At 31.7% G+C, this 65,455-nt stretch overlaps 3 protein-coding genes and 1 long non-coding RNA gene across 4 annotated transcripts; all 4 read right to left on the bottom strand.

The window, feature by feature from the left end:
- Positions 1-1,562: 1,562 nt before the first annotated feature.
- Positions 1,563-4,910, bottom strand: LOC111714821 (uncharacterized). Its single transcript, XR_002768084.1, has 3 exons — positions 4,810-4,910; positions 2,692-2,818; positions 1,563-1,772 (listed from the first exon to the last, which is right to left on the bottom strand). It is a non-coding gene; the product is annotated as an uncharacterized LOC111714821 (long non-coding RNA).
- A 688-nt stretch (positions 4,911-5,598) lies between these two features.
- LOC111714819 (uncharacterized) lies at positions 5,599-17,730 on the bottom strand. Its single transcript, XM_023490022.1, has 12 exons — positions 17,622-17,730; positions 17,355-17,400; positions 16,293-16,365; positions 15,917-16,028; positions 14,862-15,000; positions 13,815-13,893; positions 13,003-13,127; positions 12,370-12,456; positions 8,613-8,681; positions 7,710-7,802; positions 7,027-7,226; positions 5,599-5,718 (listed from the first exon to the last, which is right to left on the bottom strand). Exons 5-12 carry the CDS (start codon positions 14,968-14,970, stop codon positions 5,599-5,601), a joined length of 882 nt encoding a protein of 293 aa, XP_023345790.1. The 5' UTR covers positions 14,971-15,000; positions 15,917-16,028; positions 16,293-16,365; positions 17,355-17,400; positions 17,622-17,730.
- Positions 15,124-35,390, bottom strand: LOC111714818 (protein unc-80 homolog). Its single transcript, XM_023490021.1, has 21 exons — positions 35,354-35,390; positions 34,483-34,582; positions 33,865-33,940; positions 32,514-32,579; positions 31,735-31,818; positions 28,327-28,379; positions 27,436-27,528; positions 26,980-27,045; positions 26,514-26,572; positions 25,756-25,828; positions 25,237-25,293; positions 24,118-24,208; positions 23,735-23,824; positions 23,018-23,210; positions 22,777-22,835; positions 19,464-19,553; positions 18,576-18,706; positions 17,622-17,697; positions 17,355-17,400; positions 16,293-16,365; positions 15,124-15,148 (listed from the first exon to the last, which is right to left on the bottom strand). Exons 2-21 carry the CDS (start codon positions 34,578-34,580, stop codon positions 15,124-15,126), a joined length of 1,599 nt encoding a protein of 532 aa, XP_023345789.1. The 5' UTR covers positions 34,581-34,582; positions 35,354-35,390.
- A 924-nt stretch (positions 35,391-36,314) lies between these two features.
- On the bottom strand, positions 36,315-65,216 carry LOC111714817 (protein unc-80 homolog). The gene is made up of 29 exons (XM_023490020.1): positions 65,036-65,216; positions 62,075-62,176; positions 61,131-61,264; positions 60,092-60,179; positions 58,974-59,119; positions 58,577-58,644; positions 57,381-57,510; positions 56,625-56,731; positions 56,048-56,126; positions 55,359-55,444; positions 54,849-54,939; positions 54,737-54,796; positions 54,046-54,078; positions 53,423-53,566; positions 51,258-51,303; positions 50,605-50,697; positions 50,076-50,155; positions 49,145-49,257; positions 48,565-48,620; positions 47,552-47,650; positions 47,142-47,167; positions 45,266-45,382; positions 44,291-44,327; positions 42,085-42,180; positions 40,607-40,660; positions 40,453-40,492; positions 40,048-40,162; positions 38,833-38,876; positions 36,315-36,447 (listed from the first exon to the last, which is right to left on the bottom strand). Exons 1-29 carry the CDS (start codon positions 65,214-65,216, stop codon positions 36,315-36,317), a joined length of 2,598 nt encoding a protein of 865 aa, XP_023345788.1.
- Positions 65,217-65,455: the final 239 nt, after the last annotated feature.

Genomic DNA, 65,455 nt, shown 5'->3' with positions numbered 1-65,455 from the left:
ACTACATAATAAACATATATTCATTACTACATAATAAACATATATTCATCACTACATAATAAACATAAATTCATTACTACATAATAAGCATATATTCATCACTACATAATAAACATATATTCATCACTACATAATAAACATATAACAGGTATAATAAGTCTAATATCAAGCTAAATTTATCTTAAATTATGAAGATAGGAATCTGATAAATGTGTGAGGTATTCCTAATATTTTGTTCAAAAAGTTCGAACTGCTAACTTTTTAAGCAATTTTTCACCAACATTTTCTAAAGCATTTTTTAATTTAAATACAATATACTTAATATTCAATATAAACAATAAATCCAACAAATATATTATATGATATAAACTTTATCTGAACAATGCATTATCACATTTCATTTCATTATTTCAGCAACATTAACAAACCAGTAAATAATTGACATATATTTAACAAATGTCGTCTTTTAACAATTTAAAACTTTGATTCAATAATAAAAGGGACTGTCGACCTAATTTTACAGCCAACACAGAACATGTCAGATTTACAACGGTTGCTCACTATCAAATAAATCTCCAAGTAACTTCAACAAACCCGATTAATTTTAGACAAAAAAAAACAAAGAACTTCAAAACATGGATTGCGAAGTACTAAATTGTGAATCGGGCCTTTCCAATGAAAAGGTCACGTGAAATCACGTCGACAGTCGCTTTAAGCTAGCTTTAGTCTGTCCTAAGCTCGTAACAGGTAAGTATCAGCTCTATATAGCATTATACTGGCCGGGATATAGGATTCATCAATATACAGACTTCTCTAAACATATTTTCCAGATGATTACAGCGCCGCGGCTAGAACAGAAAACTATAAAGAAAATACTTTATGAGAGAGCCCACTATTGATGTTATACCATGCTTATCAATAAAGGTCGCCTTTGTAAAGTCTATTTACTGTTTTTAAACTCTTCTAATTCAAAGCAAAGAATTACGGTACATAAATCATTTAAAGGAGACCTTAATCAAAAACTAATTTACACTTTTCACTTTAATAATAATTCAGCATTATCATAGTTTAACATTTCAAATTTCAAGAAATAATCAATTTGGATGATTAAAGGGACTATAAGCGTAATTTCTAGTGACCCTCCCAGGAAAGATGGTCATACCCGATTCACAACGGTACCCCTAAAACCTTTGGCATATTGCTGATGAGGAAAACATTGTAGTTTTTCTAGGCTTGAAAGTGCTTAATTCTGGTAAATCAATAGTGTACAGAAACCACAATTGAAAATAATCTGTTTTCAAACTTATAAACATTGATATCTAATGCTTTATCAGATAAGGCTCTTAAAGGTACTGTTGCCATCTTGCATAGAGGGTTACTTTTAATTAAGCTTACAGTTCCTTTTAATATAACAGTTCCTTTTAATTTTACAGTTCCTTTAAATATTACAGTTCCTTTTAATATTACAGTTCCTTTTAATATTACAGTTCCTTGCGTTTACCATTTTTGCTTCAGTTCGGCAATAAACAGGGAACTAAAGTTGATAAATTATATTTTACTTCAGTTGAGTTATTCGTCTCAAGTTCAATAAAAAACACTGCAAAATTCTTTCATTGATTTCTTTACATTCTTTTTGTTTCAAACTGAAAAAAGTTCCTCATTCTGTTCTGCACATTTTTCTTTAGGATTGTAATTTTGTGAATTTAGATTTAGATAAAAGTATTTTGATCTCTTGATTCATGTTGAGCATGTCCTTCATCGCCATCCTCCTCCTTAACAGATAAAAATAACATTCAAGAACTAAACTTTAGGATCGTGAATCCATTAAGCAACAACTAACCCGATTCTTTTCTCCAACGGATTAAGTTAATTCTTTTGATTCTGGGCTTTTTTTTGTGATTATATAGTTTCATGAAAAATATTTTAAGAACTAGGTTTGACAACATAAATGCCGCAAACTATTTCTATGGTTAAAGAGGACTTGAAGTATTCAATTAATTAATATTAATTAATATTATTTAGAACATCACTTTATAAAGAAGAAATTATTTAATGATTTAAAGGAGACAACTTCAATATTAATAAAACATTTGAGTTTCCTAGTTGTCTAGTGTGTTCAGTACAGATATAGGGTTACCCACAAATGACGAGACTTTAATGTCGATCAAAATTCTATGAAATATAACAAATAGAAGGTTTTCTTTGAACTAAAAATATTCTTAAATGTTCTGCTCAATGATTTTTCAGCAATAAAACAAGTTTCCAGTTGCGTGGATGATGGAACCAAAACTCGGTATAAAAAATCAGTATAAAGTCTGTACAGTCTTCTCTGAGCCCAAAACTTAAGACAGGGTATCGTTATGAAAACCAGTTTTAAAACCCGGCTTTCACCAATGGGGTTAGGCAGTTTTGTGGATATCAATATTTTTGTTAAGAATATTATTTTGTTTAGTTTCTTCATATTCTCCATTGTTTTTTTGAATCTCTCAAATCAAAATCTACACAAATATTAGACCCCAAAAAGGAAACTTGGGAGGTTCGTTGAACAATACTCTTTTAAATTTCGGGCTCTGAAGTCTTATTCTTTGTGGGTAACTCTGCACAGTGTGTTTTGACGTTAAAATGGGGGCCCCCCCCCCCCGGTCAATAAGAGCACGTTTTTTTGGAAGTCAAGTTTTTATTTTATTTAACCTGTTGAATGTCTTCTTCAATTCTATTCTCTCTACGCCTACTCTGCAGTAATTGCAGAATAGCTGAGCTGTTATCATACCGTTCCAACAAATCAAAGCAACTGTCGTCATTTTCTCCAAAACTGTCCCTGAAACAGTGAAATTATTGGCCTCTTCTTTCTTATGCTTTTCAGTGAAAATATCGCTTAGATTTACAATTTAAAAAAGAAACAAGTAAATTTTCTAAGCACATTTAACCTCTGCTTCCCAGAGTAATGGATATATATGAGCTCCCTGTATCCTTGAGTACTAAATATATATATGAGCTACCTGTATCCTAGAGTACTGAATATATATATGAGCTACCAGTATCCTAGAGTACTAAATATATATATGAGCTACCTGTATCCTAGAGTACTAAATATACATATGAGCTACCTGTATCCTAGAGTACTGAATATATATATGAGCTACCAGTATCCTAGAGTACTAAATATATATATATATGAGCTACTTGTATCCTAAAGTACTGGATATATATGAGCTACCTGTAGCCTAGAGTACTGAATATATATATGAGCTACCAGAATCCTAGAGTACTAAATATATATATATATGAGCTACCTGTATCCTAAAGTACTGGATATATATGAGCTACCTGTATCCTAAAGTACTGGATATATATGAGCTACCTGTATCCTAGAGTACTAAATATATCTATGAGCTACCTGTATCCTAGAGTACTGAATATATATATGAGCTACCTGTATCTTGAGTACTAAATATATATATGAGCTACCTGTATCCTAGAGTACTGAATATATATATATATATGAGCTACCAGTATCCTAGAGTACTAAATATATATATGAGCTACCTGAATCCTAAAGTACTGGATATATATGAGCAACCTGTATCCTAGAGTACTAAATATATATATGAGCTACCTGTATCACAGAGTACTAAATATATATATATATATATAATCAACCTGTATCCTAGAGTACTAAATATATATGAGCTACCTGTATCCTAGAATACTGTATATATTTATGAGCTACCTGTATCCTAGAGTACTAAATATATATATGAGCTACCTGTATCCTAAAGTACTGTATATATATATGAGCTGCCTGCATCCTAGAGTAGTGAATATATATATGAGCTACCTGTATCCTTGAGTACTAAATATATATATGAGCTACCTGTATCCTATAGTACTGGATATATATATAATCAACCTGTATCCTAGAGTACTAAATATATATATGAGCTACCTGTATCCTAGAGTACTAAATATATATATGATCTACCTGTATCCTAGAGTACTAAATATATATATGATCTACCTATATCCTAGAGTACTAAATATATATATATAATCAACCTGTATCCTAGAGTACTAAATATATATATAATCAACCTGTATCCTAGAGTACTAAATATATATATGAGCAACCTGTATCCTAGAGTACTAAATATATGTATAATCAATCTGTATCCTAGAGTACTAAATACATATATGAGCTACCTGTATTCTTGAGTACTGGATATATATGATCTACCTGTATCCTTGAGTACTGGATATATATGATCCACCTGTATCCTTGAGTACTGGATATATGTAATCTACCTGTATCCTTGAGTACTGGATATATATATGATCTACCTGTATCCTTAAGTACTGGATATATATAATCTACCTGTATCCGAGAGTACTGGATATATATGATCTACCTGTATCCGAGAGTACTGGATATATAAGATCTAGCTGTATCCTTAAGTACTAGATTTTTATGATCTGGCTGTATCCCAGACTACTAGATCTTGAAGATCAACGTTTGTATCCTAGAGTACTGGATATTTAATCTTCCTGTATCCTAGAGTATTGGATGTATATGACGCATCTGTATCCTAGAGCACTAGATATATAATCTACCTGTATCTTAGAGTACTAGATATATAATCTACCTGTATCCTAGAGTACTATGATATATAATTTACCTGTATCCTAAAGTACTAGATATATATGATCTACCTGTATCCTAGAGTAATAGATTTATATAATCTACCAGTATTCTAAAGTACTGGATATATAGGATCTACCTGTATTCTAGAGTACTGGATACATATGATCTACCTGTATCCTAGAGTACTAGATGTCATTGTAGAACTGATGCTATCTTCATCAAGACAAATGTCCTGGTTCTGATTCGAAATCTTCTTTCCTTGCTTAGCTCGCCTAAAGTGACACATTTGTTTCAGTTTTTAAGTTTTAATTAAGAGAATGTTAGGTTAGTCTTACAATTTAGAACCTTTAACTTTATTGTATGATAGTTAAATCAAAATTCAAAATCTTTAAGTTTGTAAAGAAATTAAGGGCCCGCGGCACGCCCCTTTTTCTAATAACAGATTTAGCATTCGAATAATGCTTTTTAAGTAGCCATAGCTGAAAACTTTAGAATGAAATATCCAGATATCCCGTCGAATAATTAATCTGGAGTTTAAATTCATGTGGAGAACAAGCAATATTTAAACTGGATATTAAGGGATAATGTCTTTCTGTGGATATCCAACACAAAAGTTTTCAACTCATTTTTCATTGTGATAAAATTTCGCGGATTAGAACAACATTAAAAGTTATTTTTATCGATAAAACAAACATTTAAGACAACATTCATAAACTTATCTTCCTGGAAAAAATTTAAATAAATTTTCATAAAATTCAGTTTCATTAGCGAAATTGTTTTCAAACAATCGTATCGTTGTATTGTAGGTACAGTTATAGGTATATGCAAATAGATTCAAGTACAATAGATGGCAACCTAGAATTTGTACACTCTCAGTACAGTTGTATTCTGTCGTCACCAGTGTCAATTCCATGGGTACTGGAATAGGGTAAGGTAGTCATACAATTCTAGATTTAGTGCTATCTTACGTCATAACCCGGTACAGGGCACAAAGTGGACACTGGTCCTAGAACTGTCTTGGGATAAGATCTGTTGTAGGCGAGTATACGCATACTTGTGATTGGCATTTCATTGGCGGACTGAGAATTTTCCACCAATAGTTTTAATCAGTGACGTCAGACGTCACCCCGTACCGTATCGACCTTTCATTTGTGCGCGGGCCTCAATGCGATACCCTATTCCAGTACCCATGGTCAATTCAGTTTTTGTGTCCGACAAAATCATTAATAATAGTGATAATTTTAGAATAAAGTGCTTTTCTTACAGTAATATAAGTGCAATTTTATGTGTTCTTTAGTTTCTGTTTTTACACTTTTTTGTTTAATCTTGGAAAACATGTCAACTAATTTGACAAAATTTCGCTTTCCTTGTTATATTTGACACTTGTGACGTCGTGTATAATGGTTAATTTCTCTGTTGCCAACTATTGTACTTGATAATCTATTTGGGTATATGTATAGGTATAGGTATAGGTATAGGTATAGGTATAGGTATGATGTTTTTAGAAATCATCCCGTGAATAACTCTAAAAATTGAAATGTAATTAAAATAATTTGTATCGAAATTATGCAGTTTCATTTTGTATATTTGTCCTAAAGCTAACCACATCAGTGTCACATGGCAGGCTATTGCTCCTTAGCTCTTGAAATCATATAAAAAATTGTGTTGAAAAAACAAACACATCAAGTCTTGAAATCTACAAAGAAATAAGATCTATTTCTATGTACTTATACTCTTTGATTATCCTTCTTAAATGTTAGGGATTTCACTGTAGTCTTTGATATTTTTTAATGGTCCTCTGTCTTATATATATTTCACATATCTTTATATTTAGATATCTCTTAAAAATAATTTACTTGTTTTAGTTTTTGATCATATCCTCTGGTCTTTTACTTCATTCTGATCCATTTATTTGTGAAAATTGAAATTAGATTCATCAAGGTAAACTTGTAACATGGATCAAGTTTTCCGATTTTAGCAGAAAAGGGGACTTTTTTTTAAATTTCAAGATTTCCAAAAAGCTAAAATATCCCAAGGTTAAATTAAGTCTTTTGCCTAAAAGTGTATTATTTTAAGGGTTAATATACTGATTTGGCGAAGAAAGAAACAAGTTTACAGTCACAGGGAATTCCAAATGTAAGGAAAAGGACTGTACAAATTCTGTCAATCCTCCTAATGTCTCATCCTTTGTGGGAAACCCTGTATGAAATATAGGTATAGGTATAGGTATAGGTATAGGTATAGGTATAGGTATAGGTATAGGTATAGGTATGGGTATGGGTATAGGTATAGGTATAGGTATAGGTATAGGTATAGGTATAGGTATAGGTATAGGTATAGGTATAGGTATAGGTATAGGTATAGGTATAGGTATAGGTANGGCATGCGTCTGCGTCAATGAAGTAAAATCTGCGTACCTTCATCCTCTGCAGCCTCCTAGTCATCCCATCCTCTGTATTTCCCTCCTCAGCCTCCTGCCCTCCTCCTCCTCCTGCACCTGCTGCACCTGCTGCACCCCCTGCAGCTCCTGGGGCCCCTTGGACCTCCTTATCTCCACTGGGATTAGACCCTCCAGGATTCTCACAGACTAGATAGATAGAAGATTTGGAAATACATACAAAGGGGCCCAACAAAATAAGAATAGGAAGACGGCCATGTATTCTTTTGGGCTTTCGATGTTGTTATGAAGCTTTATCAATAGTTTTAAAAATCAACGTATTCAGTGAAATTGCCCGACTCTGTATGGGTCAGTCCACCCCCTAGTAGGCACCATCTTCGGTTTTTTTTTCAAACATTAAATAGTAAGAGACCTATGTGAGACATTACATAATCAGTATTTTTTAGACTCTGTTCAGGGGCGTATTCAGGAATTTGTCCAGGGGGGGCTTATTTTTTATCTTTCCAGGGGGGGGGCTCAGCACCCGATGGGGCCTGAAAAACCCTGAAATTAATCGATTTCACTGGTCCAGGGGGGCTTAGCCCCCATAGCACCCCCTGAATACGCCCCTGACTCTGTTGACATAATCATATTTGAAAACAAAAACATAATTATTTCTTTGAATTCTGCCACCTGAGGTTGGATTATATCTGTTTCTATTTCTAAGAACAGTCCCTTTTCTGAAGAGTCGAGGTTCAGAGGTCGAGGTTGCATTTATCTTGACGTCTAAAATAGATGTCAAAGGTAAATACCGAGGATTAAAGTTTTGAAACGAGTGAATTATAAGAGTACATCGACCTTGAGTTTTATGCTTTTAATAAAACATGTGCTTTTTCTAAAAACTGAAGATACTTTCAAATTAATTCATGTTTAAAAACCAAGAACATTAGAAAATTAGATCTTAAAAAATAAATAATGATAACTCGCCTTTGACTTTAATTTTCTACTTTGTGTATTTTTGCAACATAGAACCGTTGTTCTTTCAAACTTTGAGGTATAGGTATAGGTATAGCCTTTGACTTTAATTTTCTACTTTGTGTATTTTTGCAACATAGAACCGTTGTTCTTTCAAACTTTGACTATGTTCTATATAATCAAGCTCTTCGCTCAAATATAAATATATATTTGTTTGTATGCCAGCTATGGATGGCCAAATGGCTGGACAAAATGGGCTGACATTTTTTGAGGAACCCCATGGGTACCCAGACCCTGGGGTACGTAGGCTAAAAAAGAATTTTTCAAAAATAATTATTTTTTTACTTCAGCAAGTCTTGTATAAATAACTCATAAGACTATTTCGACATGAGAACTAGAAAGTTACAATGATTAGAAAATCAGAGTTTGAGACAAATAATCTGAGCTGAAAACTTTAGAATGGTGGATATTGAGATCAATGCTTGATCTCCTCTTTTTTCTTAATCTCCAGATTAAATATTGGTTGTTCTCCTCTTGTTATTAATCTCCAGATTAATTAATGGATCGGGATTAGGGATATCCCATTCTAAAGTTTTAAGCTCAGTTTAATTACAAATATACCGTTAATATCTGGATCAACAGTTTCACCCGCATAGCTGGTTCGTCGGCCAACGTTCTTTCGACGAAAACCTAAACAAGTTGAGAAAAACTTTATTAAAAATCCTTAAAAAAATCAAGCTCATGCAAAACAGTGCTGCAATTTTATAAATGCAAGAACAAATGTGCAAAAAAGTCTTGAACGTGTTCTTTTTCCTTGTGCAAAATTAATCATTTAAGTGAAAGGGATATTATTTATCTCTATCTAGTACTATAACCGATCCGTCATCTCGGGAGGACCAGTGTAGGAATGGGAATTCAAATCATAAATACTTTTTTTTATTCCCGAACCAAAATTCCGCCGCCTGCACTTGTTGGTAACTGATTTATTCCTTAATTCCCATGCTTTTATTAGGAGAAGCGTAGTGCTTTAAGGGAGGGGGCAGGGTTGCAGTGCCACGGGCTGTTCTTAAATAGATTGTATTCCTATCTAAAAATATACATATTGCCCAAAATCTATATCTATCTTTGCTTGTCTGTTTGTGTATATCCGATAAACGTCAAAACGGCTGAACCGATCAGGCCAAATTTTTTGTGTGACCTCACTTGACCCCAGGGAAGGTTTATGGATGCTCAAAATTACAAAAAATTGTCTCAAAAACTTTTTGATTTCGTAAAATTTCGAAAGTCCATGAAACAATTATTAAATCCGGGATCTTTTTTATTGTTTAAAATAGTTTATGAGCGCGAAGCGACCTAAATGCCTAGTATTTTAAATACGAACACAAATACCCAATCTTTTTGGTCTTGAAGAGATTACTTTAGTCGTAATATTGGGTTAGTTGTGTTATAATATACATATTGCCCAAAATCTATATCTATCTTTGCTTGTCTGTTTGTGTATATCCGATAGACGTCAAAACGGCAGAACCGATTAGGCCAAATTTTTTGTGTGACCTCACTTGACCCGAGGTAAGGTTTATGGATTCTCAGGATTACAAAAATTGTCTCCAAAACTTTTTGATTTTCGTAAATTTTCGAACGTCCATAAAACAATTATTAAATCCGGGATCTTTTTTATTGTCTAAAATAGTTTTTGAGCGCGAAGCGCCCTAAATGCCTAGTATTTTAAATACGAACACAAATACCCAATCTTTTTGGATTCATTTAGTCGTAATATTGGGTTAGTTGTGTTACTAATCTAAAGTGATTTTCAAATAGGTTTGACCGTACGGTGCTATATAACCTCTTGAGCCCTGGAACATTACAAATAGTTTATGACCGTACGGTGCTATATAACCTCTTGAGCCCTGGAACATTTCAAATAGTTTATGACCGTACGGTGCTATATAACCTCTTGGGCCCTGGAACATTTCCAATAGGTTGTGACCGTAAGGTGCTATATAACCTCTTGGGCCCTGGAACATTTAAAATAAGTGGTGACCGTACGGTGCTATGTAACCTCTTGGGCCCTGGAACATTTCAAATATGATTGTGACCGTACGGTGCTACATAACCTCTTGGCCCTTGGGAACATTTAAAATAGGTTGTGACCGTATGGTGCTATATAACCTCTTTGGCCCTGGAACATTTCAAATATGGTTGTGACCGTAGGGTGCTATATAACCTCTTAGCCCTTGGGCCCTGGGAAAATTTAAAATAGGTTGTGACCGTACGGTGCTATATAACATCTTGGGCCCTGGAACATTTTAAATAGTTTGTCACCGTACGGTGCTATATACTTTGGGCCCGGGAACATTATATGAAAGTTATCTAAAAATAAAAATATTTTTTACAAAATCTTTCTTTTAAAATAATTTTTGATGGGTACAGGGTGAATTTATCGTTTAGTCTTATAATTTTCCTCTTGGACCTGGTGACAGCTAAAGGGTTGGTTAAAGGAGTTTAAGCAAAGGTGAGGTTGGGGTTTAGTGAGCAGATAAAAAACATTAATTTTCAAAAATTATATATCAAAGTCGTCATCTTTTATATGTTTATTTCTATCTTCTGCTTTGCATTTTGCTACGTGCAATGCCGGAATCCTATTTCAAAAGTTTTTCTTTGCTATGGATGGAAAAAATATATTTCATCTTTGAAAATTTCTCGCCATGAGTCTTGGTAAGATTTTAAATTTTACTTTTTTTCCCGTTTAAAATTGCTTAGAAAAACAGGAGAAGAAAAATATTTGCGAAAGTTTAACATTAAAATTTTTAAACATTTTTCTAGAAAAAAGGTTTATCGATGAAAATACTCAAATTTTTAAAAATCCATGAACTTTTTATTTTTAAAAAATGGTTCAAAATTGAATAGCTAACACATTTTTACGGTTTTACCGCACCATGCTAATAATAATGATATATAATATAATTATATAAGTTAACAAAAATGTTCCTTTTAAAAATATTTAACAGTGTGTGCAGAAAAATAAGCTGGAAATGCGAACTAGGGGGTTCAACTTGAATATCCAAAAAATGGGATTTTGTAAAACAAAAATAGTGAGTGTTTAAATGCATTACAGAGAACAGAGTATCTATGGGTCGTATAATATCGAATTATGAAAAGAATGTTAAAAATAACTCTCAAAATGATATGTTGTTCTATATTTTGAACAAAATGTGAGTGATTTTAAAATACTTTTGGTAATTTTATTCTTTTAGCAGATACAATATAAAAGGGAATGCTGGCTTAATTTCATGTGACCCTAAATGCAAAGATGGCAATGCCCGATTCACAATGATTACCTTAAAAGCTTTGTCATTAGATTTTAATAACTGATTTTTTTTCTATTGAAGGTTCTCTGCAAAAGCGACTTGCGTATTTATACTGCAGAAAAACATATAGGAAATATTAGAATTAAACACTTTAATCCTTGAAAAACGACATTTTTTCCACAAAATTAATCAGATAAAGATTTCAAGGGTGCAGTTGTAAGTCGGACATTGCATCTTACCATGAAGAGTCAATGGAAATTACGCTTACAGTCCCTTTAAATATTAATACATAAATATAAAAAGGAATATATTTATAAATCATACAATTATAGATAAAAAAATTGTAGACACCATCCGCACCTCGTTGTTAACATCTTGAAATACGATGTTTGGATAATAATAATACATCATACATGGACCCATTCCAACCTTCCCACTACACTATGTTTATATTTATATGTATAATAACAATATTTATTATAAAATTGCGTTTGTTTAGTGCTGGTACATGCAAACAACATCTTAACATTATTCCGGGGCAATGCGGAATTTAAAAAAAATCTTAAAAACTTGTTTATCCGGATTCCGGATTATCTGAATTAATCTGTTTTATGAATTAATCCGGTTTCATCTGGATTAATCCGATTTTATATAAATTAATTTTGGGTTTATCTGGTTTTATCAGGCTTTATTTGGGTGTATCTGGATTAATACGGTTTTATCTAAATTAATCCGGTTTTATCTGGATTAATCCGGTTTTATCTGGATTAATCCGGTATAATTGGACCAATCCGGTTTTGTCAGGATTAATCTAGGTTGGTCCTGAGATTTGTCCATGATGCATGCAAAACTGTTTATTAACTTGTGAATTCTAGGGTGTTTATGGTTCAGTATCCTAGCATGAGACGGTGCAAATCAATAATTGATCTTAAATAGCTTATTATTATAGATAAAATGGAGATGCACAAAATAAATAAGTGCTCCCCTGAAACTCAAAAAAAGATCAATTTTGAAAGAATATCATGGGAGGGATTTATGGTTCAACAGTTTGGTGACAACACCTAGCTTACCAAACCCTTGAACTAGTTTCTCAAATAGTTGAGTGTTTTCTTCTAAGGAGATATCTTGTATCTCGATCCCAGGCATAGATTGTTCCTCTAATATATAATATACTCCACTCAGACACGGTACAATACATTTTTATTCACACAGTTATTTAGAGAATAATTATTATTTATTCATTGTAAAATTAAAGAGACTGGTGACGTTATTTCAAGCCCAATTCACAATGGTACCCATGAACAACTTTGAGTGAGCAAAAAGTCGATGATTCTTGATCCATGGTTTCTCTGTCAGAGTGGCTTGCGACTGTATGCAGGAGGAACAAGAAAGAAAATTTATATAAATCGCCTCCGAACATAGTTTAATAATTAAGTTGCTAAGATAAGTGTGTAAAAGACACCGTTGTGAATCGGGCATTCAACTCTTTAATTGGGAACCTCTTGAAACTTCGTTGACAGTCCCTTTAATACTGTTTCCTTGGATTAAATTTACTTTAACCCTTTGTTAGCTATTTTTCACAAGAAGTTTAATTTTTTAGATTTTCTCCAGATTTATATATTAATTTAGGCTATGTTTAGTTTAACACTAAGCTATATCCATTAAACAATTAAACCCGTATCTAGGTTGGGTGTTCTACTGACCAGTGTACTTGTAGCGGGACCCGGAGCTAGCAGGACGTACACTTCTCCAGGTAGTTACATCACCCCGTCCTATGTCCTTCTGTCCTGAGGACAGAGTAGAGGTCGAGGAATGAGGACCATGATGTCTAAATGAAAATATGTAAAGCAAAAAATGGATGTTATAATAAAAAAAGATGGCTTGCTTAGACTACGCTCTTGAAAGGAAAATTATTATTATAACATAATAATTAATAACTAGCTCAAGTGCTAGTCGTTTTCCGTAGAATAAAAAAAATTGAATATAAAAAAATCCGATTTAAAAAAATCTATTTTTGAAGAAAAAGAATTTAGAATTGTTTAGCCTTTGTTACCCCCAGGGTACCCATGGGCTATCTCAAAGAATTTATTATATACATATGTAAGCGAAGAGCTTTAATATATAGATATGATTTTCAAAAATAAAATAAAAACAATATAGTTTAAGCTCAGTTTCATAAGTTTAAACAAAATTGTAATATAGGTTAAGCTTGCATGAAAAGTAACTGAAGAAATGAGATTTTTTTATGGCCATAGCGTTTAAACATGTACACCCGTGACCCAGGGGCGGATACAGGAGGGGGGGCGGCAGGACCTTCGCACCTCCTTGAGATTTTGCGGCAAAAAATGTTCAAAATTTGAAAAATCGCATGTGTACCCCTTTTTTCAAGCTATTTGATTATTTACTAGTCAAATTTGTGATTTTTTTTTCAAAAGAAAATAAATATAAGCTTCGCATATTGAGTTTTTGATTCTATTTTTGGCATTTTTTGTTCCTATTTTCACTATTGATTCACCTATTGTACACTTCCGAAACATATTCCACAAAAGATGTTCGTTGTCCGCGTCGAGCAGTATTCACATCTAGCAGATGATCTATAAATTTAGTTAATACTAAACTAAACTAGACCAAACTCTTTTATAATTTCAAAAGGGAGGGTTTACTATTTCTTGTTTGGAAATAGGGATGTTGCACTGTGCACAAATAATTTTATAATTATGATCAGACCAGTTTTTAAAAATTTCTTGAGTTGAGTATTGGATGGAAACCATTCGCATCGGAACTCACGAGTGGCAGAAATTCCTTTATGATGCTTTTCTTGAAAATTATTTTGATTAGTGGCATTTAAGAAAGATGCAACAGAAACCTAAATCTTTGTTTACAAATAAGTGTACTGCAATTTCTGTTGTTTCTTACTTTGTACAACTAAATTCATAATAGTATCATGTTTTATAAAGTGATGACAAGAAAACAATGGAATAGGAAGACGACATTATAGCAATACTTAAGTGTGTTTGATGTTTTTACAAGCAAATATTTTCATTAAATCACTAAATTAGTGAAAGGGGTCGGTTTTATCCACACAATTGCTGTGTCTCATGCTCATTGGACTTTTAAAAGTCGTCGTGCTATTTCAGAGTTTTCTGATTATCCCTGTATCCCTTTACCATTTCAGAAATTCATGAAAAATATAATTAGGTACCTTTTATCCTTCAAATCTTAAAAAATTTAATACTTAGAACTATTAAACCTTCAAACCTTTTGAATTTAATAATCCAAACCTTTATAAATTTCATAGTTTAAACTATTAAACCTTCAAACCTTTATAAATTTAATAATCCAAACCTTTATAAATTTCATAGTTTAAACTATTAAACCTTCAAACCTTTATAAATTTAATACTCCAAACCTCTATAAATTTAATAGTTTAAACTATTAAACCTTCAAACATGCAAACGTAAAAAAAGGGATTAAAGTCTTCAAATGTTGCAGATTGAAGATAATGGAAATGTTTAAATAGTTTTAGGAACATTTTAAAATTTGTTGTCAGTGTTTTTAGGACCTGATTTTTTCTTGAGGATTTCTTGTCTGAGTTCTTCTATTTCAGCTTGAAGAGAGAGAAGGAGACGAGACCTACTCTGCTGGACCTCACTGGTTAAACGGGAACTCATCTGGGTTCCAGGACACGGAGATACACGTTCCTGAACACACAGATATGTATCTTCTTACATACGAAGATATACGTTCTTAAAAACGGAGATACACGTCCCTAAACACAGATATATACACACAGAAATTTATATTCTTGAATACGGAGATATAAGTTAATGAACATAGAGATACACGTTCCTGAACACAAAGATTCACGTTCAGAAACGTTCCTTAACACAGAGGTTTATGTTCCTGAACATGGAGAAATACGTTCCTAACACAGATATATATGTCCCTGAGAGAAACATCGTCTCTGAACACAATATATCCGTGTGCATTGCAGAATACATACAATAATACATAAAAGACGAGTACAAAAACAAAACTCTGTTTACAGTATAACCGCGCAGTACAGTATATCCTTGAAGTACAATATCTGCGTAGAGCAGTATCTGCGTAGAGCAGTATCTGCGTAAAGAACAACAACTGCCAGATAAAAAATATTCATGTATGGTACAATATCTATGTACTACAATATCTGCGTACTACAATATCTGCGTACTACAATATCTGCGTACTACAATATCTGCGTGGTACAATATCTACGTAATACAATATTTATGTACTACAATATCTATGTACTACAATATCTGCGTACTACAATATCTGCGTACTACAATATCTGCGTGGTACAATATCTGCGTAATACAAAATTTATGTACTACAATATCTATGTACTACAATATCTGCGTACTAAAATATCTGCATACTACAATATCTGCGTACTACAATATCTGCGTACTACAATATCTGCGTACTACAATATCTGCGTACTAAAATATCTGCGTACTAAAATATCTGCGTACTACAATATCTGCGTATTACAATATCTGCGTATTACAATATCTGCGTACTATAATGTCTACGTACTACAATATCCGTGTACTAGAACTACAATAAACATACCCTGGTCCTGATAAATGGTAGAAGAAGATTGTAAAGCGGAGTTCTATGTAAAGAAATATAATCCAATAGTTTCCAAAGTGCAACATTCGTCTCATTTCTAGACCCGTAAAATCTAAACAAAATATCAAGATTGCAAAGAAAATCTTTCCAATTCTTTTTTTAATATCAGATATTACCTAATTTTAAACGTTACTTGATTTCTTAAAGGGGTAGAACAAAAAGTATAAAAGAGCCAAAGCAAAAAACGTATGTTTGATTGGTCAAATTTTGATTAGAAGTTAGAGCTTGGTGGGATACAGGCCGATCTGTTATATCTGCGTGCTTTGTGAAACAAAAGATTAAACAATTGCGAGAAACTTGAGAAGAAAAAATAAACCTGATAGTTCTAGCAATCCTGTGCCACTCTCCGGCCAGGTAATCACTGTAGCACGTGATCAGAACTCTTAACCCTGTCAAAAATGTATTTGAAGAATTAACATTTGATGAAAATTATTAATTTTATTGAAATTGTAAAGTTGTAAGATCTCGAGGTTCCCACAATTTAAAATTAAAATCATTGCAACCGGTTTAATATCTGATGAAAACAAAAAATCAATTTAATTTTATATTTTATTTAAACTTTAGAATTTATAGTTGGAACTAAAGACTTGTCTTTAACACTGTTGTCTTTGTAACTTAATGGATCGTTGCTATTTTGCTAATATTTCCGGTTGTAAAGATATAGGGATTAGAAAATCATGCAGTGGTAGGCGATTTTATCAATACAATGAAGACGACTTTTGAATTCAATTTTGATGTAAATTAAGCTGTAATAAATAAATATATAAAATGGTCAACCATCATCCCATGGGACTGGGAGTCAGGGTTAAGCTCTCATCAAACCGTACCACCATATTGGTTGGCATGGAAACACAAAAACATAGAAGTCAAGAGAATTTATCAATTCAAAAAGCTTCTCTTTGATTACAAGCTTGTAATCTGAAAAAAGCTGGTTAACAATCAAATTTTAAATAAAAAAGTCGTCTTCATTGTAGTGATACAATCGCTTATCATCGTATTGTATAGATTTAAAGGGTCAGTTAACGTAATTTGAAGTGAACCTCCATTTTTAGAATTGCATGTCCGATTCACACCAGTACTCTTCAAACCTTTGTCTGATCAAGCGTAAATTCGAAGTCATGTTCATAATTTAAAAAAATTATTTTCAATTTTGGCTACTATTTACTTAGAAGTGTTTTGTGTATTTCATAATAATTATAGTCCAGGAAAACAATATAGGAATTTTCAGAACTATACACTTTTAAAGCTAGTATTCGACTTTATCTTCCACATTAAGGATTGAATAAAGGTTATAAAAATACAGTTGAGAATCATGCATTTCTTTCTTTAAATGGAGGGTCAAATGACATTACAATTACAGTCCCTTTAGTCAAATTACCTAAAAATCCAACTTTTACGTTGATGGGAGCCTGCTTGAACTTACCCTAAAAATAATTCTTTATATTTAAAAAAAAAATAATTTATCTTTTTTTAGTTTAATACGGTTTCATTTAAAAAAATTTTCAATGCTTGGACTTTTAATTGTTAAAATGATTTTGAAATTTTTGCATTTTAACTAAAATCATTATTATTGTTTTTTACTCAAAACTGATCATTTATTTTTGAATAATTTATTTCTTATTTTATCAAGTTTTGTCATATTGACCTTGTATGCAGGATTAGCATCTTTGCTCTGAATTAAACCCAGAATAAGGTTTAAAGAATACAAGATATCGTTCTTTCTGTAAAATTCAAACAAATTATATTAAATTTAGATAATTCAGGGAAAACTGTCGGCATATTTAATGATCAGCGAAAAGTAGCTGAACCCAGCAGACGTAGTTCATCTTGTGCGCCAGTTCAAGCTGAGGCCGTTCCTTTCCAACGACGTATGAACAAGGTCCGTCCTAATGACGTACTTTGGGGGACAAAATTCTAGCCGACAGATGTCGGAGATCAGATCGAGTATTGTAGTGTTGGGAAGAAACGTACTCTGAAGAGAAAGGGGTTGAACCACGTCTACGCGGTTCAACCTTGTCTCGTAACTCATTAAATCCAGGCCCAATTTACTAGTCTCGAGACCAAGCTGTCATATAATTGACTCGTTGAGACTCTAATCCCTTTTAACAGTTAAGTCTAATTTTAAACCAGAAAATTAATTAATCAAAAGTTCAAAATCACAAAGTTTACTCTAACTTTGAACTAATGGGGTTAAGACAGAGGACTATCCTTTTGACTCGCGGTATCAGAAATATATGGAAAGAAGTTTTTAGATCATAATAATAAAAAATATATTTTATTTGAAGAACGCTTTGCTTTGGGGCATTTGGCATATGTTGAATAACGGTTTGCTCTGGAGCATATCTTTGAAAATTCGAATTTGCAAGGTTTGTAAATTAAATTTTTTGCAACAAACAATGATATTTTAGTTATTTCGTCCGCGTTCCCATTTGAAAAATATCCTTTGGGTTAGAATTCGTACTCTAGACTGTAGTTCATATCCCCCCCTCCCCTTCATAGATAAATTATTTAAAGACCGTACTCTAGACTGTAGTTCATATCCCCCCCTCCTCTTCATTTAGGAAAGTTTATAAATACATTGCCGCACTATGCTTCCAACCTTTCTTGTTGTACAATCTGTACATTGCTAGAACTAAAACTGTCAGACTGAAGACGTTGTTCTAAGGTCCAAGCTTCTCCTAGAGCTAGAACCTGAAGAGATATCAGCTTAAACACAACACTGCAGAAATCCTAAAAAAAGAGATAAAAATGAAATTTCATAATTATCTGTGTTGTAGGGTAGCTCTTTAGATGCTTTTAAGTTTTTTTTTTAGCTGTTTTTAAGCAGGTCATGGCAGTTTTTTGCTGTTTTTATTTCATTATTTTTTTTGTTTATTTTTGTGTATTCGCTACAGTACATTTATCTATAATATGAAAAAATTGTTCTTGATCGGGGTCCAAATTTAATGAATTGAAGAGGTTGCTGAACTACCTATGGCAAGTTCAAATCCTGAATCACCGATTGAACCCCTAATGTATCATTAACTTTGAATCATTGATTCAAAATTCAAACTGTAAGCAGGTAGTTCAGTGACCTAGCTCAAATTCATTAAATTTGGTCCCAAACTTAATCATTGTTCAGAAGCTGAACACAACTTGTATACAATTGTACAGTTGTATCCTGTACATATGAATTTACCCGGGAGTGTAGGATTGCTTTCCTATAGTTGGATACAATTGTATCCTGTATATCAATATACCTGGGAGGGTAAGATTGCTCTCCTATAGTTGGATACAGTTGTATCCTGTATATTAATATACCTGGGAGGGTAGGATTGCTTTCCTTTAGTTAGTTGGATACAATTGTATCCTGTATATTAATAAACCTGGTAGGGTAGGATTGCTTTCCTATAGTTGGATACAATTGTATCCTGTATATCAATTTACCTGGGAGGGTAGGATTGCTCTCCTATAGTTGGATACGGTTATATCCTGTATATCAATATACCTGGGAGGGTAGGATTGCTCTCCTATAGTTGGATACAGTTGAATCTTGATCTTCTCCTAGAACTAGATTTTGACAGGTTGTCACCAAATTCTAGAAAACAAACATGTGCACAAAAGAAGCTTTTTTTAAATAAATTGTCATATGAACATGAAGCACACTGCATAGAAATTGTGCAGTGTACACTGTACACACTACACAGTGAGCCGGAATTTACTAAATCAGTTGATTCTATATTTGCTCTATAACAACATCAAATACACACAAGATTGGTTGAATGTCGTCTTCTTATTCCACAATTTCATGGGTTCCACTGTATTCTTAAAATGTCGTCTTATAAACCTACTAATAATGGAATGCTGCAGATATTTAGTTTTTAATTAAATAATTTTATGGAGCTCTTGAAAACTTTTCCCGCAAATTCCATGGCTATTTAATTATTTATAGTATTACTGGGATCTAGGTATAATAGTACAAAACCAGTTGAAAAAAGAGAACATATAAATTCTTTCGATTTCTCCAAAGTTCTGTACAAAAGATTACTTAACATTAAGAAGTGAACACTTGTCAAAAACTCAAACTTTCTAAACTATATATCATTATAACCTGATTTTGTGACCTTAGATTTTCAAAATTTTAAATCTAATAGTTAAACAAATTGTAGTATAGAAATATCGAAATATGATAAGGTATCAAAGATAAACAGAAAACTTTAAAATAGAAAGCTACCAATTATAAACTGACAATTGTGCAGTGTACACAGACCCATTTCACTAAATAAATGATTTAATGAGTGTCTAGTACAACTATTTGCTTTGTATACAACATCAAATACACTAAGTTTTAAGTTAAAGCCGTCTTCCAATTTCAGAGTTTCCTGGTTTTTAAATTAAAAATTAGAAAATAAACATTAATTTCAAGTTTAAATTTGTAAATTAGCACAACAAAAAAAGCAAAATAGTTTTGAAAAATAAAAGTATCTTTAATACTTCTTGTCTAGACAAAGAATAATGGTAGAATACTATATAATGTGAACCCTGCTGCAGTTGAAATTACATCCCTTTGTTTAACATATAAATAGCTTTAAGGGTCTTTAAACACTAAGACTAAAGTATTTTTAAGTTATTTATAAGTATTCAGATTACGTTTCAATGTTATGAAAAAGAAACACACTCGAGGGATGAATATTTGTCCATCTTCTTCATATTGTTAACCCAAAAAATTATTGATTTTCCCCTAAAAATCATTTAAATCCTCAATTTAGCGAATAAAACTATAAAAACAAATTCTGTTTACAGTCCCTTAAAAACAAATTCTGTCTACAGTCCCTTTAAAACAAATTCTGTTTACAGTCCCTTTAAACAAATTCTGTCTAAGTCCCTTTAAAACAAATTCTGTCTACAGTCTCTTTAAACAAATTCTGTCTAAGTCCCTGTAAAGCAAATTCTGTCTACAGTCTCTTTAAACAAATTCTGTCTACAGTCTCTTTAAAACAAATTATGTCGAAATTTCCTTAAAAAAACCATGCAACAATGTGGAAAGATAAATTAAAGTGAAATTTTTTTAAAAACGGATTTCTAAGCGTAATATGTATTTCTAAATAGCTCGACACCCCTTGGTTAATATGAATTAACAAATTAATAAATTGATAAACTCTTATATCTTATATGTAGTGAAATATGTCAAACAGTTTTTTAAGATAAAAAAACGAAAAAATACTTAAATAATTAATAATAATAATAATAATAATTAATAAGAGTATAATATTTAACATTTATAAAATAAAACTCTTGGCTCATATATTGTTTGTATGTCTGTTAGTTACAGCTGGCCAAACGGCTAGAGCTAACTGGCAAAAAAAAATTTCAGGAAACTCATGTGTACACTGTGGGTAACATAGGCTAAAAAAATGATTTTTAGTCTTTAAAAATTTGATTTTCTCTTCTTCAAATTTTTTTTTTTTTTAAATCCGAAATTTAGCTAGTTGGATATACAGGGTGTCCCACGAAACATGACAGTTTGTGAATAGTTTTCATATACTATATTAGATATTATAGACTTTTTGCAGTTTATTTAGTTTTAAAAATTCTTTTACTCAAATATATTTTACTTTGAAATCAACTTTACTTTGATATGGCTGACATGAAAATTTTTATATTATTCTCGTGGGGTTCAAACAACTTAAAAAACAATGGAAGAAGACATTTTAAGCTTTTACCAACTGTCATGTTTCGTGGGACACCCTGTAAATGAGAATTTACTAAAAATCACGCAACCTCGTCTCAAATCTTCTTCCTTTAAATAGAAGCTAATTTGAAAGGATTTTGTCGCAAACATCTTAAAAGTTTTAGTTGCTTGAAATATTTTATTATTACCAAGCTATTTTTCAGTTTACATTAAAAACTTATATTTTAAATATTTTCTTAAAATACATTTATTCCCTTTTAAATTGAGGAATATTAAAATGAAGACTCGGATATTCCTCCTGGATTTATGAAAACATTTAATATTTGAATTTTCCTCTAAAACATTTATATATGTATATATTCTCTTTAATGTGCTACAGTCATATTTCATATTTATCTTACAGCATACATTCTAATAGAAAGATTTGAAGAAACACATATTAACCAAGTTCAACAGTGCTAACAAACCAGAAACTATGAAAAGCAACATATTTTTTGTATTTTTTGACACATTTAACGATTTCGATCTGCTCTACCTACTACCGGTTCAAATTTGAACCACTGATTCAAAGTTTAAGACTAACGCAAGATTTGAATCGGTGATTCAAATTTGACTCGGCAGTTGGCAGTTCAAATTCATAAAATTCGGTCCCACGTCACTACTTTTTTACAGAAATTTTAAGTTTTTACTAGTTTCAAAAGATACAAACAAAGACGACCAGAATTTAGCTCTTTTCTGGTTCTCACTGTATAATTAATGAATTGATGCTTATTTGTTCAAATCTTTTCTACTTTGTTTGCTTTTGATGTTTAAGTGCCACAGGCCTTTTTCTTATGTTATTGTTTTATGCTTTACTAGCTGAAGTGCCTGGCGTTGCCCGTGGAATTATGAAAAAACGAAAAAAGCTTAATTTAAACTAAAAAAATCGAGTTTTTTCCCCAGGGTACCCATGATTTTCTTAAAAAAAATTCAGCCAATTTTGTCCTGCCGTTTGCCAGCTATAGCTAACGTATTCATACTGAAACAATTTGTTTATGAATAAAATGTTATAAGAAGATTGTTGCGTTTCAACTGATCTATATATATATATATATATTTATTATTAATATATTATTATTAGGGTAAATACCTTGAAGTTAGGCAGGCTGACTATTACATGAGGGTAGTTCCAAACTGTTTCATAAACACCTCAATAGAATTAAACACTCAATAAATAGGGGAAACTTTTTCATTTCAATTCTTTAATTGAATTCCCTGGAAAGATAGATATTATTTAATTAAATAGATGATGGCTATTCTACAGTTGATACAGTAAAAACAATGTTTATAATTTTATAGATTTTTTATATTTATGTATTAATTTGTGTTACCTGATAAAATAATGGAAACTGCTTTCCAGTCAATAGAGACGTAAATCCGTTGATTTTTATGAATTTTAGCCACCATCTTGTCCAGGCGCCGGAGAAAACTGGTTATAACGGGTTTCATGGATACCCCAGACCAGTCAGTGTTGGGTAGAACTAGCTTCATGTACTTGTGTAACCCAGGACTTTGTAGAGTTTCCTACACAAAATTTAAAAATGATTTTAAAAGTATTATATAATCAGCAACATTTAAAATCTTTAACACTATGCCTGATTTACTAAATTTACTCTGGTCTTTTAAGGGAATTTTGGAGTTATTTAATGCGACTTTTCGGCCTTGTACAGAGCACCATGTTCAATTCTTGACGGACCAGCTACATTAAGGAAGATATTTTCGGTTTCTAAATTTAAAATTGTTGAATTCTCACAACTTGTAATAACTTCCACAGATATCCTTTCAATTGGTTCGGTTTTTGGTCGTTTTTGCTTATATATTCTTTCAGGGCCTAGTTTGGCAAATTTTAAGAAATGGAAATGTTTTGAATTTTTTTAAATGCTTTTTTACTTAACTTTTGACCCTCAAAGAAAATATATGCAAACACGATGCACTGTTCTTCAATTTTGTTTAGAATAAAGATATTGCAAAGTTTAATTAAAGCAAACTTTACATGAAGGTTTTTATTTATAAAAACAAACTTGACCTTTAAGAATGCAGGTTCCTACCTGGTCGTATGGTGCCATTTTAATCATACTTGATGCCACCTCGTTAAGACGAATATAGCACTTAATATCAACCAATTCTATGGTCTTCTCCTAGATCCGTAGAAACATTCAATATTGTGGACGTTTTTCTTTTTTTGTAAATTTAACTACAGAGACAACCAGAAAACAGTAATTTCTTTTATTTAAGAAACGTTGCTGAGGATTTTAAATTTTACATTTTTTGAAATAGATAAACTTTTTTAAAAATTCAAGGCCCTTTAAAAGATATAATTGATTTGCAAATTACAAAAACCTTAACGTCATTCTATAATAAAATATTGTTTTCTGGTCTACACTGTAAATCCAGTCAAGAAAGCAAATATTTAATATTGTTTGAATGTTTCCTGTGCAGATTTTTTGTTGATTTCGTTTAGTTTAGCAGAACAGGAAGAGAGAAAATCCGCGGAGAAATTCAGCAGACAATTCCGCGGATATCTAACCAAACCAAACATTTAGGGATATCTATAATTTTAGTAAAATATTAGAGGGGGTGGCCGGTTTTCATCATATTAACTAGTGGTTAGCTCTTTATTGTGATTTTCAGGACTTAAAAAAATTAAAGTATTGATTATTGAAATATAAATAAGCTTTGTAAAATCGCTAAGTAAAAAAAAACTTTTTTTGAATTCTTCTTTCTTTTAACAAAATAACATTCATGCCAGTTTTTGGTCAAGGATTCTATTACCTTGTCACGTGCAAAAAATGCGTGAGTTGGATTTAAAATTATTGTTATTTCCCATTTGTCCCAAATCTAAAACTAAAATGTTTTAACTTTGCAGAAAATGAAATTGTGGTTTACTAAAATCCTAGTCTATCAGTCTCAGCAGTTTAATGCCACTCGACCCCTTGTACCGGCCTTAGTGACGTGCAGCATGTACCAGCCCAACCCCTTGTACCAGCCTTAGTGACGCGCGGCCCGACCTGATCCTATGCCGGTTAGGTTTCAACTTTGATGGCTCGGCCAGACTTTTTACAGTACCCTACCTATCATAGGCCTATTTGACCTTTCCCACTAGCTTAGTGCAGTTTTACCATTAGATTGCGCATAAGACGACATTTCTCATAAATTTCTCATTATAAATGTACAGATATGTTTTAAAGATATTCCTATTATATAGATTAACTAGGTCGGTTGTGAACATTGGCTGCAGTTCTTATGTCATTGAGTGTGGTGTATATGAGTTCTGTAGAGAGAAATTTAAGTTATAGTTTAGTCCTGCTCAGTGAAATATTGTTGTTCAAATAGTTCCATTCCCGGAGTTATTTTACACTCTATTAAAACACCAAACCACCCCGCTTATCATAGAAGTACACTTTGACCCCTAGAAGTATGAGTTCGCGGACTGTAAAATTCTTGGTGATTTTGCGTACATAAGCTATCTATGTTTATTTATTTATCTATGAGTATCACGCAATATATTATTCATTTTTTTTCATTTAATTTCAGTCTAATGTTTAATTTCCTAAAGTTTTCTCTTTTTGTCTCTGAATCTTCTCCTTCCTCAGGGTATGGTTTTCCCCTGCTCAAGGTTCACATTTGAACACTGATTTCAAATATCAAGATTAACTCTATTCTGATAATGTGAAGGGGGGGGGCAACACTATAGACCCACCAGTGATTCAAAATCATTTTTCAGCAAACTTGTTAAACAATTTTTTAGGGGTCATAACTTGTTTAAAAATGTTTTAGGGGTCATAACTTTTTAAAAAATGTTTTAGAGGTCATAACTTCTTTTTATAAGTTTTAGGGGTCATAACTTGTTAACAAATGTTTTAGGGGCTATTACTTATTTTACAATGTTTTAGGGGGTCATAACTTGTTTTACAATGTTTTAGAGGTCATAACTTGTTTTGATAAACAAGTATCAAACTCTCGTATTTCTACTTAAAGGGTATAAAGGACCCCCCCCCCCCCTTCAATCTTGTCAGAAAAAAATTGCCAACACAACTAAAAATATGTATAAAATGTACGAGACACCTTCCTTATCGAATCTCCAATAAATTTCGAGTGAGAATCATCGTCAATCTCGATAACTGGCGAGTACGGGGCCTTTCCTAAAAGTATTTATTTCAGTAAAATTTAGGTTTTTAAATTTTCTTAAGGGACTGTAGGCGTAATCTAAATTGACTCTTTCCACGCGGAAGTTTCGGTCCATATCCCAGAGAAATGTGACTTTCGATCACAATTTGACCTATTAGACATAATTTTATGCATTGTATACTTTTTTATTGGCATCTGCTTGTTAAACGAAAAAGTATTGAAAAACAACTCCGCAAGTTAAAAGATTATTGATTGAATTACAGACAAACCAACACGTGATTGAATTCAAATAAAAGAAACCGAATGCATCTCGTCCTAGTAAGCCCCGTCTCATAAAGGTACCCTTTAAAACATCAATCTGAGTAATAAGGAGGAGGAAAATAATGACGTTAGACTAAACATATGTGTATAATTTCTCCTGAGAATAAACCATTTTTAGATTTTCAAGATTTAAGCCGGCGCTCAATTGAAATCGGTTTTTTATGGATTTGATACGCGGTTCAAATTAACTAAATTCGGACTCTGAATACTTGAATATACGGAAAAAAGTGGAAAGAATGTGAGAAATGTCAACTTGAGAGATGTTTTTCATTTTAAAGAAATTCATATTTTCCAGTTATCTGAACACAGGGTAAAATCTTCTCTTCAATTATTGTAATTTTGATTTTCTTCTTCACATTTTGAAATATTTTAAAATACCTTGATAATGCTGGGAGGTTGACCTCATTTCTTCATTCCTCATTGGACCCGTATACATTCTATAAAATTATACATTTTATGTATTTATACATTATACATTCTATAGATTTATACATTCTATACATTTTACATATTCTATACATTTATACATTCTATACATTAATACATTTTACAAACTCTACACATTTATACGTTTTACACATTTATATATTTTATACATTTATACATTGTACATTCTATAGATTTATACATTCTATACATAATTCCTTCAATACATTGTATACATTTATAAATTTTATACATTTTTGTTAAGTACATTCATACATTTTTAAATATATGCTGTTATCTTTCAAACTTATTTTAAAATTCATTTTAAAAAATCTAATTGAAAAAGAAAATCGATTATATTCTTAAGCTATTTTTTCCATTAAAATATGAAAATTAGAATTCAACTCATATAACTTACTGTGCAAGTTTATCACTGTTATGAATGATAGTTTTCATTGTATGAGACAGCTGATGAATTATCTCTCTGTTGACAACAATTAATCAAACAAATTAGATTTTTCTGAAAAATCTGTATTTTTTCAAATAGAATTTCATGTATTGGAGAAGTAGTTTAACTGCAGTAGATTTGAACCACTTCTTTTCAGCTTGACTGGTTGAACCGGTTGTACGTGGTTCAACTACTTCTAGCTATTCCTTCATATCTCACTTCTTTTAACGTGCTTGGTTGAGAACCTAAAGCATTACCTTACGATTTGATGATTTTAAGAACACGTGTAAGGTTTTAATATTTTTTTTAGAAATGAAATGTTTGGATTTAATCAAATAATATATTATCTTTAAGAAATAAATGTTTAGTTCTTTTCAAAAAGAGAAATTATATTTTCTGTTTTTGTTTGTTTGATCAATGTTGTTCCTGATATCTTTCATCTCAGCTTTTCTATCTTTTAGAACATTTTTAAGAAAAATCGGTATTAGTGCATCCAAAACTGTCAACATTTCATTCGCCCTGAAACAGTTTCATAGTAAAATTCAACACTATAACCCGAAAAAGTCTAAATCCTATAAACAGCAAGAAAACGTTTTGTTTTTCTACACATTTAAATTAATTATTATCAACTATTAACAATAATCAGAAAAGTAGCAAAATATTGCAAAATATAGCAAAATATCATAATTAATGAATGAGAGAATTAGTTGAACCGCTTGGACGTAGTTGAACCATTTCTCTCGTGCGCAACTGAAGTTGGAGAAATGTGGTTCAAACACGTCTATGTTTAAAATACTTTTCTATTCAATAAATCTAAACCCTGGAATAATATCAATATTTAATCACTCTGGTAAAATTTATTAGAATTAAATTTAATAAAAAACGCTCCTGGGACCGAATTTAATGAATTTGAGCTTGCTCGCTGAACTTCCCACCGCTCGCCGGTTCAAATCTTGAATGGACGATTCAAATCCTCAAGCATCTTTAACGTTGAATCCGTGATTCAAGATTTAAATTTTAAATAATTCCCTGTATTTTTAATAAAACGCTCAAAGATGTTCCTCAGGGCCAGAAGTAAAAATAACGCTAGCTGTCCAGTATTCACTCAGAAAAACGAGGTCTTATAATAAATTCGCGGATTTTTTTACTTTAAACCTCACATCGCAAAAGCAAATTTGCACGCAAAAGTTCAAACAACTGGGCAAAACTGTGGAAAACGGTATTTTGGAAAAACTAAATCATCTTTTTATATGTTGAGCTTAACTGTAAACTGAGGTCTAATAACTAAGTATGTAAACCAAGCTATAAAAAATGTACCTTGTAGTTCCAGAATCATACGCTGCCACCATCCCACATATAGAGATACACTCCTACATTTAGTTTCTTCAAATTTGGGTTTAAACCATTTAATTTTTTTTTAATGTGTGGTTGGTATTATCAATTTTTATGTCGTTATTTCATCTTAAAAATGAATAAATTCTGTAAATTATGTTTATTGTCTTTGTCGCGTAAAATCCACTGGTCACTTTTATGGACAAATTAAAAATTTCAAGATAGGTTTCTAGTTTTGTTTTTAAATAACTCTTAAATCTATTACAAAAGACGACATTATGAAACGTCAACAGCGTAAAACGTACTAGATTATTAGAGAAGACGACATTTGTTACTATCGTTGGCTCACCCAGAAAATGCGTCAAATTTGCATAGATTTTCTGATGCGCTATCTTTAATTAGCAAAGTCAGAGTCAGCTGTTCCGTACAAATAGAGAATTTATAATGCAAAGCGGGACAGTAAGCCAAAGAAATAATATTCTTCTTGTGAAATTTCTTACCACCCCCAGAAAAAAAAATCGTATGTAGTTCTCCCTGTTTCTTTGATGGCTTTTCATGTAAAGCAGAAACGGATGATATAGAGGAAACTGATCAATAAGTTAAGATTTCTAAAACATAAAAACAGATACAAATATGATATCAGTCCACATTAGATAATAAGCAAGGATATCAAGAATAAAACTCTGATTTCTGTGCCATGATCATGAATAATAGAATAGTTCTGTCTCATAAGATAAATGTTCGGTTAGGATAGGCAAGAGAAAGAAAAGTCTCCAGAACTATAATTTTATAATCCTTACATCTCCGCAACCTGATGTTGCAGACCTTTGATTTTTCTAACTATGAGTTGTGCCAAAAAAATAGGCAAAATTATTAAAATCAAAGGTTTAGAATATCAAGTTAAAAAGCTGTAGGGATAAGAAAATTTGCGTTTGAGCCGAGTGATCAGTTTCCTTGCCCTGAATTTCTACTCAACTGGATTATCGGTAAATCCATATATTTATTTAAATAACAGATAGAACACTAGATGTCGTCTTTTCAAGATTTAGGGGGTTTTCCGTTCACAATGAAACCTTTAGGCTGACACCCAAAGGAGTTACGCGCATTGCTACGTAGAATTACAAGACAGAGAGAAAGCCTGTTCTACGCCGATTGTGCGTAACTTGTTTGGGCTTCTGTCTCAGAATTATTTTGAACAAAACCCCTAAATCTTGAAGCGACGACATCTAGTGTCCTATCTGTTATTTAATTAATATTTAGGTAAACCATCAGTGTTTTCAATCCAGCTGAAAAAGACTTTTCGACGTTGAATCAAGCGACCCTCCATTTGAAAATTGAAGATAGAAAACGACAATATCTCCCTCAAAGATGGTTTAAATTTTACCATTGGAAATCAATTTAAATCCTGAAACTCACTATAATGTCCATTCTATTTATTTAACTTCAGCTTTATAAATATTTCATGAAAATGTTACACAAGAAACAATGAAGACCAAAAAGAATTGTAAAAGCCTGAGAAGAAATTTAATAATATGATAGCTTTCTTTGTTCTTTAAAGGGAATGCTCACGAAATGATTTTTTGGAATTAAATTGATGTTTAAACGATCTGAGTCGAATATTGCAACTTTCTGAATTTGTGGGGACGCTACGTTCTTCGGCATGAGTCTTTTTAAACAATTTTCTCCTAATAGACGCAATTCATAGAAGAAAGATTATTATCAATCACCATCGATAATTTTTCGACGTAAGCCTTTACCCCCTTTAATTTTTTGCGACGCTCCCTTTTATATGTAGTACAGGGTGTCCAACGAAACATGACAGCGGGTGAATAATTTAAAATGTCTTCTTCCAAAATTCCTTAGGTTGTTTAATACCAAAAAGAGAATTATAAGAATATTAAATTGGTAGTCATATTATAGTAAAATTGATTTCAAAGCAAAATATATTTTAGTAAAAGATTTATTGAATGAAAAAAATGAAAAAAAGTTTTATTATCTATTACGGTATAGGGTAGAAGACATTCCAAATTGTTTACCAACTGTCATGTTTCGTGGGACACCCTGTATCATATTTAATTGTTTCTGTTTCATCTGTTGTTAAAAATTTAAGGAAAGTCAGCAAAAAACGGAGTGAGCCAGCATAAAATGTGTATCATGAACTATTGGTAGCGGTGCAGTACCCTTTTAACATTTATCTTGCTAAAATATGGTTGAGATATCCATGTTTTACTACCTGAAAAAAGATAAACTTAGTAAAAGGCTTTGTTAAATTTAGTATAAGGGTACATCTTGAATTATGTTTCCAACCCCTTAAAGGTTAAAATACAATGGCTCCATAAAAATTGCAAACAATATAAAAAAGTAATATTGTTTGTTGAAAACCCTATTCTTAAAATAAATTTATTTGAAGTTGGCAGAGAAACATTAGCTTTAATAAAAACAATAAATAATGTCGCAACATATTTCCTTAGAAGCAATTCTTTTCCATTTACTTGCACAGAACATTAATAAATTTAGGAGAAAAGAAAAATCTTCCCAACAAACTAACATGAATACTCAACATAAAAAAATGTTCTAGAAATTTTCTTCAGTAAATACACTCAATAAGGAGAAGTAAAATTTAAGCGGAATTCTGGAACGAATTTGCAACCTCGTAAATCCTCCAGTGTTAAATTTATGTCAAAGAATGAGGAAAAAAACTTGTCTGGTTGTAATTTAGAACAATTTTGCCATTTCAATAGCTATAGTAAACAAATTTGAAATCATACGTAATAATTGTAATTTCAATTTGAAATGACAATAGCTTGTTCTATATTATAAAGTATTAGTCTATAAATCTATTAAGTATTAATTGGGATGATTTATTGCGAACTGTGAACAAACTGTCAAATGATCTCACTTAGGACTTAAATATTCCTATATTAAGCATGCTCAGAAGCGTACTTTATCCAGGATATGATAAACTGGACGTATACATGCGCTGAACTTTCTTATAGAGAAATAAAATCATTTTTAAATCGAAATTTCTTCTGAGGAAGTTCGGTATTGGCAGGTAGAAATACTGTGAATGGCAAAGGAATTGAGTTTTAGCCACAAATTCAAACTTTCCAATCCCTATATCTTTGCAACCCGATGGTGTAAACCGTTGATATTTCAAACTACGACTATTTGATCAAACAGAGTTCATAGTTTGAAATATCTAAGATCTACGACATCGGGTCGCAAAGAGGTAGGATTTAGAAAATCAGAGTTTGTGGCAAAGACTCAATTCCTTTACAACAATTGTTCCATAAATAGCTTTAAAATAAGAAGCAATCGATTCCAATTAAAGATTAGAATGAAGTATGGATTTTATGTTTGAATTGACGGTAAAGACCGGAAGAAACTAATTTCCTGAACATTGATGGATTCTCCCTCACCATTGTAGCAGAAATCTAGGGAACTCAAGGGTTTCTTCATCTTTACCAGTTCCATCACCTACAAAATTACAATTTTAAAGGGACTGCTGATTTATTTTTAAGTGACCCTCCATTTGCAAAGAGACATGTTCGATTCACAAAGGTTTCCCTTAAACTTTTGACTAATCGGATCTTTCCCTCTCTAGATGGAGACTGGAGAGTTGCTTGAAATTTCGTCCACAATTCCTTTTAGGAACATATACAAAGAAAGAAATTGTTCTTAACCTTTACTTCTACTGATAAAATAATCGCCCACAATAATAAATGGTAGATACTTTTCAGAATCAAAAAAATAAAAATAAAAAATGTTATTACTAAAAAAATAAATAAAAGTAGTTTGTCGTCAAAGTTGGGTCGAAGATTGGGTCTTAAAGTCGGGTTTGAGGAATTACGGCTCGAGTCGAAGTTTTTAAATTGCGGGCTCTGTTTTTATTGGCGAATTTTTAAAATAAAAGATAAAATTTTTAAATTCTGACAAAACCAAACCTCTGTGGCCGAATTTAAAGAATTTGAGCGGCGGTTTAAATTTAAGCCGCGGTTTAAATATGGTTGGTTCCACTTAAAATTGTATCAAATGTTTCAAGATTTAAGCCGGGTTTTGGCGGATTTAAACCGCGGCTCAAATTCTTTAAATTCCATCTCTGGTTTATGTGTGTTACAACAAAACAAAATGGCCTCGTTTCAGTCGGTTTATTTTTCATAAGATATATATACCTGTAGAATATCATTGGCTGGTCTTTCTAGACTCTGAACTAGCTGATATAAACCTCGAGGATGAACCTACAATGCAAGATATAAACCTCGAGGATAAACCTACAATACCAGATATTAACTTAGAGAATGAACAATACAAGAAATTAACCTAGAGGATAAAAAAAACAAGATATGAACCTCGAGGATAAACCTACAATACAAGATATAAACCTCGAGGATGAACCTACAATACAAGATATAAACCTCGAGGATGAACAATACAAGATATAAACCTCGAGGATGAACAATACAAGATATAGACCTAGAGGATGAATAAAACAAGATATAAACCTTGAGGATGAACAATACAAGATATAAACCTCGAGGATGAACCTAAAATACAAGATATAAACCTAGAGGATGAACAATACAAGATATAAACCTAGAGGATGAAAAATATAAGATATAAACCTCGAGGATGAACAATACAAGATATAAACCTAGAGGATGAACAATACAAGATATAAACCTCGAGGATGAACAATACAAGATATAAACCTCAAGGATGAACCTACAATACAAGATATAAACCTCGAGGATGAACCTACAATACAAGATATAAACCTAAAGGATGAACAATACAAGATATAAACCTAGAGGATGAACAATACAAGATATAAACCTAGAGGATGAACAATACAAGATATAAACCTAGAGAATGAACAATACAAGATATAAACCTCAAGGATGAACCTACACTATTTAATATAAAATTACTAAATATAATGTACAATACAAAACAAGTTAACTTTAAAATAATTGAGTTGAATTGAACATAAACAATATACTATAAAATATATGAAATATAAACAAAGTTTAAAAGTAGGCAACTTGCATCACACCAATTAAATGGTGAGAAAGAAATTAAACTTTTTCGGCTTAAAACGAAGAATAGTGATTCAAAATTCTTTTTTGTTTTGTTTCTAACATAACTTAAATGACATTCAAGAGATATGTCTAAAAGCTAGTTTAATTCTATGCAAAATTGGAGAATCCACTAAATCTTGAGATTCAATATTGAATTAGATCTAGATTTTTCTCCAATGCAATTTCAAGACTATCAAGAGTTTATTTTCTCTTTTACACATCTCTCTAAATTGTAAAGAGTAAAACATACATATCACAGTTCTTTTATGTTTTAGTTTGATGATGCCCAGAAACTTCGACATTTTAAGGACTTTAGCACTCAAGACTCAATTTCGAGTTCCACTATTTTTTTCTTTTAGAATTATTTATCAAAATATCTTTATTCTTGTTAATTTGAATTATATATTTGTTTTTTAATACTTGTATAGTTTAAAACTATATTTACCTTGAAAGGATCTGACAAATCTTTGCTCTCTAAACTGTTTGCTATTGATCCAAACATCTGCAGAAGGAAGGGTTTTCTAAAAAGGTTCATTTTTATACTTTTTCACATTATACGAAAAGTTTTCCAAGCTTAATTACAGTACAAAAAGACTAATAACCATGGTGTACAGTGCAAGAAGAACTATCTGAAACAAAGTACAAGAGGAATTACCTGCAGTACAGTACAAGGAGACTTATAACCTGCAGTACAGTGCAAGAAGGTCTTCCTGAATTACAGTACGAGAAAAACTACCTGCGGTACAGTAAAAGAAAAACTACCTGCAGTACAATACAATAAGAACTAGTAACTACCTGCAGTACAGTACCAGATAAACTACCTGCAGTCAGTACTAGATAAACTACCTGCATTACAGTACAAGATAAACTATCTGCAGTACAGAACAATATAAACTACATGCAGTACAGTACAAGATAAACTACCTGAAGTACAGTACAAGATAAACTACCTCCAGTACAGTACAAGATAACCTACCTGCTGTACAGTACAAGGAGACTATTAACCAGTTGTACAGTACAGTACAAGGAGACTTTTAACCTGTTGTACTGTACAATACAGTACCTGTGTAGAATATAAAGCTGTTTAACGAGGAACTCTATACTGGAGGTGACCAGTGTGTTGGACAGATTGTTGGAGTAGATCTGCAGGATGGACGGCATCACTAAACATTGAGAAAATTATTTCTGGGCCAATTAAAAAAAACCTGGCGCGTCAACTGTATAATATCAAAGGGCCATGTCTTTTCCGAAATGGTCACTTGATATAGAAACCACAACTAATGATGATCATTTTTTTATAATGAAGTAATCTATTTTCAAGGTTAAAAACATCAATATCTCAATTGCTTTTGATCATAAAAATATTTCAGAGTACCTTTGAGAATCTAACATGTTACTCAATAATTTAAATTTACGTCTACATTCCCATTAAATTGTAGAAGTTTTAAAAATTGCGATTTCTTTTCTTCATAGAACTTTTAAGTTTTAATGAGATGTGGCAAGCATTTATTTGACCTGAAGATGAAAATATTCTAAACATTTACTTTCTGTGTTCAAGGTTTTCCACAAAGTTAAGTCAATATCCATCACAGGATTCAAACCAATATTTACATATTTCCTCCGCATACAAGAATATTCAAAACCAAGATCAGGATAAACAAGAATATTCAAAACCAAGATCTGGCTATACAAGAATATTCCAGAACAAGATCAGGATATACAAGAATATTCAAGAACAAGATCAGGATATACAAGAATATTCAAGAACAAGAACAGGATATACAAGAATATTCAAGAACAAGATCAGGATATACAATTAAGAATATTCTAGACCAAGATTTGGATTGTAAAATATTCAAGAACTTTCAAGATTAAGAAGAGGAATCATTAAAACATTCAAAATTAAATAATATGAGTTACAAAAAAAATCCTACCTAAAAGATAACCGCTCGCATTAAATATGTTCCTGCAAAATTGACAATTTTATATATATAAGTAATTGTTTATTATAAGTAAATGTTTATTAAAAGTACATTTATAAGTTATTGTATTAATAAAGGTTTGGAACCCCTCACTTGAATATCTGTCCAAAACAGGAATATAAAAATCAGGTTCTCCTCGACATTTACAATTCAAAGTAGGAAATTGAACATGTATAAAATTCTAGATAAAACTTTAGAAATATTGATTTACAACGATACCCTTGAAACCTTTCCTTGATTAAAAATGCTAAAGATATCCTAGTTTTTCTCTCTTAAAATTGTTAATTGTCAATTTGAATAAGAAAATAAAAGGAGAACAAGATGGCCCTAAACAAAGAAAAAAGTATAACTTAAAAAACCTTTCAATGAAAACAAGTTCAGGGATGAGGAGCAAGTTCTGGAATAAAACGTTTTCTTGAAAAAAATTACTATTTCTCGAACACAACTTTTTTTGGAATAAAAACGAATTCTGGAATCCAACTTTTTCTGGAATACAATTTGTTCTGGAATACAATTGGTTCTTGAATTAAAAAGTTCAAGAGTAAAGAAAAACTTCTGGACTAAAGAATAAGTTCTAGAATAAAACTAAAGTTTAAGAATAAAAAGTTGCATTAACTCTGAATGTCAAGATATGTTTCCTCTGGGAAATAGTGAAGGTTAACCCCAGTTTACTGTAAGAAGGAAAACCAACCGATTTACTTAAACTTACGTACATTGTGTACAAACTTTAAACATTTTGTTAGGAACTATAAACATTTGGTTAAAAATATAAACATTTTCTTAGAAATCATGAACAATTTTTTTAAACTTACGTAAATTGCGTACAAACTTAAGAACATTTTGTTAAAAACTATGAACATTTTGTTCTTGAATAGAATATTGTGTATAGGATGGTATGGTATTGATTATTATATTATATATTCCTAAGTATGCATGCTTCCTCAGGGTGTAGTGCTAGGGAACCATTTATAACATTGATGAAGAGTTGGATATCTTCAGGGCGGGCAAAGTTCCCAGCCATTGCCTCAAACATCCGGGATATCAATCTAAATATATAAATATATATTTATATTTTATCTATATAATATATCCTAGATAAAGAAATCAGAACTGCTAAGTAAAAGCAAAAATATCCTATTTCACATTGATACAATTAATATTATTGTGATAAAACTCTTGTCTTTATCAATTAATATGCATATTATTCTCATATTAATTCATTAATTTCGGTGGCAGGCGATAATATCAATATAATGAAGACAATCTTTTTATTTAAGTTTTAATTGATAACATGCTTTTTTAGAATTACAAGTTTACAGGAAATTAAGAGAAGCTTTTTTAAAAGCTTGATAAAAATCAAAATTGAACTTGAAAGTCGTCTTCATTGTATTGATATAATCGCCTACCACCGAATTTTGTTCTAATCTACTTTATTTGTTGATTTATTTTTTAATCTCCGGCGGTTTTTGGAAAATCCAAAAAACTCCAATAAAAATATTCCGGATGATTTGGAGATTGTGAAAACATCATAAAATTTCAAAATCAATTGAAATTATTTATTAAAGTATAATTCATTATATATTTTGTCTGGGTGTTGGTTTGTTTTCAATAAACGTCAAGACTTCTAAACCGATCGGGGCAAAATTCTAATTTGAGAATAGGTCTATAATTTGATCACTAAAGTTACTTTACATAGTTACAAAGAATTAAAAAAATTTACAAAAAATAACAGATGAATTGTCAATTTTTTTAATTTGTTCGAAGAGAAAATGGGCCCCTTTAAAGCAACAATTAAAAGATAAAATTAGTGGATACTAGAAGAAAATGACATGATCAGGTCAGGTCAAGGCTGATAATTCAAAAATGTATCATTTACTCTCCGCCCTCGGGTTTATCATTGAATCCCTCGGGGGTTTTCCATTTAAAACAGTCGTAAATTTTCATTCAAAATTTATACAATTCATGCTTGATGCTCATTCATGGAATAAATGTATTTTATGAATAAAATTGTATACAAAACATAATAAACTGGTTCCTTGCATATAAATATACATATTCCTTGATAGCATACACAACAATGTGAGCTTTATGGAAGAGAAATTCCATCTTCAAGAAGATAAAGAGGGAAAAAAGATTCTCTAATGAGGTTCAGGGATTAGGCTTCTGATACCAATCGAAAGTCATTTAATAAAATTTGCGGATTTGTGACCTATTCAATTAAAAAATAAATCCACACTACTTCTGAAACCAATGATAGTTGACAGTCAGAAATTATTTATCTAAAACACTTTAGACCGTAGTAAATTTAAATTCGAACAGGACCTGCCGAGTTTGTACTGGCCTGCCAGATAACAGTGTGTACTGACCCGATCCTATGACCATATTATGTACAGTACGTCGCCCTAACCAGACTAACATATGACAGGGGTCAATTTTCTTGGCATAGCCCCCCGTCGAAGGGCTAACTATGACAACTCCCATGGCGCGTTCAGACTTTTTAAGTACCCGGCCTAATCCTGGATTAGTCCACCGTGAAAGCAAAATATTTTAGGTCAATTTTCTACTCGTCTTATCTGTATAAATAACCGCTCATGGCAATATTGTATGTCCGATCATATGGAAATGTTCTTCTCTTGGTTTGAATATTTAAAGTTGAGCTATGTGGTTGAGCTTGGTATAAATATTTAAAGTTGAGCTATGTGGTTGAGCTTGGTTTGAATATTTGAAGTTGAGCTGGTGGTGGGACAACTTTTAAAGGGAAAACTTAGTTGCCAACCTTGTTGTTCTATCAAGCCCTTAACATAGCATCATCGTACATTTTGATCACAGTTTTTAAATCAAAAATCGGTTCAGCCACTACAACGTTTATAAACGGTGTAAAATGTAGATTTAAAACCATTATTTTTAATTTTCCTAAAACCATTGTAAAAAATGTTCCAGTCATGCAGAGTGCAGATAAAAGAGTTTCTCTTGGAAAATAAAACGTATAAAATGTTTAAATGTTTTAACTTAAGAATAGTTGGAAAATATTAAACCAGTCTCTTTCTATGTGAGAACTCGTGAAATCTTTAGTTTTCAACAGTTGAATTGTAAATGTAGATATTTTTAAATTGGTATTTATATACATATATTATTCTCCACTAAACCCCTCTATTTCTTCGGTCAGAATTCAGATCGCTGCAGTTCACACCGGAAGTTTATTTTAGGGTGATATACCCCTAAAGATGTAAACATCTTTAGAATAACAGAAGACCTTGAAGCAATAATATTTGTAAAACTATATCAGTGATAGTCCTATTGCATAGCTTTATGGTTTTCACCGTATAATTTCATTGTCTATATATGTTTAAATATGATGATATTAATATTATTTAAATAGATTAACATTTTGATCAGGGAGCAAGGAATAGAAGGGAGATATTTTGATATACCTAATCCAGTTGAACTTGTGCAACACATCAATGCTCTGTAACTCCTGAAACATAAGACCACAATAAAGAGAGTTAAAGGAGACTTCTAGCGTACAAATCTCATCATATTTGATTTTATGTTCTATCTTCTATATTATAGTACTTTGTCACACTCACATGAAGATTATAAAATTAAGAAAACGAAATTGAGTTCCATATAAAGCATTGATATAGCTGAGAACGGCCTGAGGGAAAGTTCTGAATTCCTTGTGGGGGAATTTCTTGTTTATTGGATGGAGGGGGAAAAGTTTGCTTTAAGAGAATACAAGAGTTGAATACAAAACAGATATATAGTTACTCACAAAAAATGGGACCGTAAAGAATACTTCAAATATAATGATCTAAAGTCTAAATTAAGTCATCTTCATTGAATGTCGTCTTCAAACAGCATATTTTATGATTTGTCCACAAAATAAGTATGAATCACGCAAATCTACCCCTTAATTAAAAGTAAATTCAACCTACATGAAGCATAAAGTCTGACCGCGTCAACCTTGTTGCACCGGCTGGTCCTATCCTGTACAGTACAAACTGGACCTGAAAGGTTGACCCGGCTCGGAAATTCAAATGTACTACGGCTTCCCGTAGTATGAATACAAGAAAACAGACAGTAAAAACTCTGTACAGTGGTCTTTCAAGTCTCATCCTTTGTGGGTAATCTGTATATTGGAAGGGGCGCATACAGGGGGGGCTAAACCCCTCCTTAGAAACGCAGAAACTGATTTTCAAAAAAGGTTTCCCCCTTTTAAAAAATTTCTGTATTCGCCCAGCCCATGTATATAAGGGTATTTGTAAGTTTAGAAATATCATCTTAGTGTTACAAGAATCCCGGGTAATTTCGAATAAAAAATTAGTAATTTTTCAAACACATTTTTTTGTATGGTGGTTAAGTTTTAACAGTGTAAGCATCTGATTTCAGCAGCAACAGGGCTTGATGATAATATTTATGAATTTTGTATTAACGTGGCTCTTTCAATGAATAATCGTTTTTTTAAACAATTACTCGGACCTTATTCTTTCTTCAAGTTTTTACTGGTAACAAATGGCGGTCATTTTCTAGCTTTGCGCTTTAAAAATGTGAGGAAAAATATTTGCTATAAGATAAAGGGGAGTTAAGGATAGGTTTCTGTATTGCTTAGAACGCCAACGTTAATTGTTGTCATTTTCATTACTTACCTTTCCAATATCTCCTTTCTCGAATAGATCTAGTTCTGCTTCTAAAGCTTTCCTAGGAAATGTTGGTAGCTTGACTAGATCTTCATGAAGGAATACAACACGTTGCACAACTTGACTAAACACACACATCAATATTAATTTTTGTCTCTTAGTTTGTGAGTTTTAAATAAACAAGAAAACAGCTTGACCCACTAGCAAACATTTTTTGAATTCAAAAATATATTATGAATATTTCTAATCGACAAAATAAGAAAAATTTGAGAAAATTAGTCTTAAAGACAATTAACCAATAAAAAAAACTTTCCATGTCTTTAGTTTATATATTATATTTCTTGTTCTATAGATGGATGCAGAAATAATAAATAAAATATCAATTAAGTTGATTTGAGATGTGTGGTCCAATCCCTGACATTCTTCAGAATACCCCAGATAAGCATAACTTTGCCTGAAATGATATTAAATGACAAAATTGCAAAATGGTTTAATTTTTTCAATAAAGGGGAAGGTGTTGAAAAAAGAATATTTTTTTTGAGAATTTGATTTATTTTTGTCATTTTGCCTATTTCAACAAACTTGAGTTTAAACGCTTGTTTTTGCAACTCCAAGTATGCATCTGCAGTAACAATTATTGAGATAACCATAAAGAAATATTAAAATAAAAAATGCATATTTAAATAAGCAAAAGTATCCAACTAATAGCACTAAAGTAGAGATTTCAACGTTTAGAATTTTTAGAATAAAGCATCCGTTACGAAATGTTCATTACTATTTGTAGCACATCTTTGAATTTGAATGACACAAAGTTCGAGTAATAGTAAAACAAATCATAATTTAAATGTGCTTAGCCTTTGGGCGGTCTGAGTCTCCCAAATTGAGATTTAATCTCTTTATCTTTATTGGTTAGAACTCTCGTTGACATCTCTGCTTCGCGCTACCGCAGAGTAAAAGTTTATTATGAATTTTATTTTGTGCAAACCTTTAATTTTTTCAACCTAATTTTTACAAAGAAATATCCTTGTGCAACGGAAATTTTGTAAAAACTAAAGGGGGGGGGGGTGTAATGAGTAGTTGTGTGTACCATCCCCCTCTGGGTTTCCTGTAGAATTGGAAATTTTTGGTTTAGAATTGGAAACCAAAATATTTCCCCCCAGAGACTAGCTTCTTGAAAACAGAATTAATATTTATTCCAGGAACACAGCCTTTGTACAGAGCAATAATAATATGTTCCAGGAACACAGCCTTTGTGCAGAGTAATAATAATATGTTCCAGGAACACAGCCTATGTACAGAGCAATAATATGTTCCAGGAACACAGCCTTTGTGCAGAGTAATAATAATATGTTCCAGGAACACAGCCTTTGAACAGAGCAATAATAATATGTTCCAGGAACACAGCCTTTGTACAGAGCAATAATAATATGTTCCAGGAACACAGCCTTTGTACAGAGCAATAATAATATGTTCCAGGAACACAGCCTTTGTACAGAGCAATAACAATATGTTCAGGAACACAGACTTTGTACAGAGCAATAACAATATGTTGAGGAACACAGACTTTGTGCAGACAATATTAATTTGTTCAAGGAAAAGCGAAACATTGCTTATCTACAACACTTGATCTCAATTTGATATCCACTGTGACAACTTTTAAATCTGAGGGAAAAGTGCTTTATCCCTCAAACTTAGTTATCTTTACAATTATTAGGTATAACGACCACCTTGGAATATCCAAAGGGAACTTTAAGCAAGATAATTCGTAGGAATGACTAAGATATCTATATATCTGATTGATTATTTTTCCGATCATAACTCAGAAACCATTTGACCGATTTGAGTTGGGGAACTTGTTCTTAGTTTTAAGATGCTAAGTTGATTGTGTTCATTTTTATAGGGAAAAATAGCTAAAATCGTAATTTACGACAAAACGCGGGTAAACGGCGGGACTAACTGTGACTACCCTGGGCCACGCCGGGTTCCCAAGCTAGTTTATAATATAAACGTTTGATTTCTGACTCCTTGTGGTTTCTATAATGTTTCCTTGTGGTGTTCTGTAAACAAGGCTCAGCTGTGGATACTGAGATCTCTTGAAGAAGTAAAAATCTCGAACAAAATGCCAAGGATTATGAATCTTCCCTGAAAACAAACACAGCATTCACAATTTTAACAAGAATAAATAAAGACAATCAATTAAAAGGGTTTGTAGCCTAGACATTTGCATAAAAAAACAATCAAACTTCGTTCCGTTGAAATTTTGTAAATTACTTTCCAGTTGATAAATGACACAAGTCTATAGTGTACTAGCAAGTGGCACGTACGATTCAAAACGGTATTCTAAAAGGCTTAGTCAAAAATAAATGAGATATCCATGCTTATTTCTTTGCAAATTGATTTTCTAACGTGGGTTTTCTATAACAGTAACTTGCTGATTTCCGCTACAGACTCAATGGAGGATTTTGTCAGAACTAAATTATTTCTAAATTTAGAAAAATTACTAGACATTCCACATTTCTGATCAGAAATGGTTTTTTTTAATGAAAGGTCAATAAGAGTTTCAACGACAGAAACTTTAAATGTTCTAGACAGTTGTATTTTGTGATAAAAACAAGGATTCAAAATAAATACATTTTTTTATTACGATTTGGTCAGCAATTTACTACGGGTTTGCCAACTGTTTATTACGATTGGGTCTGCTTTCTTTTACGATTTGGTCAGCTGTTTATTACGGTTTGGTCAGCTGTTAATTACGGTTTGGTCAGCTGTTTAGTACGATTTGGTCAGCTGTTTATTACGGTTTGGTCAGCTATTTATTACGGTTTGGCCAGATATTTATTACGNTATCGAGATCAATCATATATCCTCATATTCAAACTGTACCCACATTAGATATCGAGATCAATCATATATCCTCATATTCAAACTGTACCCACATTAGATATCGAGATCAATCATATATCCTCATATTCAAACTGTACCCACATTAGATATCGAGATCAATCATATATCCTCATATTCAAACTGTACCCACATTAGATATCGAGATCAATCATATATCCTCATATTCAAACTGTACCCACATTAGATATCGAGATCAATCATATATCCTCATATTCAAACTGTACCCACATTAGATATCGAGATCAATCATATATCCTCATATTCAAACTGTACCCACATTAGATATCGAGATCAATCATATATCCTCATATTCAAACTGTACCCACATTAGATATCGAGATCAATCATATATCCTCATATTCAAACTGTACCCACATTAGATATCGAGATCAATCATATATCCTCATATTCAAACTGTACCCACATTAGATATCGAGATCAATCATATATCCTCATATTCAAACTGTACCCACATTAGATATCGAGATCAATCATATATCCTCATATTCAAACTGTTCCCACATTATATATCGAGATCAATCATATATTCTCATATTCAAACTGTACCCACATTAGATATCGAGATCATGTTTTCAAGATTAAAAATACTTCACACAAAAGTTCCGAACTCTCCACATACATTTAATTTGAATAAATTTAGTTGAGCTGAAGAGAGAAAACAAACTTTTGGAATTCAATTATAACTTTTTAATTTCATTTCAATGTTAATTCATTCATTTGCATATTTTCTCATTGTCAAATGTTGCATTTGGTTTCTTCAATGATTTCTAAATAGATTCTGATTGTTGCATTACTTTATGTCAATTTTTATTTTATTCATGGCACAAAGATTATATAAAGAAAAGTGCAAAAATGAATATTTCGGAATAAAATTGCTGCCCCCCCCCTAGTTTTTTGCCCTTGAATATGTGCAAACAACATATCAATCATGCTTTTAGGAAACCATGGATATTTTCATACAACCAATTACCAAACTAAGATTTCGATCAGTATATTTAAATTTTCATTGCTAGAAATAACTGGTTAACAGAGTAAATGAATTGAAATTGTCTACTTTACTTCATCGCAGGGAAGTTATTAGCTAATAAAATTTTATTTCATAATAATGTCCCAAGGGACAATTAAGTATCTAGAAATCCCGCTGTTTGGAGAATCATGGGTCGGTAATGTTGTTCTTTTTGAGTAATACATTATTTGCAACTAGATCAATTGCTTTAAAAGAAAAATTGAGCTTGAGCACGTGATGAGATTATTATGAAAGTTTTAATGATAAATTACAAACTTCCACTTCATCTCGATTATTTAGATTGAGTCTGAGAAAACTAACATCTCTTCAGAAGCTTCACCTCTTGTACAGTGAAACCCTTAATAACGAATACATCGAAAGAATTCATCAAATGTCTTATTCTTCACTTTCTGATAATGGAATGTTGCATATTTTTAGTTTTTTTTTTTAATTAAATGATTATTTGGATCTCTTTAAAACTGTTCCCGCGGGCGCATATTCATGGCTATTTATTTATTTTCGCAAATAATGAAATTTACGTAATAAAGTATAAAACTCATTGAAAAATTGTCAAGACGACATTTGATAAATTCTTCCGATGTATTCGTTATTATGGGTTTCACTGTACTAAAAATCAATTCTACCTTTTTCCCAAAAATGTAAAATTTCAAAAATATTTATTAAATCTGGTTGGATTGGAACATGTGGTGTACATTTTTCTTCCACACCTATGGATCCCATGTCAGGCTTCGACATCCGTCTTGTGTTTACATTAGCGCCCAGAGACAGTACACTGCAGTACTAAAGATGTGTACACTTCTGAAATGACTTTCCTTGCCTTACATCCTTGCTATCTAGTATCTACTGTACTCATTATATGTACTGTCACCCCGGACTAACCAGGGCGAGATGCATTCGGTTTATCATGTGTTGGTCTTAAATTCAACAATTTCTTTAAACTTACGGGGCCTTTTTTACTTTTTCGTACAGCAACAAAAACATTATGTCTAAAAGGTCAAATTGTGACAGAAAGTCACAATTCTCTGAAATAAAGACCGAACTGTTACATCCGCGTGCTGTGTACATGTGCGTACTGTGTATGTATGTACATTGTACAGTATCGTATCTACAATGTGTTTCACATGTACTTTGTGTTCTGCATGTACTGTGTGTATACTTTGTATACAGTGTGTACCGTGTGTACTTTGTGTAATATGTGTACTGTTTGTAGTACTGTTAAAACTGTGTGAACTGGATGAACTGTATGCACTGTGTTTACTGTAAGTAGTTTATTACCTGTGGTCCATGAACAACAATTTTCTTGGCTGAGGGAACGTTTGCAGTTATAAGAATAGATGCATCAACCTGTATAAGAATAGATGCATCAACCTGCATAAGAAGAGATGCATCAACCTGTATATAAGAAAAGATGGATCAACCTGTATAAGAATAGATGCATCAACCTTTATAAGAATAGATGCATCAACCTATATAAGAAGAGATGCATCAACCTGTATAAACATAGATGCATCAACCTGTATATGAATAGATGCATCAACCTTTATAAGAATAGCTGCATTAACCTGTATGAGAATAGATGCATATCTAAAAAGCATTCAATTCATTGCATCTACCGTTTTTGAAGATATAAAAAAGGTTCGAAATCTTTGAAAGTTTTCTATGAACTATTATTTGTTTTGAAGCAGGAACTAAAAAGTAAATAAAATACGAGATTCACAAAGTCGTACCAATATTAATTCTAAAAGCTACAGTACTTCAAATTCGTATATCGCCCTATTCCCCAATCTCCTTTTTAGGTTATGCATCATTAGAGAATTAATTAATCAATTAGTTCCTCAATTAAAGACTCAATTAATTAACCAATTTATCAGATCATTAATTATTCATTTAAGCAATTACATAAACATTAAATTAAAAGGGACAGACCGGCTGTGTAAGGTATAAGTTGAACTGAGTATGCAGCGTTGTGGAAAGCTTTTTTAGGATTCATTTGAGACATGTAAAACTTGTTAAAGATCTGTAAATCCCGAGTATGAGCGCAAATTCGACATTCAAAATTCCTACTTTGGTGGTGGATACGTTTTCAGAATCGGTTTTTTTTTATATGTATATGTATATGTATATGTATATGTATATGTATATATATATACATATACATTATATGATATCTAACTGTTAATTTAATTTAAAAAAGATAAGCTGGAGTCTTCGAGTCCCCCTTTTCCTTTTCTATTCATTAAAAAATTTAAAAACTATTTTCATTCATAAAAAACCTATTTTTTCAGTCCGATAATAAGTTTTACTCAAATGAAAGTGTCAACAACACCACAAAAGTTTAATAAAATGTAATAAGCGAATAATCAAGTTAAAAAATTCAAAAATATCAGAGAGTACTTGATTAAACATTTAATACTCGAATTAGCGATAAAGAGAAAACGATCAGTGCAGAGATATCCTTCTAAGTAAAAGAAACTTCAACTCTCCCCCCCCCCCCCATCGACAGAAGGCACATTATAGCACGTACTTTTTAATTACGTTAACGGTAAGTAAATTAAACGTGAACGGTAATCCATTAATTAAAGTTATTTCTTATTAATCGCTTTTCCTTTCGTTAACGAATTTTCCAAAAAACTTTTAATCCGGATGTTTGTAAAAGTAACGTATCGAAAACCTATCAATTAATGTTCGTTTTTAATTAATCACTTTATTTAACGAAATTTTCCTTAATCTTTTTTTTGACTTTTGTAATTTAAAGTAAACCTCCATATTCGATTAACCACGGTTCCCTTAAAACCTTACTTTGATCAACAAGATGGAAGATATCGTTGTTTTCCATTCCTTGAAAAGTGTTTAATTCCGATACAAGCTACTTTGGTAAAGTAAGCTTTTACAAGTACCATATCGTTGTGAATCAGACATACCGCTTTAAATAGAGGCTCACTTGAATATACATCTTTATTCCTGAATCGGATTTTTGTCAAGTGCTAAACCTTACTTTGCATTTTTTTGGGTTTTGGCCCCATTTTCGCCACAAGATTGGCGAAAGCCAGATTATATATAGAATCTTCCAGAATTCTATGAATGTACTTTAAAGTTGTGTGAAAGCCTTGAATTGAGAAAGCAGTGTGTAAACTGCCTAAAACACTCTTACAGAGAGATGTTTACTACTCAACTGTCCTGAACTTATTATTTTATCAAAACAGTTTTTAGTTTATTTCTGCTCAATAGATGGAACCCTTTCCCAAACCAGGCTAAATAAGGGGGAAATATTATATTTTCAATTTATTTCTCATTCCTTCGGAAAATCTGAATATCTGGGGTGTAAGTAATAATCAAGATTTAAATTGCTTGAATATGTTCTAGTAAACACACACGTTCTCATTTTCTAATCCATTTCCAACCTAATGTCGTAAACCTTTAATATTTCAAACAATGACTTCCGCAAGATCAAATAGTTTAAGTTTACATCAAACATTTGTATTGCAAAGATATATAATGGGTTGCAAATTTAGATTTTGAGGTCATTTTTTTGTTATTTTTTCTTGTAAGATATATAAGTGCCTTGGACTGAATGTACAACCATCCAAAGAAGAGATAGCGCTGAACCTATCATATCCTCCCCGTTCTCACGTGGAGTCCGGACAAAGAACATGATATATCCTAGAAAAGAACATGATTTATCCTAGAAAATAACAGGATTTATCCAAGAAAAGAACATGATATATCCTAAAAAAGAACATTATATATCCCAGAAAAGAACATTATATATCCTAGAGAAAAACATTATATATTCTAGAAAAGAACATGATTTATCCTAGAAAAGAACATGATTTATCCTAGAAAATAACAGAATTTATCCTAGAAAAGAACTTGATATATCCTAAAAAAGAACATTATACATCCCAGAAAAGAACATTATGTTAAAGAACATAATAAATCTTAGAAAAGAACATTATATATAATAGAAAATAAAATGATGTATCCTAGAAAAAAAGAACATGATATATCCTAGAAAAGAACATGATATATCCTAGAAAAGAACATGATATATCCTAGAAAAGAACATTATATATTTTACAATAGTATTTTTTTTCAACGTTACATTAATTGCAACAATTTTTTTCAGTGGAAAAAAGAAATAACATTGTAAATTATCACGGATTTCATTGAAGGATTTCAAAAAAACGATTTAAAGTCGAAACTACTAGAAGAAATTTGTTTAAAATTTCGATAATATGGATTCCCTGTTACTTACTACAAAACAGTTAGAACATATTGGTTTAGCTGTTTTGTCGTTTATTGGATACAAACAGACAAACAAAATATATTTAAATATTTCGGAAGAACATGACAATAAAATTAATACAATGATTCCATATATCCGATTAAAAAATTGTATTAGATCCTATATAAAAACATATCATTTACAAGAACATTAAAAGTCCTTTAAAAGAACATTTCACATCATTTGAATACGAAATCTATTTCTATTTCAGCCTATGTCATAACCCATTGATAAACATCTTCTAATAGAATAATAGTTGCTGTATACAATATAAAGTTAGATAACTCACCAATTAGGTAATTGTAGAGAGAAAAAGCCGCCTGTTGTGGTAGTTTTGGTATAAACCTAACAAAATTATAAATTTTAAGAATATTTATTTTTATTTTGTAATTTTGTGATGGCATTTTTATAGGAAACAAATAAATTTTCCCATTTTCTTGATTTTGTTTGCTTGGAATAAACTCGTAAAACTCAGGATAACCTCATGATAAACTCATGATAAACTCATGATAAGCTCATGCTAAACTTCTGTTAAACTCTTATGAACTTGTGATAAACTTGTGATGAACTCGTGATAAACTCATGATTAACTTAAACTTCTGTCAAACTCTGTTAAACTTTTAAACTTGTGATAAACTCGTTATAAACTCTTGATAAACTTGTGATAAACTCATGGTAAACTTGTGATAAACTCGTGATAAACTTGTGATAAACTCGGAATAAACTTGTGATAAACTCGTGATAAACTCATTATGAACTCCGATAAACTTCTGATGATTGAACTCTGATAAACTCATGATAAACTCCTGAAAAACTTGTGATAAACTACTGATAAACTCCAAATAAACTCCTACTAAAATCCTGATTACCTGATAAGACTCCTGATAATCTGAAATGTCTCCTCCTGTCCGTTCCTTGTCAGCTTCTCCATGAAATACTTAAGGAAGAGGTTGCAGTCCTCCACCAAGAAAGACCAGATTATCTAGGAAAAAGATCAGATTATCTACAGAAAAGACCAGATTATCTAGAGAAAAGAAAAGATTATCTAAGAAAAAGATCAGACAGGCTATCTAGGGAAAAGATCAGACTATCGTGGGAAAGGAACAGATTATCTATAGAGAAAAGACCAGATTATCTAGGGAAAAGATCAGATTATCTAAGGAAAAGATCAGGCTATTAAGGGAAAAGATTAGATTATCTGTAAGGAAACGACCAGATTATCTAGGGAAAAGATCGGATTATCTATAAGGAAAAGACCAGATACTCTAAGGAAAAGATCAGACGTCATAAATTTTGTTTTTGAACCATAGGATCAAGCAGTAATTCGGTGTCCGAAGGATTAAATAAATTCCTCTTGGATATTCTGAGATATAAGGAATTATTAATTAAGCACATGATTCTAAAAATTCAAAAGTTGTCACTGTTGATATAAAGATTTTAAAACAATGTTGACCTTAGATCATTGAAAAAAAATCTATGATACCATCTGAACAATCTCTATATATATGAAGGGGGTGTGAAGGTTCCAAATAAATTATAAAACCCATTAAAAACATGATGTATGAGTACGTCTGCAAAGTTTGAAGAATCCTGCCAATTTGTGGTTCACTATATAATCCAAACCAGCAACCACAATTTGGAAACTAACACTGAAGTTTACATTAAAATCAATTTATTCATTTTAACATAATTGAAATGCATGAAAAAAAAGAGAAAAAGATCTTTGAAATAAAATACGACTCACGAAATACAAGTTTGTGATAATTAAGAAAAAATTAAATTAAAGACAAATAAACTTACTTGATACGCTACTTCATAAACTGCAATGCCATCCGTGGAAACTCCATGATCATCAAGCATCATAATTATCTCAGCAAATGCTTAATAGAATTAATTATAATTGAATATATAATATGATAATTAGAAACAGATTGTATTCAATTTGTGGAAGCAACCATAGATTATGCAAAGATGAATTAATGTCAAAGATATTAGAATAAATATTTATACTTGTCATAAACAAATGTATAGTTTCCAATCAAAAGTTTTGAATTTGTCAAGCTGCAATGACCAACCCCATCGTTTTCTATCCGCAGCATTTGACCCCTATTGTATCCTATCCACAGCACCCCCGTTTGTTTCCTAGCTACGGTGCCCCTATCGTTTCCTAGCCACAGCGCCACCTCTCCTGCCCTATAGTCATAGCGACTCCTATCGTAATCTAGCCACAGCGCCCGCTATCACTTTAAAATCGCGGCCATAATAATCCGTTGGTTTCCTATCCCGGACACTCCCCCAATCATTGACTAAGAACACTGGATAGGACTACCTGCACATACAGTGGAGGGAAGGAGAGGTTGTGCTACAGTGGATTGGGATTGAACAGGACGAACTGGAGCACCTTCACGCTCCGTATCAGAGTCTAAACAAATATTTCACTCAAATCAAATCCTAGCCAATATTATGATTGTCCTTGCCATCTTTGCCATAATTGTCCTTGTTATCCTTGTCCTCGTTATCCATGTCCTTGTTATTCTTGTCATAGTGATCCTTGTCCTTGAAATCCTTGTCCTTGATATCCTTGTCATCCTTGTCCTTGTTATCCTTGTCCTTGTTATCCTTGTCCTTCTTATTCTTGTCCTTGTTATCCTCGCTACCCTTTTCCTTGTTATCCTTCTCCTTGTTATACTTGTCCTTGTTATTCTTATCCTTGTTATCCTTGTCCTTGTAATTCTTTTCCTTGTCCTTGTATGGCCTGCAGCATAATACAAAGAAACTTCTAGATTAGTAAAGTTTAAACTAGGGTTCCTATCATCATCCTCTAAAGCTCATTTTGAACCAAAATTAAATAAAATACATGATATTTTTTTTGCAGTTTTTCCATTTCAATGAATTAAGCCCAGTTAGTTCATCTGTTATGCTATCTGCAAAAAATACAGTAAATTTTTTTTTCTTTTTTCAGATGATAAATTATTTTCCCACCTTGATCTGACTCAGCATCTGGTGGTGAGAGGAAGAGACTGGGCTCCTGAAACATATTTCTGTCTTCATTTATTTATAAATTATAATTCTAAGGACTAGAAATTCAAAGGACTAGAAATTTCAAATATATCCTTTAGATTTCTTGGTAATGTAATTATAAGTGTCTAACAAGGCTTTAAAGGCGCAGTGTGACCATTTTTCTAAAAAAAAAGCTTTCAAATGTTGTTTTAAAGCCCCTTCTTCTTATTTTTAACAATGTTTTTATAATTTATTTTTTATAATTCTTGTAAAATAAAATGGTACGAGGCATAGTTATCAATTTCAAATGTTCATCTTTTTCTCCTTTCTCCATCTGCTCGTCCGCAGTTTCTCTTTTTCCTGCCTCCCTTTGCCCGTCCATTTATGGCGCTGCTTTTGAAAGTATGTTTACAAGTCGCTGTCTTTGCGACATTTTAAGACAGTGTACTATCCCCCTTTCAATGTATAGATGTCCCCATCTCCGTTTTTGTTTTGTTTTGGTTAATTTTAATTGCAGCCTCAGCGCTGAACAATTTGTCTACTTGCAGGTGCTGGGTTACCACTCCTGCACTTCAAGTTAGTTTCTATTTTCAGCGAGGGAGCAATAGTTTCCCTGCTATGAACCGCACATTTATACTTTCCTGTACAAGGAGGGTTGTTATTCAATGAAGTATAATCAAGTGCAACAATCAGAGGTAATTTTGCTGTTGGATCCAACAGAGAAATGTACTCGAATCTCATTTCGCTGCTTGTGAGAAGGTTAGATGGTAGGGAAAGGAGAGTGAAGATGAGGATAAGGGTTTGTAGGAGTGGCATATTAGGAAGGTTTCGCTAAAAATCCATCAAGGTATGTGCAATTGGAAACAAAAAATGTTCCCAATTTGATATATCGTATGTGTATTTCTTTTTTAAAGTTTTTTTGATTATTTAATGAAATTTAATTTAATTGAATCATCAGTACCAGTCAAATTTGTGATTTTTTTTTCAGAAGAAAAAAATTCACTTCGCATCTTGATGTTTTTATTCCATTTTTGGAATTTGTTATTCCTATTTTCAGAATAGCTTCTCAATAGCACTTAAGGGAAAGAAAACCTAATGCAAAACAGGAAAAATATCTATCTTAATAAACTATAATGTGTGATAAGTTAAAGATCTAGTTTTTTAGTCTTCAGTCATTTATTTTATCTCTTTTTGAGTCTTTTAAGTCGAAAACATTTTTCGCCTGCGCCGTGTAGCTTTTGGTTCCTAAATCTGGATGTTATTTTTTCGAAACAAATTTATCACCCCCCTCACTTAAATCCTGTATCTGACCCTAGTTCCTATGGCCATAAACCTCCCCTGGGGTCTTGTGAGTGTTGAGAATTTACATAATTGAAAAACAAAGAAATGATTTAGATGGAAATAGTGGGCAACAGTTGAATACTAATCCAGGAATATTCAGTTTGAACTTTCATTAAAATTTCCGCAGCCGTCCATGCAGGCAGATAGATAGATAGATAGACAGATAGATGGAGATAAAGATAGATAGATAGATAAAGATGAAAGAGTTTCATGCCTTGATAAACTACAGTAAAATAGAAATAGAAAATAAAGTTTACATGCCAAACCAGAAACATAAAACCAGCACAAAGTGCTACATGAACAGCTGTTTATTTACCTATCCAGCACAGAGTGCTACAGGAACAGCTGTTTATTTACCTGAGCAGCACAGAGTGCTAAAGGAATAGCTAATCATTTACCTGAGCAACACAGAATGCTACAAGAACAGCTACTCATTTACCTGAGCAGCACAGAGTGGAACAGGAACAGTTGTTTATTTACTTGAACAGCACAGAGTGCTACCTGAATAGCTGTTAATCTACCTGAGCAGCACAGAGTGCTACAGAAAGAGCTGCTTATTTACCTTAGCAGCACAGAGTGCTACAGTAACAGCTGTGTATTTCCCTGAGCAGCCCAAATTGTAACAGGATGAGCTGTTAATGTACTTTAACAGCAGAGTGCTACAGGAAGAGCTGTTTATTTACTTGAGCAGCACAGAGTGTTACAGGAACAGCTATTTATTTACCTGAATAGTACAGAGTGCTACAGGAACAGCAGTTCATTTTCTTGAGCAATACAGAGTGCTACCAAAACAGCTGTTTATTTACCTGAGCAGCACAGAGTGCCACAGGAACAGCTGTTATTTGAAGACTTTCTCTCTCCTTCCTCTTCTTATCTGCCTCAGCGTACAGGACGCTTCGCACCAACTCAGTCTGCTGCTTCTTTCGAGACTTGGTCGCAGAAATAATTGTCTGAATAATTATCATAGTTCATTTTCTTAAATGCGTATATTTACAATGTGGATGTTTATAATGATAAATTCATATGTCTTGATTATTAATAGATAATCTAATTTGCATCCTTTCGTGGGATTGTAGACGTAATATTATGTGACTCTTCAGTTCAAGTTGAGCATACTTAATTCTCAACAGTACACTTTAAACCTCTTCCTCAGTAACAATAACGAAGATATCGTCCTATCTGAAAATGTTTTGAATTCTGTTAATTTCCTTCATTTTTTTGGCAACAGAAATTCAAGAGTCACTTTTACAGAAAACCACATTTAAAATAATAAATTTACAGCTAGAAAAATAAGGATGCCTCATTTTTTCTGTATGCGAGTAAAAGAGTCCTGTTTTAAAGTTCACAGCAAGCCAATTTAAAGGTTGAGAGTCACTTGATATTAAGGCATCAGCCTCTTTAAGTTTTTTGTTGAAAACTGTTAAATTACCTGCCCTCTCCTTCTCATATCTATATTCTCAAACTAGAACAAAAATAAATTTGTTTTATTTGCAGAAAATGTAAGCTAAACTATTTATACTATATACTTTGCTTGTCTGTTTGTTTGTTTGTTTGTTTGTATCCAATAAACGTTAAAACGGCTGAACCGACCGGACCAAATTTTTTGTGGGACTTCACAAGTTCCCAGGGACGGTATAAAGATGATCAAATTATGCCTCCAACAAAATTAAAATTTTCATTAAATTTTGAAATTCCACGATTTTTTTTATAAAATCCGTGAACATTTTTTTTATTAATTTTACAATGCATGCAAAGAGAAAATGTTCACAATTGAAAAAGAAGATGTGCGCGAAGCGCCCTAAAAGCATGTTTTGTTATATTTGCTTAAATTGTAAAAATACTAATTATTTCAAAACCTTCCTAATTAAATACTTTTCAACCTTGTAGCTCCTCTAGTATTCAATATACGCATATTATGTAAATATATTTCTTTGCTTTATAACACAAATTCAAAACATTTTTGTTCTTCTCAATAGCTCAGCAACTAAAGGACTTATGATAGAAAACATTTAATCTTTTAATCCTACGAACATTTTACTTTAGTTTGCTTATATAAATAAAATAAATTCAACTTGTTGATCTGATCTCAAAGTAAAACAATCTGAGCAAACAGTTCTAACCTTAGTTTTGGTTTTGGGCATCCAGGCAGGTTCAACCAAAGGTAAAGTTTCAATACCAATCTAAACATAAATAATGTTTTTTAACTAGAAATAAAAATCTTTTGTTTTTTACCTTTGGACTTGGCAGTGTAAATTCTATTTGTGAAGGAAGTATTTTCATGTTGATATGTCCGTTCTCCTCTAACCTCGACCAAATCTGGTATCTAGAATTCACATTTTAGATCCTCCACTTAACTTAATGTTCTTTTAACTTTATCATATTGTTTTTAATTGCATGAATTTTATATTTATGTAATATTTATAACTAAATGAACTGGCCAGCGTTGCCCGTCGAAGAAAAAAATTCTAATTTTGTAAAAAAAAAACGTCAGCAAATTTGTTTCAGTCGTTTTTACAGCTATATAGATATAAATAAATAAATATAAATATATAAGTATAGAGCTAAACATACTGTTATATTTATTTAAAGTTATTAAACCTTTTTTACAAACATTGAATATATTTCCTTGTCTATTCACTTTTCATTACAATTTTCAATTTTTCATTTTTCCCCCAGATCTTTAAACAAATGGGGAGGGGGGATTCTCAATTCTTTTCCTTTTATTATTTAAAGTTATTAAACCTGTTTTGCCAGAGTGTCTGAACCTTGAGTATACCGTTTATTCTTGTATCAGCAATAGGATTGTTCAAATCACCAGAAAACAAGGTCTGTTAAATCATACAAAAATACAGTCTAAAGGGTCTCTCAACGGTAATTTCAGTAACTCCATCTTCATTTAAAAAGTTAAATGCCAGCAAATAGATTCTAGTACAATAGATGGCAAAGTAGAATTTGTATACTCTCAGTACAGCTGTATTCTTACGTCACAAGTGTCAACTTAGTTTTTGTGTCCGACAAAATTATCTATAATAGTTATAATAGTTCTTTATTTTCTGTTTTTACCCTTTTTTAATTTACGGTTGGAAGATATGTCAACTAACGTGAGAAAATTTCGTTTTCCTTGTTATATTTGATACCTGTGACGTCATCGTGTATAATTGGTTTATTTTTCTGTTGCCACCTATTTTACTTGATAATCTATTTGATTGCCAGTATCACAATACCCATGGGTTAAGCTTTGCCTAAGAAATAAATAAAAAAAAATTTAATACACACATTTATTTCAGAGATTTTGTTAATTTTTTGAATTTTTGTTTGTATTTTTGTTTTTTTTTGTTTTTTTTGTTTGTTTGTATTTTAGTTTGTAATTATGTTTTTAATTTTGTTTGTATTTAGGATGTATTTTTGTTGTATTTTTGTTGTATTTTTTCCTGAATATTATCCGGACTTTTAACTGATGCAACAATAATAATTGCAGTCGCTGCTCCAGACACATCAACATCTGGATCCCTACAAGAAAAAATATAACTTTTAAAAAATCAAATTTAAAAGAATTGTAAGCGTAATTTTATATAACCTTTCATGCAAACATGCCAATGTCCCTTTTACATCAATACCTTTAAAACCTTTATCTGATAGAAATTGTGGAAGATATTGTCGTTTTTCTGTGATTGAATTTAATTCTGATAATTCATTTTTGATAGTCATCAAAGAGAAACCACAATTGAAAATTATCAGTTATAAAAATTATAAACATTGATATCTAATTCATATTGATCATGTTCATCAGATGTTAAGGTAACTGTTGTGAATCGGGTATTGCCATCTTTGCAAAGATGGTCGCTTAAAATTGCGATTACAGTCCCTTTAATGGTTGAAAAATAAACAAAATAATTTTTTTGTCCATATTCTTTTTAATTTTTAATGAGGAGGTGAAAATGAAATATGTTATCAGAACATGTCAGATATTTGTTTAATAAAAAATAATATTGTCTGAGTCTAGCTTACATGAGTAAAGACCAGGCAGTAAGAGTTATACTCTTCAAGCTTTCTTCATCCATAACACAAGATGCTTTGTTCAGAGTAGAGAGAGGAGCATGCATTAGTCCACAAACCTAAAAAAATTGTATCAAATTTATCTCAAGGAACCATTTCAATGGACCCTCCATTTCAAGAGGACTATGGCACATGTAGCCATAATGGTGCCCTTTTAACTTTTACCTAATCAATAATGTGGAAGATATTGTTGTTTTTCAAAATTTGAATATATGGGTTTAAGTCTTGGAATTTCCTACATTGTTTCTAATCTGTCTGTAGCTAGAAATCAGCAAGTTACTTTATAGAGAAACCGCAATCGAAAGTGATCAATTTGTAGAAAGAACGAAAAGGATAACTCCATCATTTTTGCTAAGACAAAGATTTACAGGGTACCGTTGTGTATCGGACATGCCCCTCTTAGAAAACAAAATTATAGTTCTTTTAAGTTCATACTAACGTTCCAGGTTCTTGTATAATGACAAAGTTAAGTGGGACCCATAAAATTGAGGAATAGAAAGACGACATTAAATCAATTTTGCTTGTATTTAATGTTGTTTATTAAAAGAACGTAGTCAGGTAATCAGGTAGTAGAACACGATGTATTATCATTAGCGTGTTTATTGTTTTTTTTTGGATAAAAACTCAATTCTTTAAAGGTTTCGAAGCTGCGATCTTAGACACAAAAGAGAGTTAACGGCTGAAACAATAGGAGAAAAAAAATTTAACCTTGAGTTGAAGATATTTGAGAAATCCTGGATTAGGTTGAATATCCAAGGGAAGCTGATTTGCACTATCTGCAATCCTATCTCTCTTCTCTGTAGGTTCAGAATCAATAGTATCCTTAGATGTCTCTCTTCTACAAAAATACAATTATTAATATAAAAACGCCCTAATTTAATTGTTAATTACATCTTTCATTACAAAATGTGTTTTAAAACAAATCTGAGACTGAATTTGATAAATTTGAGCTAGTCCGCTAAACTACATACTGTCGATTCAAATACATAACTGCAAAACTAAAGATAAGTATCGGAATTGACGGTATAGGTAGTTCCGCGGCCTAGCTAAAATTCATTAATTTCGGTCACTGAAAACTTAAACACTCTGAAGCAAGGTGTGTATTCAAGGTACTGGGGATAGAGGTTGTTTACATTTTACTTTGACTCTTTATGACCCATCCACCGTTAAAATTCCTTTGGTTTTAATTTAACCTTTTAAAACCCATTTCCATTCGTCCAATGTTTTTCGTATTTACTATGTTGTACTTTTAAATATTTAAGTATAGTTACGGTATCTTACGTTTTTTTACGGATATTAAATGAGAGATCAATATATGACCGACAATTTTTCGATAATTACAGGATGCACTTCGTTGTGGGTAGTTTTACCTGGCTCATGTAAATTACTAGAACATAAATTACATGTACAGTACAGATAGTAAACAATTAAAGCAACGCAATAATAAACTAAACTACAGTTAGTAAACAAGTCTGGCCTTCTTTCCCTGCAAAGACAAATTCCAACATTTGTTTACAACTTTTTTAGCGGTTCTTATCGAGTCGATCAAATGTGTACACAGACCCCTCACCCACCTTTAGTATACACACCTTGGTCTGTATAGTAAATATTTTAGTAAATTCATTCTTGAAAAATGAAGATTATCTTTTAGAACCTTTTTGACACCATGAACGCGAAATTGAATTTAACTTATGATTGATCTAACTCGTTTTCAATCATAAGTTCAATCAGAAGTTTTGAATTTCTAATATGCAACCAACAAGCTTGCTTCTAATAAAAAAACCAAAAAAAGGGAAGATACGGGTTCACGTATTTTGTCTATGTCTATGATTGGAGTGCCTTGAATATAAGAGTTAAATTTTGGAAAAAGGACAAATTTATTCAACCAAGAAGTGCCTTGTTACCTGTAAGATGACTCTTTACGTTGGTCCGGAGAAGTACTGGCGCTCTCACTCCATCTCGTCCATTTACCCTATGTTTATATATTTTAGTATTGTTTTTATAATATTTTAACTAGCTGGAGCACCTGGTGTTTCCCATATTTAAAAAAAAACATTTTATTATTTTTTAAAATCAGATTTTTTCGTCTATGTCACCCACGGGATACAACTACACAGTCAATTTGTTACATACGTTGGCTCTTGAGCTAGGCATCGTTTTCGTTAATGAACGATGGACGAGCGAATTGGATCGTTCAAACTTAAAGAAATAAAAAAATAATTGTTTTTGCAAGTTAACTGGGATCAAATTAACAAAGACCGTATAACTTTAAATCTGGTTTAACAACAGTATAAAAAATACCTTTTTCATCTCATTTTCAGTAGAATTACTCTCCATAAATATGTCTTCTATGAATTCTAATTCCTCTCCGTATAAATACTTCATTGCTTCCATTAATTTTTTACAGCTTCGGGACAATCTTCTGACACAGTTTTGCTGACAAAAACCTGGTACAATAAGGACATCAAAGGGACGATATTTCAAGTGACATTTTATTTAAAGAGTGATATCCCCAATTCACAACAGTACCCTTTGTCCAATGCGGTTTTCAAAATTTCAATATAAATATTAATATTCCTTAAATACAAAACAGCTTGCAAACAAAGTGTTAAAAAACTACAATCAGGTCTGGCAGTAGATAAATAAGAAAATGTCTGTCATCTTTGACCAGTAAAGATTCAAGGGTACCGTTGTAAATCGGGAAATTGTCTATTTAAATAAAAGAATACTTTAAATTACGCTTACATACCCAATATACTGAGGGTTGTATACGTACACAATATGGTCTTATGATCACTTGTTTAGTATTGACGAATTTTGAATGCCCAAACATCGTCCATCTTTATATTTCAATGTTTATATATAACCATTATTAAATACTGGTAGAAATCACGCCACCAAAATGACAATCTTTGCCAAAATATTTTTAGTAAAATTTTATAATTTAATTTCCAATAAAGGGAATTTCTCTTTTGTACAAATTTCTATATCTAAGGGACTGTTAAAGCAAATATTCGAATCAAAATGGTTCCTTTCAGCCCAATATCGGATTGAACAGATATAATTTCACTTTTTTAATTTACTTTTTTCTGCATTTTAGACTCACAAATCATTTTTATGAATAACCGGATTAAAAAAACAAGTTTTAGACAAACCTGGATTAAAGTTAGATTCATTGTGATTTGTGAATCTGACATGCAACTATTCAAATGGAGATTCACGGAAAATGACGTCTACAGAGCTGAGTACTTTTGAATGTTGAATATCAGGATTAATGCTTGATCCATCCTTTTTCTTAATCTCGGGATCAAATAAGGCTTGTTCTCAATATGTTATTAATCTCCAGATTAATTAACCGATTGGGATTAATGATATCCCATTCTAAAGTTTTCAGCTCAGATCTTATAATAATACTCTACCTTGGTGAGTACAGGAGAGGTTTATATTTTTAGTAATTTCAATAACAGTTTTTAACCAGGGTAAATGAACCTCCAATTGAATATCCTCCTAAAACAATGTAAAATTATTAATCAAAAATTAATTAAAAGTTATTAAAAAACTTTTTTTTTACAATTTGAGCCCAAAAAATTGCATTTCTGTTTATTTTATTTTATAATTCTTTGCCAATCAATAAATCACTTGATCTTTTTTATTGCATCCAATGCTCAATTTAAACCTCCTTAGTCATTTTTACCTCCTTGGTCAATTTATACCTCCTTGGTCAATTTATACCTCCTTGGTCAATTTATACCTCCTTGGTCAATTTATACCTCCTTGGTCAATTTATAATTCCTTGGTCAATAAGGAGGGTTGATTTTATATTTTTCGAAATCTCAATATTGTCAACTGGTTATGGATGGGTGTAAGGTCAATCTGAACAACATTAAGAAGAAAGTTTTTCTGTAAAATTAAACTTGCCATGCGAAAATGACTTTGGGTGGGAAAAAAATCAAAAATGACATTTGTAAAAAAATGTTTTTTCTTCAAAATATGCTCATATGGGTGTCAAGGATGCGTAAGATTCCGCTAAATACTGTCCATTTGTTTTCGTTTTCCACATCTTTAAAATTGTTTGATCTAGGACCAAAAAAAGAATTTTTGTTGGGATGTTGGCCTAATTTTCGGCTCAAATCAGACTTTTTTGTCCAAAACATGTTTAACTTTTAACTGATTTTAAACGTTTCTGATTTCAGTGTTTCAACATGGATCTTTTGATACCCAATTCGATGCATTTTGAAGAAATTTATTTTTAACTTGCTATAGTAAATTTTTCGACTTTAAAATTCAGAAAAACCGGTTTCCGTTTGATAATTTTAATCTGTATAAAGTCTTTTCTAAATTTTAATATTGCTTGTATAAACAAGTCCATTCCTGTCACGAGTGAGAAAAGTGCAACTGTAAAATTGACCCCCTTTAATGGTCATTTCATACCTCCTCATTCTTATTGAAAACTCTAACCTCTGAAGCATCCTCTATGTGAAGAGTAGGACTTTCAACCTGATCCTTTTCAGCTTCAAGTGTAGGAGTAGCTGAAGCAATTGGGGCTGCTGCAGCAGCTGGAATAGTTGGAGCAGCAACAGCAGCTGCTGGCACTGAGATTAAAAAGTCACAAAAAACTCGCATCAGATTTTTGTCATTTTTTTAAAATAAAGTTTTATAACACACAAATAAATTTCTTATGACCAATTCAAAATAAGAAAAATCCTTTGAATAATTGATTTTTTGTTGTTAATTTTATTGAAAAAGTAAAGAATTTTCGGCGCGATCAACTTATAAAATTCCAGCGTGTCTAGTTATTTTTTGGTAAACAAAGACGTTGAGTCTTTGCCACAAACTCTGATTTTCTAAGCCCTATATATCTTTGCGACGTATTACAAACTAGAATCTGTTAGATCAAAACATCAAAGTTTGAAATATCAAAGGTTTACACTATCGAGTCGAAAGATATACAGATTAAAAATTTTTAATGTGTGACAAAGACTCCATTTCTTTTAAAAAAAAAGTACAGACGCCAAAAAATGTTGCATCTGCTACTGGTTGCACGAATAAAAGACATAAAAAATGTTTCATCTGCTACAGATTGTTTTAATCAAATACCATAAAATTTTGCATCGGCTTCTGTTTGTATGAATAAAAGACCATAACATTTTTCATCGGCTACAAGTGGTATTAGTCAAGTACCATACAATTTTGCATCTGCTACTGGTTGTATGAATAAAAGAGCATACAATTTTGCATCTCCTACTAGTTGTGTTAATTAAAATACCATAAAATTTTCCATCTGCCACTAGTTGTATGAATAAAAAATCATAAAATTTAGCATCTGCTACAGGTTGTATGAGTAAAAGATCATATCATACAATTTTGAATCTGCTCCAGGTTGTATGAGTAAAAAAAACTACCTGGAACTGATGGAGTCTCCTCCTGAGGTTCTTGTTCTGATACCTCACTTGATACTGAAGAAATCTTCCGTTTAGATGTTATAGAATCTTGTCTTTGAAGTGCTAAAAAGGGAAAAATAGACTAAACTTCACAAGACAAAAATATAGAAGATGCACAAATACCAATAGTAATAATAATAATAATAAAAAAAATACTTAAAAGCATTGTTTGATGCCATTTCGCTACTATGAAAAAATCTATCTAAATTATAATCTGGCAGGGTGCACAATTATCCATAACAAGAATTCATGCCTCCATTGTCATTAGCATGATGTTTTTGCTTTAATTCAAGTTGAAATAAAGACCAATGCGATTTGTCCTTATTGAAGAATTATTTATACATTAAAAAAGTATTGGTCCTTTTGATAGTGAAGGGGTTGTGAAGACATTTTCTGGGTCAAATAAGTAACATTAATAAAGTAAAAATTAACGCTTAAAACCCCGACATTTCCTATTTAAAGAAACATGGTATTTCTCATTTCAAAGATTCATACAATTTATCAGAAACCCAGCTTTGCAGGAAAAAAAGGGAATAAAAAATAAGATTTGTTCTAAATGTGATGAATGGAAAGGGCAATGGATAATTATTCACCCTATTCTATTTTGTCTGTAGAGTGTGAATACATTTATAAAATGTTATCCATGCCTCTTTGTTGAACTGGCCAACTTAAATGGTTGTTTAAATATTCAATTTGCGTGTGTAATTACAGCTCAGAAACAAGTTTTATCGAAAACAAAAACAAATTTTTAAGTTAGCCTCCATTGATAGTGTCATGTCTGATTCACAACAGTACCCCTATAAGCTTTGCCTGACTAAGTATAAATAAGATATCTATGTTTTTGATTTTTAAAAATGTTTACTATTATTTGTGGGTTCTCTGCAAAACTGACGTATGCAATTGTAGCACTAAAGACTAGAATTATTTTCCATGTTATTGATCAGATTAAGGTCAAAGGTATCGTTGTAAGTCGAACATACCCTGTTTTTCAATGGAACACTGAAAAGTACGATGACAGTCCCTTTAAATAGAGCTTTCCTTTTATGTTGTACCGCATAATGTAAACAAAAGAACCCGTCTAGATATTCTTTGATTTTTATCTCCATAGATTAATCAAAATAACAGATAGGACACTAGATGTCGTCTTTTCAAGATTTCAATGAAACTCGTTTACAATAACCCTGAGGCAGCAGTCCAAAGGAGCTTCGCGCACTCGGCGTAGAACATGTACCAAATTATTCCTTGTACACTGTACAGTCAAAAACCCTTTGTGGGTGTATTCCATAGAAAAGTTGTAAAGCATTGATATAATGTGCTGTTGAGTACAATTTTATGGATTAGCACATTGTACGTTGGCATGATGCACTGCAGTGGTATAAATGGAATGTAATAAATTTGAGTTAGGTCGCTGAACTATCTCCCGTCGCGCCGGTTCAAATTTTTGAATCAGCAATTCAAAGTAGAAGATTCATAAGGAATAGGAGATCAGAATTTGAACCAGCTGTAAGTAGTTCAGCGATCTCTCTAAATTATTAACTTCGGTCTCAAATGTCATAAATTTCGCATCTGCACAGCCAAGATATATGTAGTGGTTGCAAAAATTAAGTACCTAACAGTAAAATTTGAAAATATTTTTATGAATTTTATAATTTAAAGATTTGAATTAGTGAGAAAACTATCTGTACTTGTTCATGCAGTGTAATTGAATCAAATAAACATTTATCAAATAATGATGCAAATATAGATAAATAGTCTTTCAGATTGGCATTGAGCTATCCATTATTATTTTAGATCCAAGATGTTTTAGCTTTAAAATAGCATGAATCTATAACCATAACCTCCAACCTCCTAATCTCAAATGGCATGGGTTTCATAAACGTCGAAAGTTATTTTGTCATTTTTTCTTCTTTAAATACCTTAAAAATCAATTCCCCCTTTAATCCCTATCTTGACAACAAAAATACCTATGTTAATAAAAGAATTCTATGGTTCTGCCCTAACATCAATTTTCTGCTATATTCAGCAGTTTCCCAATATAGTTTTTTCTTTCCCTGGACCACGTTTCTATTTTTTAAGATTTAACTACGCATAGCCTTCAGAATAATTAACGAAAACCAACTGATAGAAAAAAAAATATTAAAAAAGAGATAAAATTTTAAAATTGTAAATCATGCTGTTTTTTAAAGAATAAATAAAGTGAACAAGTCAACAAAATAAAACAAAGCTTTTTATTTTTTTAAAACTTGTCTGATTGATGATCGTAATTATATTTTTGTTTTTTTTAGATCATTTTTTTTAAATTTGAAATAATCATATTTTTTAACTCCTGCATGTATAAACGTCCCCAAAATGGTTTTACATGCTTTGTAAGCTCAGAAAGGTTTAAATGCCGTAATTTCAAGTGTCTACCCATTTAAAAAGATGTTTACTTGAATCAAAAAGCTAACTTAAAAAAACTTTTTATGTGCAAAAATGATGTAGATATGAAATAATATCTTCCTCATCGTTACTCAAATTAAGATTTAAAGGATTTTTAATTCGATGCTGGTGATGAACGAAACCTCTGTAGAGTACATATAATATATTTTGGTCTGGGTTTAAAGTGTGCCATTGTATGAATCTACCATTTTATTCTTCAACTGTAGGCTGACTTCAATTTAAAAAGGTGTTTGCCTTATTCAAAAGGCAACTTTAAAAACCTTTGTATGAGCAAAAAAATGGAGATATGAGATAATTTCCTCATCGTTACTCAGATAAAGGTTTAAAGGGTGCCAATTGTATGAATCTGGCATTTTACTCTTTAATTGTAAGCTCACTTGAAATTACGCAGACAGTCCCTTTAAGTATAAAACTTTTCTTCCCTAAACTAGATCTATTTATCATGCTGAACTAGCTAAAGATGCATTATAGTTCCTCGCTTACCCAGCCGATTAATGAACAAGGCTGTGCCAGTTATTTTTTTCCACCTCGACATGGCCAATGTTGGTTTGGCCTTAGAGGCTGGTTGGGCTCCCTGGGCTCCCTGCCCACTATTATTTGGAATTTCTCCAATGCTTGGAAGGATGACAGGAGCTAGGAAGGTAGAAAAAAATAATGAACTCATTTGTAATCATGTCATTTTTGTAAAATTTATAAAAAAAATGATTAAAAATGAGTTTTAAAAATAACACACAAAAAAAGCAAAATTCACTCAACTCCACAACATCTTAATTCCCCTGTTAAAACTAAGTTTTAGTTTATCAAAAATCTTTTTTGTTTATAGGAGATCTACAACTAACACAAAACAATATTCATTAAGCACTTTGTTTTGAAACACAATGAAAAATTAAATAATATATATTG

This window comes from Eurytemora carolleeae, unplaced genomic scaffold, assembly GCF_000591075.1.
Source record: "Eurytemora carolleeae unplaced genomic scaffold, Eaff_2.0 scaffold1649, whole genome shotgun sequence".
NCBI lineage: Eukaryota > Metazoa > Arthropoda > Copepoda > Calanoida > Temoridae > Eurytemora > Eurytemora carolleeae.
This window is presented reverse-complemented; position numbering and strand designations above follow the sequence as displayed.

Bases quoted from the DNA above. Each gene is read 5' to 3' on its own strand.
- LOC111714819 (XM_023490022.1), bottom strand. From the start codon at position 14,970: ATGAGTTCCCGTTTAACCAGTGAGGTCCAGCAGAGTAGGTCTCGTCTC. The intron at 12,457-13,002 runs GTCAGTAGAACA...ATTATATATTAG, and splicing joins GTCCCGCTACAAGTACACTG to AGGAACAATCTATGCCTGGG. The intron at 7,803-8,612 runs GTATATTTGTAA...CATCTATTTTAG, and splicing joins TGTTGATCCAGATATTAACG to ACGTCAAGATAAATGCAACC.
- LOC111714818 (XM_023490021.1), bottom strand. From the start codon at position 34,580: ATGCCGTCCATCCTGCAGATCTACTCCAACAATCTGTCCAACACACTG. The intron at 27,046-27,435 runs GAACAACATTGA...TGTTGTCAACAG, and splicing joins GCTGAGATGAAAGATATCAG to AGAGATAATTCATCAGCTGT. The intron at 15,149-16,292 runs GTTTATTTTTTC...CTTTGTGTTCAG, and splicing joins AGGATTGCTAGAACTATCAG to GAACGTGTATCTCTATGTTC.
- LOC111714817 (XM_023490020.1), bottom strand. From the start codon at position 65,216: ATGAGTTCATTATTTTTTTCTACCTTCCTAGCTCCTGTCATCCTTCCA. The intron at 56,732-57,380 runs GTTAAATTTTTT...CAATTTTTTTAG, and splicing joins TCAAATATCTTCAACTCAAG to GTTTGTGGACTAATGCATGC. The intron at 40,493-40,606 runs GCAAAATGACAA...ATATCATTTCAG, and splicing joins ACTCAAGTTTGTTGAAATAG to GCAAAGTTATGCTTATCTGG.